Raw genomic sequence first — 71,093 nt, forward strand, 5'->3', positions numbered from 1 at the left:
TGTCAAGCATGCTTGGTTTGGTTAACTTTCTGATCTTCTAGTATGTTATACATTGTGCAATGTGTTGCTTAATTATTTGGTTCATTTGTTGTGTTGTTTGGTTAACTATTTGGTTCAATTCTGCAATGCGATGTTCAATTGTTGTGGGTGCATTCTTTTAGTGTATACCATGTGAAAAATAAATCAAATTTGGTTGTACTAAATACATGAGAAACTAACACAATTGTTATATTTCCAAGTTGTTAAGCATGGTTGGTTTGGTTAACTGTCTGATCTTCTATTAGGAGTATGTTATATTGTGCAATGTGGTGCTCAGTTAATGTTTGGTTCATTTGTTGTTGTGTTTAGTTAACTGTTTGGTTCAATTCTGCAATGCGATGTCCAATTGTCGTGGGTAGAATTTTGTATTGTTGTGCATGTGAGGAATAAATCGAATTTGGCTGCACTTAATAGATGAGAACCATATACAATTGCTATATTTGCTAGTTCTTAATCATGCTTGGTTTGGATAAATGGGTTTTCCATGTGGCTTGAATAAATCTGATGAATCTATAATGTGCTTATTTTTCATCAACATATTTTACTGATGGCATGCGAACCCTCACTTAACCTGATCACTAACTACCTTATATGTGTTGCAGGGAAACAATGGGAAGCACTGAGGTTTACAATCGAGGTTTGCACATGCATGGCCCTTTATCTAATAGCACATTATAGTGCAATTGTAGGAACTATTCTAATATTTAGGTTTTTAACAATTTGGTCTTGCACATGTAGGTCCTGCTGTCAGAGGTTTTGACCCACTGTTCTACCCTTTTTGCAAATGGGGAAATGAGTTGTCCATGAATATCAGTCAAATCAAGAAACTCGGAAATATTGTTAGGATAAAAAAATTAGCGACAAAAAACAACAAGATCTTTGTCTACACAGTGAAGAAGACATCAGTTCACTACAAGAAGGTACTAACTATTATACCTTGCCTTTTTTATTCCTTTTCCCCGTTTCCAATATAGAGAAGATATTTATGCACATCCTTGTTTTCAGGCCTTTCCAAAGCAGTTCACTGATGATTACCTCTCAAACCACCTGTATGGTCAGGAGGCGAGGAAGGTATTCATACAACACCCATGGTTCAATATTGAAGTGTTCCTAAAGCGGACGAAGGATGGATGGTCAATCATCCATAGGCACTGGCCTAAAGTTGCAAAGACCTTCAACATCAATTAAGGCTCAATATTCGCCTTCGCCTTCAGCAGTTTTCTAGATGAGATTCATATGTCTATGTACCATCTATGATGCTAATTTCAAAAGGTTATAGATGTTGCATTTGAAACTTCGTGTTGGTGCAGTTGTGTAATGGGGTAGCTGAGTGCTGAAGCTATATGATGTTGTACTCTGATGTATTACAATTATGAAATCATGCTTCCTTAATATGAAATATATTGTGTGCTTAATATGAAATGTCAATTAGATTAATAAATGGATTCTTAATAATAGGACAATTAGCCTGCTAATTGGGTTTTTCTATTGCAAACGGTTATTGAGAAAACACCGTGGGCAATGACCTCAGGCACCGCACATAGTTTCTAGGAATAAACCATGTTGGATCAATGAACAATCACACACGGCATCCTATTGAAAACTGTTTGTGTTAGGCCACCTTGCGCAAATGTTTACCACATAAAAAGTGTGTGTGATGGACAGCCTATGCCACACAGTTTCTTCTACGCACCGTGTGTGATGCATTCAATAATTCAAACGATACAATTGTTAATATCGTCTGCAATGGCAACGCTATCACAAATGATTTAATGGGGAAAATTGTGTGTGATGTACCTACGAACAGAAACATTTTACTTGGAGTGACTGTGTGGGATGTATATACGAATGGAAACGTACTTATTGGATTAACCGTGTGGGATGTACATACTAATGAAAACGTATTCCTTGGATTGAATGTGTGGAATTTACATATGAATGAAAATGTTTAGCCGGGACTGACTATGTGGGATATACTTACGACCGAAAATGATTTGGCCTGTATAATTGTATTTTTTTAGCACAATTATACGTATAACCGTATTTGATCGCTCGCCTGTCGCACGCGACCTCATTTTGCCAAGCGTGTGTTCCAGGATGGCCTATCCCCGACGTTTTTTGGGTCGTGTGGGAAGGACCCCCCCTATCGCACACACCCACTCGTCGACGGATCAGAATGCCAGCGCGGAAAGGGGTTAAAACCGTTTGTATAGCACCTCGTTGTACCAGTGATTGATCTTCACTTATATCTTTTGGAACAGTTTGTCATTTACTCCTGTTCTTCACTTATATCCTAAGAGTAAATTGTTGAATGAATGGAATATTATAAAGTTGAAAATATATATGTTGCATATACTTGTCTCATGCCTGGTAGTAGTTTCACATTGGGTTTAGAAAGTAAAATCAATTGAAGTTTGACAATCACAATATTGGTCGTCATACAAGCAATTCATGACTTATTAGTATAAGGAAGAGAACTCTCCAATACAAATATATTATCTTGGACATCTTTTATGATTGTAAATACCCATCAATCAACTTGATCAAATTAGTTGAAGTTAGACAAGGAAGACAACGTAATGAGTTATGTTTGGGTATATTTGCATAGAAGTTAGTTATAAATCCTCCAACATGTGGTGCTTGTTTAGGACCTTTGCTAGCCAAAATTTCGTACTAAGTAGAAATACTACATGTGCATCCAAAAAAACCTTAAGCCTAGTTTCTTGTCATGAGAGTCCACCATATCTACATATGCATTGAATAAGATCCTTAAAGTAAGTTGTCATCGATGCAAAAAGAAATAAAAATTGCTCCTAAACATGTATGATATTTTATTGCAAGGGAAAATAAGCTTTGTACGAACTTATGATGGTAAAGAAATAAAAGCGACAAACTGCGTAATAAAGGTTGCTATCACAAGGGCAATATAAAATGACATTCCTTTGCATTAAGGGCTTGCAAATCAAAAAAATCAAAAGCGCATGACAACCTCTGCTTCCCTCTATGAAGGGCCTATCTTTTAATCTTTAGCTTTTACTTTGATGCAAGAGTTAATAAGCATTCGTTCTCATTTCAACCTCAATTATTCTCTAGTTGGCAAGCATCATGTGGTGGGGAAAGATCCAAACACATAAATCCACTCAAATATATTTGATCATGAATTATTATTATGGACAATTATCTCTATGATAAGTAAGTTGGGAGGCAAAACATTAAGCCCTATCTTTCTCTGTGTTTGATGGATGATATTTGTTCTAAAGATATGCTTTGAGTACTAGCAATCATAGAAGAATATATGATAATTGAGTATGTGGAGCTCTTACTTAGACCTCTCTGAAAATAAGTTGAATTGCAATTGTTTGGTGACTAAGAACATAGGTTGTTAAGTTTCAAGAGAGAATGCATCGTTTAAACCATAACATGTGAATTGATTGCTACTTTATCAAGATGAGTTTTACGAGATGAGCTACTGTTTATGATAGATGATGATGCTAGAAAAAGTGACTGAAATTGCCATTGATCAAACTTATTCACTATGCTAGCATTCACACTTCATAAATTATTTATTTTATCATTTACCTACTCGAGGGTGAGCGGGAATTAAGCATGGGGATGTTGATATGTCTCAAACGTATCTATAATTTATGAAGTATCCATGCCATGTTATCAATAATTTTATATGGTTTTGGTGCACTTTTATATGAATTTTATATGATTTTCATGGACTAACATATTAACCTAGTGCCCAGTGCCAGTTGTTGTTTTCTGCTTGTTTTTGGTTTTCTAGAAAATCCATACCAAACAAAGTCCAAACGCGATGCAACTTTTTGATGATATTTTTTGGAACATAAGAAACCATCGAAGCTTACACTACTAGGGATAACCCTAGTAGTAGCACTTGTTTTATAGCTAGTAGTAGTGCTTGTACAAGCGCTACCAGTACGGCGCTATAGCTAACTGGTAGTAGTAGCACTGGTTTTCCAGCACTACTGCTATACCTAGTTAGCAGTAGCGCTTGGTAATGAAAAGCGTTGCTGATAATAGTAAGTAGCAGTAGCGTTTCTTCTAAAAAGCTCTACTGCTAAATTTTCCTGTATTTTTGGAAATGCAGCTTATTGTCATTGTATTTGTATAGGTTTTATATACAGTACTTTCATCATATGATTTTATGACCATGATTAGTTATTATATATCTAGTTTGGATTAGTAGTACTTTCGACATGCACCACATGTTGCCTCCACTTGAATCTAATCCATGTTCATTTCACCCACAGATATATATAATAACTCATCATGCTCATATACCAACTTAGCATCATGCATCATCATAATAATAAATAACTCATCATTGGTATCATAATAACAAGTCGTACTCATCATCATCATCTAACTTCTACTCGTTATCATAATAACAAGTCATACTCATCATCATCATAGTCATCTAACCAACCGAACTTAATTGTTCTTAGCACATGTTCATGAGTATTAGCTAGGACCTATCTACCCTCTCTAAGGTAAAATAGAATAAAACAAGATAGGCCCTGACTCTCCATTATGGAGAATGGAGACTATCTTGTCTCCAATTCTTGCGCTTCACACAATGTTGGTTCCAAGTAGCTCCCTACGATTGTCCATACATTTTTTCCATGCTTTGATTGTCATGTCTTCATCAGTTTTAGAAATCCGGTATGAACAGTAGTGAAGCCTAGGCAGACCTGGCCGTAAGCTAATAACATCAAGGTGACCTTTTGGAAGCATGAGATGAGGCACACAATCCTTCGGGATTTTCTATTGAAAACATAGTAATAACACCGTAGTTAGCAATTAGTTTAGCTTTAGAAGAATTTATGCAAAAGAGGCATGCATGGATGTCGTAATAGTAAAAAATCTTACCATGCCATCTCCATAGATGTTACCGTAGTTCAACACGTGCACTAGTGGCACGTATTGACCATAATGTGCAGGAGTTTGATAATTGATATTGTAATTATCAACATCAATAATAAATGAGATAGATGGTCTTTCTCCTGATAAGTTAACTCTACGCCATCGGTGTAGTAGGTTCTGTCTACCATCTTCCGTACATTCTTTGAAGAATGAAAATAATCTATCAATGGAAATAAGCTAACAACTATTTTGAAATAAACAATATAACTTACTTAATAACTATGTTTGAGAAACTCACATAGCAGTAGAATTGGAAGCGTACCAACAAGGACCCAAATGTCCATATTATCCCGGTCGATGTCACGATCACCAAGATCCAAGGTGACAAGCATACCCTCATGAAAATCATACATCTTGCAAAGTGCTTCCCAATCCGGGCAACCAAAATGGGATCCGCTCTCATAATTGCATAGCTTTACAGCAAAATCAAAACCATGATGGGTCCTTAGGTGAACTGTCTTTGTTTCCATACTTTCATGATCTTCAAAATCCATCCACTCCAAGACATAGCGTCTTGCATGGCATGGGATAAGCTAGTCGAATTGTAAAATACGAAATTACACATTGAAGAAGCAAAAGTTGTGCTTAATTACGAAAAAACACTTTTCGTCGTTGCGTACCGTTTCAACATCGAAGGTCTCCTGGAGCTTAATGTTGAAGCGCCGACCTTCTACCAGGTGAAGCCTGTCGCACAGACCCCGGTCGTTGCCGCACCAATCACACTCCGGGAGACTTTCATCTTCCGACGACATTTCCTATGTTCATAATTCAAAGATTAAACTTCTACAATTAAATATATGTACTACAAAAACTAAATTAGATCATTATAATTCATCACGGGTTGACTATCGGTCTGTCGGGATTATCCTTCTTCTCTCATATATGGTGGACACTCCTTCACTGATTTTTCGATCGTCAATGATGGTCGCTACTCCTCCTTCCCCTAGTGCATAACAAAGGTCTAGCACAAGGAGAAGAAGGAGAAGCGACCCCCACGACAATAGTGGGCATTCTTCTTCTCTCATATATGCTAGAGACTCTCCCTCACTGATTTTTTGACTGTCATGTATGGAGCCCCGACAGACTTAAAGTCAACTCGAAATGTTGTTTAATTCTCTTTCTGGCAAATCTGGGGCACTCAATATTTCCTACATATTCTAGCACAAGTCATGCTTAAAATCAAGGAAAAATCCAGCATAACCTTTGCTAAAATAGGACATGTCGAGCGCCTGAAATTTGCCGGTACGAAAATGAATCAACACTCCGGCAAAACATAGGCCACTGTGAGGTGTTCCCTGCAAATATAGGCCACTTGGGCAAGCACTAGTACTACAGAACACTACATATCACATGTCTAAATCTCCATCATATCCCTTGAAAATCATCACAGCTACTCATGTAGCTACTACTCTACTACAACTATCAAAACATCTACATCATCATCGACATGGGGATTTGGCTGGTCTAACCTCGAGGTCGGAGGTGGTCGGTGACGGGGACGACGGCAGGGATGATGTAGGGCCTCCTTGATTTCTACAAAAACAAAATATAAACAAAAGCATTATTATCCTCATCTTAGGACTTAGTGAAACCCTATGTCTAAAACATCCTAGTTCTAGCCCTAACATTTACTAAAAATACCTTGTTCTAACCCTAATAATTGAAAAGACATATACATTTACTAAAAATACCCTAGTTCTAGCCCTAACATCTGTCCATCCATCCATCTATCTATATATCCTCATAAACCCTAGTTCTAATCATCGACATGAGCATTTTCATATTTTATTTAATACCGACATCGAACGAAATCTATTGTATTCAAAAGACTTACATTTACTGGAATTTTTCTAATTTTATGTTCTATTCTACATTTACTAATTTTCTATTCTATTCAAAATAAAAAATTACTAAAAATTTCCTATTCTATTCAAAAGACCTACATTTACTTTTTTTCAATTCTATTCAAAAACCTACATTTACTAAAAATCTCATATAGCATAATACATTTCTATACCTAAAATTTTCTATTACTAATTTATTTTACTAAAAACTTATATTACTAAAAAAATCTATTACGGAAAGGAGGAGGAGGTGGGAGGAGGAGGAGGAGGAGGAGGAGAGAGCAGGAGGAGGGAGGGGGAGGAGGAGGGAGGAGGAGGAGGGGAGGCGGCCGCCGGAGGGAGGAGGAGGAGGGAGGAGGAGAGGGAGGGAGGAGGAGGAGAGAACAGGAGGAGGGAAGGAGGCAGGCAGCTTACGGACGAGGAAGGAGGCGTCGACGGCGGCAGTGGGTGACAACGGCGGCGCGACGATGGCAACAGGCGGCTGCAGCGGGGGATGGACGATCGATGAGAGTGTGAGAGGGAGAGTGATCGGGGCGGAGGGAAAGAGGATAGGGTAGAATTAACAGTAGCGTTGGCTCGTCGGCCAACGCTACTACGAAGCTGGGCCCACCGTGCAGACACAGCAGTAGCGGTTGGGTAGTGGCCCAGCGCTACTGCTATGTCTCTAGTAGTAGCAGTGGTTCCAGCCGATCGCTACTACTACGTGTAGCCCCTGCCGGTGGCCATGGGACCACTTAGCAGTAGCGCTTCCAGGGGGGCCAGTGCTACTGCTACTTTGTTACTTGTAGCGCTTGGTCTTAACCAGCACTACTACTAAGTGGAAGTAGCGCTGGACCTATAACCAGCGCTACTACTAAATTTCTATCTATAAGGTTTCTCCTAGTAGTGTTCGTGGGAGGATCAGAAGACGCATGAGGAAGTCAAAAGGTAACACGGCATGGCCAGGGGGTGAATGTGAGCTATTGCCTTCTGGGCCCCTCGTAAGTCCTTTTCACGTGATTCCAACACTGAAATTCTTGTAAATAGAGAAACCCCCAAAAATAAACCTAGAACTTCGACTCCTCCGCCACAAGCCTCTTTTCCGAAGAGATCCCACCTAGAGGCCTTTTCCAACACCCTTTCGGAGGGGAAAATCATCACCAAAGGCCGTCTTCATCATCCCAGCTATCTCCATGACGAGGAGGGAGTAGTTCACCCTCAGGGCTGAGGGCATGTACCAGTAGCTATGTGTTTGATGTCTCTCACTCTCTCTCTCTCTCTCTCTCTCTCTCTCTCTATCTCTCTCTCTCTCTTATGTTCTTGATTCGACACAATCTTGATGTAACCATGGGCTTTGTTAATATATTCAGATCATATGGTGTTTTTCCCTCTCTCTCTATCTTGTTGTGATGAATTGAGTCTTGCTCTTTGAGGTTTCGATATGTTGGATTGAATATTGGATTTGAGATCACTTGATGTATGTCTTGCATGTGGATACCCGTGATGACAATGGGGTATTCTATTAAGTTACTTGATGTATGTTTTGGTATTCAACTTGTGGATTTCCGTGACATTGGGGTAATCTATGCATAGGGGTTGATACACGTTTGTGCCCTACATTCTACGATAGAAACTTTGGAGTGATTCTTTATCGCACGTTGAGGGTTTATTATATGATTCAATTATGTTAGCATTGTTTAGATATTGCACTAGTGAAAGTATGAACTCTAGGCCTTGTTTCCAAGCATTGCAATACCGTTTGTGCTCACTTTTATTACTTGTTACCTTGCTTTTTTATATTTTTAGATTACAGAAACCTATATCTAGTATCCATACTACACTTGTATCACCATCTCTTTGCCAAACTAGTGCACATATACAATTAACCATTGTATTGGGTGTGTTGGGGACACAAGAGATTTCTTGTATTTGATTGCAGGGTTGTTTGAGAGAGACCTTCTTCATCCTATGCCTCCCACGGATTGATAACCCTTAGGTCATCAACTTGAGAGAAATTTACTATTGTACTACAAAACTCGGCACTTGGAGGCCCAACAATGTTTACAAGAATAAAGTTGTGTAGTAGACATCAACCGTATGCTATGTATCGAGAGAGAAGCCTCTAGTGAAAACTATGGCCCCCGGGTATATTTTTATCATATTACAAAAAACAAAAATACCTTGCTGCAATTTACTATCTTTTATTTTACTTTGCACTTTATATATCTACCACTACCAGATTTGATGCTTGCAAGTAACAAGTTCAAGGGGATTGACAACCCTCTTTCCCGCGTTGGTGTAAGTACTTGCTCTTGTGTGTGCATTTGCTATTTGGCTTTGCATGATTCTCCTATTGGTTCAATAATCTTGGTTCTCAGTGAGGGAAATACGTATCAGCTACTATATTTCTTCACCCTTCCTCTTCAGGAAAAATCCCCAACGCAGCTCACAAGTAGAACTCTCGCCAGATATGATTTATGGACATTGCATTGATACGCACCCCCTCTCTCTCTCTCACGCACACACGCACCCTCACAACTCTCCCGAGATTTCTCGCACCCACCATCTATCTATAGGTAGACATCACACACATATGTGCTCTTCACACCCAATATGTATAAGCAGGAGCCTCGGCGCTTGCTTTACAAGGGTTACTCTCATTCACTCTCTCATCCTCTTCTGATGTAAACAAGACAGATGTGGCCACACTCTCTTTCTGCTCACCGTTGGTCACAGATCCGGCCGGACCCCCTCGGTCGGGGCAGGGGAGTAGGTGCATCGTTCACACGGTCATCAGCGGCAAGGGAGGAGACCCATAGCTGCCAGCGTGTCCCGATCGGCGGCCCGTGTCATTCTCTCCGACACAGCGCCGGCTCGAGAGGGCCGTCGACCCCTTCTTCTTCCCTGCCGTATTATGGGAAGATCCGACCTCTTGCCGTCCTCCTAGCCACATCCTGATGACCCTCATGTATCTTCCTTCGAACCCGGCCTTGCTCTACTGCCCTTAGCCCCACACGTGGCTACATGTGGATCTTTTTCTACTTCCATCGGTTGTTCCAAAGCCACCTAGATTTTTACTATTATTAGAGCACTAGTAGAAAAACTATTATTAGAGCACTAGTAGAAAAACTACTTTACTTGAGACACATTAGTCCCGGTTTGTAAATGAACCGGCACTAATGGTACCATTAGTCTCGGTTCGAACGGCTATGCATTAGTCCCGGTTCATTTGTGACCTATAGTACCGGTTGGTGGCTCCAACCGGTACTAAAGGGGTCATGGCCTTTAGTACGGGTTGGTGGCTCCAACCGGTACTAAAGACCCCCCCCTTTAGTACCGGTTGGAGCCACCAACCGGTAATAAGGTGGTGCGCTGCCACCCACAATGCACAATGTTTAGTCCCACCTTGCTAGTTGAGAGGAGCTCGCACCGGTTTATAAGCCCCGCCGCGACTACCGTGTCGAGCTCCTCTCTAAGCAGGCCTTTGTGGGCCTATTGCAAGTCTTCTGCCCTGTGGGGCCTACTGGGTCATGCGGGCCTGCATCCTGGCCCAACTAGAGGTTGGGTTTCTAGTCGTATGCAGCTCGTGCCGGCCTAGTAGGCGGGCTGTTTTTGCTTTATTTCAAAAAAATAAAAAAAATCCCCCAGACCACCGCGCGCCTCGTGCCACATGGTGGGCCTTTGGTCCCGGTTCGTGTTGAACCGGGACTAAATGGGGGCACCTTTAGTCCCCACCCTTTAGTGTCGGTTTCCAGATCCGATACTAAAGGTCCTTACGAACCGGTACTAAAAGTCGTTTTTCTACTAGTGGAGGTAAAGCTAGTTCATGTAGTCGAACCCAAAACTTGGTTCAAACAAAGAAAAAAGGGGGAAAGCTGTAGCATTAATTTAGGACTTGGTTCAAAGAGGAAAGAAATGGGGAAAGTAGTAGAGAATGGCTGCCCAACCGGTCTCTTGGTTGAAAATGGGAAGAAAGTGGGGTGGATGGAGAAGGGTGGGGGCAAGTACCAGTAAGATATTGGCCAGACCTGCCTCTTAGTCGAAAAAGGAAAGAAAGTGAGGGGGTGTTGGGGGGCAACTAGAACGGGTAGGTCTAGATTTCCTGTGCTCACATAGGAAAAGATCACTGAGGAGATAAAAAATAGGATAAATGCAGACATGCTACCTGAATGTTTGCCGCTCTCGGCAACTACATCTGCTTCACCACTTTATGCCCCTGTTGTCCCTATGCCCTTATCGCTACCGTTAATCTAAAATCACATGAAAAATGAAGCAATGCCATTGTTAGCCTAATGTCACTTTTAAGTAATGTTGTTGTTAGTCTAGTGCCATCGATAAATTGAAGCAATCACACCACCATTTTATAAAGTGCTTATGTCTTGTTTCATTTCCCATGAATTGTGTTTTGGCGGTTACAATTAAATCTCACACAGATAACATTGCCTCACCCCAGTGGAACTGCATAAATTTGATCGCACATTTTGGTTGCACCGTGCACTGAGCTACTAATCATGTGCTACTCTCATGATAGTAATATTAATGTTATTGTTTTGTGTGTTAATCTAGTGTCAGTATTGATGTGATGTGATGCTACTTCTTACTTAATAGCACTTTTTCATATTGTCAATGTAATGTCATTCATAACACAAGAGATGTTTTTGTTAATCATATGTCTCATCGAATAACGGTCACTGCTTAAATAACCCTATTATATATTTATGCAAACAGGGATGTCTATCTCCATATCATTTTTATTTGTGCAATCAGAAGCACACACCTCAATTTTTGTAGAACTGCACAAAATCAGATAGTTGTTCCTACCTGTCATCATCTACCAAACCCTTTCTCAGGTATTCCTACATTCATAACTAGCTAGAATGACCAACGCAAGATAAAAGAAGTTGATTCGTACATGGACTTCCTGATTGCAGTGCAGGAACGAGCCTGTCATGTGTGCCGGAGAAAACAAGCACGGCGTCCTTGTCGAAAATACACTCGTTCCCAGATTAAGGATGACCAGAGGACTAGCTGGCAGGTTGCGCAGAGGTTTTGGGGCCAGGTGCGCATACATGAGGCATTGTGATTTGCTTATTTTCGCAAACAGCGGTGCTTAAATTTAGTGAAACTGCACAAGAAGTTCAGATGGTCAATCCATCACAAGGTTTAGTTTAATATTCCAACTGAGAACACAATTATAATTTATTATTCTGGAGTGACTGAATGAGAGAACCTACCCTGACGGACGGCAACAAGAAAAACCAGAATGAACCCGAGGAAGTTAAAGCGTGCCTAGGAAGGCCCTTTGCTCAGAGAAGTCTTGCTTCATTTTTCCTGATTTGTAAACCTTCTCACAACTTTGTATTTTGCTGTGAACTTGTAAGTGTTGGTTATGTTCTATGAATTATTGAGATGTATAAAAATGATGAACTTATGCTTTTGAAGTATTTTATGAAGTCGAGTTTAATGTGAATGTTTAACATAAATGCTGGACTAGCGTGTGAACATTTAGAATGTATATTGTGGTCTCAGTTGAGATTTGCAGGACCACAGAGTATCTAAGAGAGTCAGAGAGAAAGGAGAGGGAAAGATCAAGTGGTTATGTCTCCGGCAAAAAATCCTGACACCAGGAGTAACAGCTGTCCTATATCAGGCGACGGCGGCGGCAACGAGGCGAGTGCGGGCGTTGCCCCCTCAAACACCACCTTCGGGAAACGGGCATCCTGCAAGAACAAAAAAGGAGGCCTTCGTGAGAATGGCGAAAGAACAGACAAGCTCACTTGCTCTCGGTACGTAGACCAACGGCTGAACGACGCGTCGCTAGAAGAATTAAATGCGATCGTATAGGCTGAGAAGGATACAACCGATCGGACACTACTGTACGGTGACGGTTCCATGCAACATGACGACGCAATGATGGTACATTTCGAACATAGTCTGTTAGTACATGTATCGATACGTCGTTACATAATGATTTGCGACGGGGGGCTGTCTCATAAACGGCGTGTGCTCAACAGATAAACATATATCACACTATCAGTCCACGCCCGCCCCTCGTTTAACAATAGATATAAAAAGTAAATCTACCCCTTCGGACGCCGCACGAGTCAGAGAAGCTCAAAGCTATGGCGACGACGGAGGCAAGAGGCTATGGATTCAAGTTCTCATCAGGTGCGGTTGATAGCTCTGTTCCTCGCGCGGCTTTTTGCTGCTAATGACAACCGCTGTTACTAGATGCGCGGCCTCATAATCTTTTCCTACGTTTGCGCAGATTCCCGCTGCAGGATCTTCGAGGTCGAAGCTACGACTGAGGGCGAACGCAGCCAAACTATGGTTTTCCCGGCTGCCGAGTCAAGCATTAGCGATGTTGGTGATGCGGCACTGACATTTAGGGACTCAGCTTGGCGGCGCCGAACTCAGAAGACTCAGAGTTTCTGTGGATGCCGGGCTACTTGCTGCCGTGTCGTGAAAGTGAGTAAATTGCACAAAACCACCACTTTGAAGGCTAGGTTTGCGAAAAACACTACAATATATTTTTTTTTCAGAAAACACCACGTCTACGGTAATCTTTTTGCAAAAGACACTGATCGGCGGCTTTGCCTCGGTTAAGTGCGTTTATGACAGACGGGGCCCGCCAGTCAGGCTTACGTGGCACAAATTTCTCACACCGTTACATTAAATCAATTGCTAGACATGGGACCCGCTTGTCAGCGTCACACTCCTCTCTTCAACTTTTACAAACCAGCCCCTACAATTTCACAGGGACACCCTTCAATCAAAAACATAAAAGCAATCAGGTCCATGGATTTGGCCTGCGCAAGCACACGAGCAGAGCAGCAGTACTACGCGCCCATGGGTCTCGTCGTCGGCGAGGAGGCGCGCCATCGGGGTCTGGGGGAAGGAGCCTGCATCACAGCAAGCCGTGGAGGCTTGGGGTGGCGGCTGAAGACCATCCACCGCGAGCTCCTTGGCCAGCCGACTGCAGCGGGACGCGAAGATGGTTGTCGGCGGGCGGCGTGGCCATGCCGGCGAGGCGGGAACAATTGGAGCTCCGGGATCAGGCGGTCGGTTGCCTCGTCACAGTCGCGGCACACCGTGCGTCGGAGGGAGCCGTGCGGCGGAACGCCGGCCCGCCGTTGGGGTCGGAGGGAGTTGCAGCGTGGGCGGGGCGCGGCCGGTGGCGAGGGACGCGCAGGTGATGCCGAGCAGCGCGGTCGCGTTGTCCTGGTGAGGGATTCCTGCCCGAGTTGGAGCTGCTGTTGCGGTCGCCGGCCGGTGGCGTATGCAGATTGGGCGGCGGCGGCGCGATACATCTCTGGCACCAGGACCTCATACGGGGTCGTGAGGATAACAAGAGTAGGAGGCAGTTTTTTTTTCCTTTTTTTCTTTGGATGACAGGTGGACCCCCGTAGGGCCCCACATGAGGATAACGTGATCAAACGTCGCCGTTATATTTGAGAGGTTAAGTTGTGCCACGTCAGCCTGACTGGCGGGTCCCGTATGTCGTAAACGCACTTAACGGAGCCCGATTCGCCGATCAGTGTTTTTTGCAAAAAGATTACCGTAGACGTGGTGTTTTTTGCAAAAAAATGTATTGTGGTGTTTTTCGCAAACCTAGCCTTCAAAGTGGTGGTTTTGTGTAATTTACTCCGTGAAAGTACATCAAACGGAACTATTTCGTTTGGTTCTGAATTCTGCTGGTTGTTACTTCGCCAGTAAATTTGCTGCTCAGGTCATCGACTTGCTGGGGCTGACAAAGATACCACCCAAGCATATATTGAAGCGACGGGCCAAAAATGCAACCAGCATGGGAGTACTACCAGCGCACTTGCAAAAGGATCAGCTCTTGGATGAGTCAACGCAGCACCGGAGGAACAATTGCGGCAATCCTATTTGTCGTGCTTCACAAGGTGCTGCATGAGGCTGATGTAGTTGATACTGCAGCTTGAAGATTGTACAAAAAAATTGTATCTGAATAAGCGAATTTTCCTGTACACTGGGATGTACTGAATTTTTTCCTGTAAGAGTACACTATGTCATAGTGAGCTGACTGAATAAAATGGGAAGGGGGCCGGGAACTCATTCAGATTTCGAATGTTTTGATTTTCAAAGCTGTTTGTGAGGGCAACCGCGCGATGCCTGTACAGGATGGGTGGCGTTGGAAGAATAAAAGGACTACCGCCTGACCAGCTGAAGTATTGAGTGTGTTACATGTAGCAGAAGACGCGGCGAGCAACGAAACGATGTTTTCCAGCGTAGGACCGAGTTATGTGTGTTCTTTATAGACGTGCTGCACCTACGAAGCGTACAAGTACAATGGATAACGCCGATACATTTGCAGGGAGGGGCGCATATCGACGGTTGTCTCATGGACAGCTCCGGTGATTGCCGCCGTGGCACCATGCGGAGAGGTGTGATGCAGGTAATGTGAAGGCTGTTGGCATTGAATCGGATCCGTCGATCGTAGACTCGTTTTTCTTTTACCATGTCCGCTTCGCACCGTTTCTGGTGGCCACGGGTACAAGATGGGTGTGGCCGTCAGGTCTCGGTCAGAATTCAAACGACGTCAAGGTGCCGTTGTCCAACCTTTTACATTATTATAATTGGCTATGTCCCACAAATCCTTGCTGTGTCAGATCTGCATGAACGCGAACGGTGAATGATTCCGTGACCAGGCAAGGACGAGCGCGCCTACGAATTTTCGGGCCTTCGTCATGAGGCATGTTTCTCTTGCAATTTTACAAAGGGCTATGCACTTTTGCCCATCTATAGTATGCTGAGAAGAATGAATATACTGTGGCTGGCCTCACCGTGGAGACAAGGTACATGACTTGGACAGCGAAAAGCTGACAGACGGTGATCGCTGAGCCGCCGCCGCCATCTTCCTCCAAGGAAAGTGGTCTGCTAGGCTCCTCTAAGCTCATTGCCAACCGCAATAGTTCATCTGCTTGCTGAATTTTACTATGTATTTTGTTTTGTCGAACTCGACCAAGGCTGAATTTTACCATGTCTTATGTTCTGGATGAATGTATGAAACACTATGGATGTTGGTTGAATGCCATTAGTTTCGAATGGAAATAGCGGAGGCTCGAGGGCGACCTTTCTCATTTCTAAGAGGACTTTAGATGATCTTATGCCGCTGTTGTTGTTTGTATCATTTTCTCGGCGGTCTATAGAATTTGAACCGAAGTCTCCAGAAATTTGATGTACGGAGTACATGAGAATACTTGCACTACCGTTCATTGTCTGTTCGGATATGCTCAATTTATTTTCAGAGTTCTACCTGGCATCAATCAAGAGTCATGTGCTCTATGTTTCCGGCATAAAGAAAATATTTCCCGCCTTAGTTGTTTGCATGTTGTACAACAGCTAGCTCTGCGTTCAGGGTCAAAAGAATTAATATGTAGGCAAAATTAAATGGCGGCTGCTACAAATCATCCTATTGATTTGTTATAGAAATAAGACGCCCAACCAGCAGATCGATCTAATGGATGGTGGCCGTGCGATCAGCAAACGGAATCATCATCTTCTTCCGGTGTTCTTCCATCCACCAAGTACTCTCCATCCACCACACACATCACCTAGCATGTGCACCCTTCGGCGACCTCAGAGCACTGGTGCCATCGGCGACCACCAGATCACAACACCGGGGAGCCATCCGGGTCGCTGCTCAAAATGGCAACACCGAGCACGATCAAAAAGCTTCAGCGCAACAGCTTCCATGGCAGCACCAATCACAGCACCGCGCGACAGTCGAAGCACCGGCGGCGCTTCATTGCAGCGCCAGAAGCCCTCCATTGCAATCACCGATGGTGCTCCATTGCAACCCCCAGGCTCATATCTTGGCATGTGCAACCGGAGCGGCTCCGGTTGCACAGGGCCTCCAAATTCCAGACACTTCAGGACCATACCTTCGAAATCAACTGCATCCTGAAGCGTCTGATTCAGAGAGAAATCAGCCGGTTGAATTCAAACCTTTTCCAAATTAAATTGTTAGCAGTTAAAATTATACTCCTATGCTTTACTGAAAAAGAAGAGAGTAAGAGAGGACACTGGCACACTGCTGCACAAGCACAAGCACAAGTTAATTTTAGTTACTCCAAGCACAAATGGTTTCGGCCAATTTTAAGCTAGTCCATTTAAGCTACTGGAATGTTCATTCCATGCCAAACGGTGATATTTACTCTGTAGCAACATTAATATAGGATATCATTTTATTAATTCAGAATTGGGATGGTCATTTTTATTCTGTAGCTACTCCTTTTTATTATTTCAGAATTGGGATGGTCATTTTTATTCTGCAGCTAATCCTTTTTATTAATTCAGAATTGGGGTGGTCATTTTTATTTCTCTAGTTCAACATGTGATCATCTAAATTTACATATTCCAAACTGAACCAGTGCACTAAATTTACATTCAGAAAGTGAACTGAATCTCAATGTTCACACAGTACAGAGGAGGAAGTGAAGAAAGTGCTCTGCATATAAAGAAAGTGCTCCAAACTTTAACAGTAGCTACTGGAGTACTCCATTTAAAGCTACTGAAGCTACTCTAACTACTCCATTTTACTCTAACCACTCCATTTTGGAGTAAGTATCAGTAACAAAGATGCTGCAAGATGCTACTCTAACTACTGTACCAGTAACAGAGTACTCCACGATACTGCAAGATGACCAAATTGTGTGGACAAGATCTTGATTTTGCACAATCTTAACCACCCTGATTAGCAAGATATTGCGTGGAGAAGAGAGGCTGTACCATGCGTGCAGGCGTGAGGAGGTTGCGGCTGTCGTTTGCCCATCCGGCTGACACCAGCTCCCAACCTGATCAGCCTGCTGAAGAAGAATCTAAAATCAGCTTCTGCCCCAACCTGATGGAGTAATTTCATCCATTTATCAACAATTGCAGAGATTAGGACTGCAATTTGCAGTGAATCAGAGATTAGGACTGCAATTTCATCCATTTAGGTAATTCTAGAGAATACTATAGTAAAGAACATGCTAATCAACAATTTCATCCATTTATCAGATATTAGGACTGAACATACCAAGTGTCACAGCAACATCCTCCATCCAACTTGCAGTGAATCAAGAAAACAATCAGTCATGGCTGGAATGGAATAGATTACCTTGGCAACAGTGCCGGGCGGCCGTTGAATCGTGGACACGTCCGATTCACTGCAGATGGACGAAATCCTAGCTCCCTACAGCGAACTCTCGCCTGACGGCACCAGAAACCAATCAGGGGAGTAGAAATCGCGCGAACACATCCAGCGCCTCTCCGTTGATTCTCTTCGGGGCAGCTCCACATCTAGCGCCTCTCCGCTGCTCCGGCGTGGCTCCGCTGCTCTAGCGCAGCTCCACATGCAGCGCCGCTTTGGCTCCGGCGTCGGCGCACGCGGATCCAGCACCTCCGTCGCATTCATCGCCGGCAAATAGAATTGATCTTTTGACGACATGGTGGTGGGGAGAGGCCGGCAACGACATGGAGAGGAAAACGCGGTGCAGCACACGGTGAGGAGAGGAAACAGGGTGGTGAGGAGAAGCCGGCGGCGAGGATGAGATCTGGGTGGTGAGGGAGAAGAGCGAGGGGAGGGATGAGTGCGAGTGGACGAGGGGATGAGAGAGTGAGCGAGTGGGCAAATGCGTGTCGAGCGAGGGTATTTTCGGAAAGTAGAAAAATCTCGTAGTGTTACGAGATTTACACATGAATCGCTTAAACGACTTATAGCAGTGAAGCGACGTAGCACGAGCACCCCTATATGACATAAACTCAAAGTTCAGTGACAATCCACTTACTAGCTGCTAGAAATAATGACGAAATGCAGTGTGTTCAACACGGACCTGTCCGGTGCATCATTTTCGCTTAGTGTAGGTGAGACATCTGTCTTTGAAGACAGGAGTCTGTGATGGCTCACACCTGCTATTCCTTGTTGCTCCAGAAACTGGATGCGCTCCCGCAACGGCTCATCCCCGCTATATGGAACATCGAATGGTCAAGAGTCTGCTGATATCATCAGAACTGATGGAGCAGTGGCAAATATGCCTTACACGTCAAGCTGCTGTCCATGCTCTTCATCCAACAATTTCTGCGTAAGGGGAACATTGAAACCTTGTTCTGACAGGATAAAAGAATGTTGAGTGTCCTGAAGATATGCAAGAGAATTAGCCATGGTAACCAATAGGGCATACAGCAAGCGAATGACAAGCAAGTAACAGTATTACGATAAGTACACTTTCTGAAGTAACGTGTCTGCGCTTTCACTTCCATGTCTACCCTACACAAAGCACTCTTGAGGACCTGTAAAAATAGGTATACTATGTGATTCAGTGAAGCACAAGTATGGAAGTTAAAGTTAGAGCCTAGCTAGAGATGTCATACGAAAACATTGGAGCAAAAACGATAATTCTAGATCATATTTGAACCTGCGTTTTGTATATATTTTCTTTGATGGTCCCACATGTCACCAGGCGGTAGACAATCACATCTTTGGTTTGTCCAATTCAATAAACCCGATCGACGATCTGGTTGCCTGGACTGTAAAAGGGAAGATTGTGTTATGGAATGGAAAACTCCCCGTGACAAGCATTCTGTAAAATCCAAAAAGGATACACTTGATGAGGATGTGTCAATGTTCGGGCACCTTGGATTCCAATCAGGATTACCTATTATCACGCGAGGTGCCTAAGTGAGTGTAATTCCAAGACCACCGACTTCTGTGGCCGTAAAAATATTTATGCTCTGAGGCCCTCTTGGAAATCCTAGATATGCAAACGCATAATCCTTAAGCAACATAGGATGTACAACTGAGCCCATGGCAAAACAACATAGAAAAAGGGAAGCGCAAAAAAGGAACCTTCACAAAACAACTGGTAGCGGTCTCATCATTTCCTTCCGTGATAGGCAAATCATACCTTGTGCTGGACCTGCCAAAAATAGAGAAATAAATAACACTAGATGGTGCAGACAAAGCAGCATCACTAATGCAGAGAGAGAGAGAGAAAGAGAGAGCAATACTCTTCATAATCACCCAAGACTTCCGGGCAACAAAAATGGGCAAGCGCCCACATTCCAACAAGAGTGCGTTGGTAATAGGAAAGAGTATGTATGAGCAGGTAAATTACGAGATTTTTACAGATCAGCCAAGTGGTACTCCAAATTGTTTTGGATTGGTGTGTTCCAGTGATGACAATCCGATGGTCGTAAGGTATTTCACATAAGGCTTGGGATGCTTGTGTCTTGGGGTTCTTGATATGTTGTAGAAGTCACCTCTTATCTGCTTGTAATTGCCCCGGGCAGTTGATATGTTGTCAATAGGATAACCTCACTCCTGTACAAAGACAACATATAGCTTATGTGACTCATTACAATATCTTGAAAGAACAATGTGTACTCTCCCTTTTAGTGACGCTTATGTGAATCGTTAGTTAGCATAAATAGGCGAGGATATGAATAGTGAACATAAGACATTCATGTTTGGAAACCAAACCTTGAGGGTGTGGTGAAGATCTAGGTCATGAACACTTATGTTGGGACCAGAGTACCTGCAAAAAAAACAATCATTTCCTGCATAATTTTGAGGGGGGAAAAGATGATGTGATGTGAAATATATAGGAGATCCATCCTACTCGTTGATCATGTGCCCAAGGCTTACAGCCGAAAGCTCCTGTTTTCCAATGAGCGAGAAGCGTATTGGAGGCGATGATTTGCACCCTCCTGGTTAGACCTAAACGGAATAACCCCGCCAGGAAGGCAAACCTGCAAGATAAAAAGCCTCTGAATCAGGATATTAATTGCATCACCAACTTGACCTCAGTGTGGCTAAAGCCTGAAGGAAACAAGTATGAATATAGAGTTTACACACAAGAAGCTAGTTAGTTACTAGCTTGTGTTGGAAACAAGTATAATTATGCAATCGGATTTGCTAAATCTCAGTCGACTGAGATTTAACATAGTCTGTCACCTACACAGCCATTGGATCCAGGAGCTTTACGATTTGCACAAGCTTACGTGAGAGTCACCAACGTGCTAGTTAAATTTGCGGAATTGCTCCACACACGACAGAGCCTGAGCGATCTGTGCACGATAAACAATCCAACGGTAGTTACTCAGAGGCCGAAATGTGTTCCCCGGCTGGATTTCATTGTCGTGCGCTGGTCGTCCAAACTTCGTCGTCCGCCTAGCACTGCTCTTAAATTTGTCCTTAGTGCCATGCCAACATTCTAAATGATGGCCTTGCTGTTCGCAGTATATTTTATTTTATTTTATTTTGAGGGAGGCGGTGCAACTGAGGAGAGATCATCGTTGACAAGGATTGAAGAGGAGAATGCAAGCAAAGTGCAGATCCAATTCCTGAACTTTAGTCCAAAACCCTTGGCAGTGAGAACTTCAATCAGGAATTTCCAGGAGACAGAGGCAAATGCCTTTTCAATGTCAAGTTTGAACATAAGGCTGGAATTCTTTTCTGCTTAAAAGCCTTGGCTAATCCTTGTACATAGGTGAAGTTGTCATGAATGGTGCGGCCACTGATAAAGGCGCTCTGGCAAGGTAAACAAGCTCATTCATGCGGAGGTGCAACCTTCTAGCAAGAACTTTGAGGATAATCTTCTCAAAGCTGCACACAAGGCTTATTGGGCGGAAGTGTCTAGGTTCAGCGGCATTAGGATGCTTTGCAATAAGAATGATAGTGGCCTCATTCAAAATTGTAGCTTCCTTGAGTTCAATGTTTCAAATTGCCTAACAGAAGCCGTGATATCAAACGTAATAATCGGCCAGCAACGCTGAAAGAAGAAGCCCGTGAATCCATCAGGCACAGATGCTTTGTACGGGTAAAGTTCCATCGCGGCAAAGACTCCCAGGTGCTTCTGTTTCTATATGATACTGTGATATATTGTAAAAAAGTACATCAAAGAGGAATGAATTTAACATACCTTTTATTTACTAACTTCAGGAGTATCTAACTGCTCAAGAATCTCCGTAAACCTACAAAAGATGAACAGGGTTTAGACGTCCATCAACCTTTTTAGCGGAAGATACAATTATATAGTATACTTACATCAATATGAATTCTTCGAAGTCATCAGCATTGAACCCGTTTATGTTGGGATTATCTATCACGTCTTTCTTGAATCGGTCGAGGTTATATATCAACGCTTTTGGTATTTCAGCCAAGTCTTCCAAATAATGACCGATTATCAACACAACTTCTGATATCGTTTTTAATAATTGTCTTCCTTTTTTATCCTGCAAAGGAATTATTTTTTGGACTTAGAAGCGACACATATTTTTCTGCATAAAAATCTAAGCAAACACTCACTCTAGCTCCTATGGATCCGTGTTGCTTGGTATGCCTCGAACAAATCAATAACCCTAAAGGGGATTCAGGGAAAGGAAATATTTTTTTATCGCCCTTGGGAGCATTCGGTTCAGCTGGGACCGGTACTTCTGAAGAATGACTGTCTTCCTGTAAAATGTTTGCTTCCTTAGCCCCTTTGGGTTCAGTTGGGGCCGGTACTTCTGGAGCATTGGGTTCAGCTGGGACCGGTACTTCTGGAGCATTGGGTTCAGCTGGGACCGGTACTTCTACATGAGCATCTTTGTCCTCGATAATACCGGCATCGTGAGCTTCCTTCACTAGTACTTCTACAACACGTATGGCCAGAGTTTGAACCACCGTTTCATCCAGATCCTCATTGGTTTGCGCTCCTGGAATAAGAGCTTGCAACTCTTCTTGCAGATGGATCTGCCATGCCTCATGGGTTTGAGCCACCACTTTATACAGAATTTCTTTCTCTTCATCACCAGCTTGAACTCCTTCAACCAGGGCTTGCGAGGCTTGTAGATCGGTCTGCCCCACATCACTGTCATCCTCATTTACAAAACTCGTATTTCGATCATCCTCAATTGCACCTTCCCTTTCTCTGGAGATCTTCTCCTTCTTTTTCCGATTATGCTCATATACTATTGCCAGAACAGGATGTACCGCTTCCGATGGCTCAAAAACGAACCTCCAGTCTTTCATACGCTCTGTTTTTGACAACAAATGCTGCAAAAGCCCCCTTGCTCTATCCCCCAAGGACTGGAATACTTCATGAAGATCATCCAAAAATGTAGACCATGCCAGAGGCGATTTGATTGCAAAATGGGTGAATAATACATAGTTAAACTCATTCCAGCGAATACCACTGATAGAAGGATCAGCAAGGTACTCCTGTAAAGTACCGATTAACTTCCCGAAAAAGGAAGGATAATTCCCACCACATCTGAACTCTGGAATAATATCCTTGATAACCACCATAAGATCCTTTGCCAAGGTACTATGATTACATTTACTAGAGAAAGGCTTCAGTATATCCACCTGATACGTCACGACATAAACTATGACATCCTCAATGTTCCACTGACCGTTCCAGCTTTTTCCTCTCTCAAAGTTGCTACAAATCTTCTTAAGAAGATTTAGAAGGGGAATCCTTCCAGACGGTGTTGTTGTCGTTAGTCTTAAGCAAGTTTCGGCACTGTAGATATCACGTTCTACTGCTGGTTTATGCTCAGATGACTTCCAAAAATCCTTGAGTGACAATAAGCTGCAAATTAACAAAGCATCATATTATCCAATTTATGCAAAGTCAAATTATCAGCAATTTTAGCTTCAATTATTCTTTTTTAAATAGCATGATAATCTAACTCCATTAATTAGTTGATGTTGTGGCTTAAAACGAGGATTGTTCTGTTCTCAAAATTTATATGAGAGATGATTCAAATATAGAGAGGTTAACTGAACCTGCACGGCCTGGGTATGTTGGAAATGGTGATGGACAGGTTTTCACATTTGTAGTCAACATCCTCTTTCAGGAAGATAGTTGCCGCATTAATAAGGTTTTTTTGCACCCTGAAAAGAAAAGAGCAGGAAATGTTTAGTAGGTTTATAGGTACCATCCTTATGTATGGAAACGAAACAATCAACATTGAGTAGGGCATTTTGGAGACCAAGCTCTATGGAGCCCTTTATTTTGAATAATTCAAAAATCATAAATTTCAGTTTCAAAAAAATCTGAAAAAAATACACATGTATGCAAGGATGTAAAGTGTATGTGTGAAAAATTTCAAGATGAAATACGTTGAATTGCGAGCTGTAAAAAAAACAAAATCATGGACTTTATAGATGAACAGTACATATGCTAAAAGGCCCTAGATTTGTCTTTTTTGTGTAGCTCATATTTTAACGTATTTCAACCTGAAAATTTGCACGCATGTACATTATGTGTCTAGGTATATGTGCATTTATTTTCAAAAAAAATTGAAACTGAAAAGTTTGAATTTTTAAAGTTTTCAGATAAAGGCCTCCATGGAGCTCGGTCTTCGTTTGGCATTTTCAAGAGCCAAAGACCAAAGATAACTTCCAACATATGAAATTGGGGAAGAAATAAATGTTTACCTGCCAAAAAAGAACTTGATTGTGGATGCAAGTCTCGCGTCAAACTGTAGCACGTGAGAATAAACAATGGGCATATCACCAGAATTCATCATCTTTAACGCTTCCGATATGAGCACATAATACTTTTGCTTGTTCACTAGATACCTGGTCGAATGAAGAAATCAGTAAATCACAACGTGAGGGAATGGGAATAAAAAATCACAATTGCCTAGGGTCGCGACAGATACTTGATGTATCAATGCTTGAATTTTTTTTTTCAAAAATCATTTGTCAACACATTGATTCCATTCATATAAATCACAGATGTAGACTTAAACAATTATAAGAAAGGATCCTACCCTCTTAGGAAGGTGAGGAATATTCTTTCAATTAGACATCCATCATCTGGCGGATATGGAGAGGCAATTTCTAGCTCAATGTCTGGATGTGTCTCCTCGTAGGCATGTCGACTGCGTTGATGGTAACAGACCATGTTATATGTTACTGATTTGATAGAACAACAATGAAACAGGGGCAGATCTTTATACTGTCAAAAATAGACGGAGAAGTAGCACTTACTATTGAAGCACACACTCCATTTCTCCTAGCTTTTCGTGCCGAGCATCTGCATTTTGAACGTACACAGTGATCTCTTCGTTTACAGCAGCAGTTACACACTGAACTGGAGATTGATCATTCTCTCTCAGAATCTGAAAGAAAATCAATAACATATCAATAATTTTGTTTCAGGACATTTCAACTTGGTGGATTTTAAATTTTTCGCAAATTTGTGCCATATGGATGTGAAATCTGAATAAAGACCAGCAGAATATTATTTGGCAGAGATTTATTTAGGGTATTAAAACACCATTTCAGGCTTGAAAAGAAAAAATCCTAAATGAAAAGCAGGAATGTGAGTTTCTCTGCAAAGCATGCAATGGCATTGAATTTTTCTTTCGTTTATGCCCAATCGTAGCTGATCTTTTATCCCACTCAATGACACGACATTCCGATGAAATGGAGCGAATGCAAGAATTTGCTGAGAAACCAAAGCAATCCCATTCCTTGAATAGTCTGTCAATTAAAATAATTACTTGGCTGGTCTAGACTATTTTAAGTACAAGCTCTAACTTTTCAGTGCAAGAGCTCACTTCTCATGTGATTTATAATGGATTATTTGCAATAAACTGTAACTATAGGGCCACACTGACATAAGAACAACTCTTAGTGTCAGTTGTTTGCATAAACTTAAGTTAAGGTGGATACTTCCAGTTGAAAAATAATAATAATGCAGATAGCCGTAGAGAAGTGTAGGCATAACCTTAAAATGTGATACAGAACATAGGGACAGAATTAAAGATTGATGGCATTGCAAGGTGTAAGCAGGCCCTTCCCCTTGGCAAAGTGCAAAAGCAGTTCGTCTGTAAATAAAAGAAAAAGGAAGAAAAATAAGCAACAATTGCAGGACAATAGCAAGCAAAAAAACAAGATATATGACCATCCAAGACAATGCCGATATCTTTTTCAAAGTTCATCACCATTTCCAACATACCCAGGCCGATAAAAATGAAAGATGTCTTCCTGAAAGAGGATGTTGACTACAAATGTGAAAAATAAGCAACAACAGATACCTTTCATTTGTATCTGTTGGTAACTTCAGAAGCTTTATTTTTTGCACAACATCCAAGACAATGCTGATATCTTTTTCAAGTTCATCATCTGTCCACTCCTGTGATAAAAGAGCAATTTTTTCACATGGTGTAAACAAGTACTTAAGATTGCAGTTTTCGTTAGGACGCAGGTATTACCTTCACATGAGATGGATATTCCGAAATCATGATGGAATCTTTCCTAGAAGAACCTTTCGGCTGTGGAAGACGCTGCCAGAGCTCTTCTGTAATATAAGGCATGAATGGATGGAGCAAGCGCAAACCACTGTCCAAGCAAATCCATAGGGTATCCCTAATGGCAGCCCTTTCACATTCAAAGCTCTGAGTTCTATCAGCGAAATAACATTTTATTGACTCTATAAATACAATGCGCATTTGGTGTTGCCACCATGAGTATACAGCAGAACTGGCATCAGAGAACTTGTGAACTTCTAAACAGGTAACAGTCTTCACTATCGTTTTGTTTAGAACTGAAAGAATCCATTTGCAAATTGGCGGTAAGATAGACACATCTACCGTTGTAGGTGGAACATACTGGTCCCCAAGTTTCTCCAGTGCAAAACGGAAGGCTTTCCACAATTTACTGCAACCTTCTCTGAATCTGATCACTCTTCTGATATCGAAATTTACCCTTTCAACCTGAGAAACAAACGAGAATGTAATAAAAGCCTAAATTCGTGTATAATACAGAAAAAAAATACACTGTGTGTCGTAATAACCTGTGAACTGCATGAAATCAGTGCAAAGCAGACCGCGTCGATACCACATTCAGGTATACCATCAGGTAAGTCCTTCTCCAGCATTTCTTTTCTAATGTTTAATTCATTTAGGTTCATGTCGCCATCTTCCACATGTTTCTGAATTTTTTCAAGCGACATGCCATTTGTCATCACCTCAAGAAGACTGATGTTGCTGCCAAGCGATTCCGACTTTGCTTGGCCATGTGCATCAATATTCGGAAGTAAATAAACCAAAGAAGAGGGCATGATAATTGAGTTTACACAAATAGGAATATTTAATTCCATGAAAAATGATGGTTTATGCTAATAGAAATGCAGGATGGACAACCATGGCACCACACTCTGGTAAATGATGGTGTTGACCAAATATGTGAGCGATATTATGTTAAATATTAAAATGGTACGCACTAAAAGAATATGATAAAGCCAGAGCAGATCAGTGGAGAAAGATTACAGGTAGATTGCTCCAGTATGTGTCTACTATGTGAAGGAAATAAGGCAGCTATAGGTTCAGAATAGACTATCTAACATGAACAAAATGCATATAAGAAACTGGTACAATTGTATGATATGCAACTTAATGGAAGAATAGGTTGTGTGGTATACCTTCTGAAAGGGCACATTCCCAACCAGTTGCATCCCCATCATCACTGTCCGTTCTACCCAAAGAGAGGGAGTATCGTATCCAGTTACCAACACAGACGTAGGGTACAAGTCCCTGAAGTCAGCCATATCAGCCGGCCAACCACATACCATTAAGGGGATGAGGCTAGACAAAAACCATGTGTCTAGAACATCAGGGTCTTGATCAAGTTGGAATTTCTTTCCTGGATATTTTTTTTGTGCCTCCAGATTTGCATCCTTCTCGCTTCTTGCAACTACCCAGCGATTATCACAATAACCAATACTTCTATCATGGTCATCTTCTAATGTCACGTACCACGCAGGTACACGATGTCCCCATGGAAGTTGCCTTGAAACACACCAATCATTTATATTTTCTCTGCAAAGACAGAATTAAAGAATATGTCATTACTTTGGATCTACCCTGCTCATATTGACACGATATTTGCATGGCATGACGCGTTGCATGATATACCTGTTGTGCCAGTGCTCTTCATAGTGCTGGGGAATAATTTCGACTTGTTTAGACTTTAGAGCGTCATGTGCTGCCTTGGCCATGGTGTTGCCATTAAGAAACCACTGTGATTTTAGCATAGGTTCCACTACATCATTAGTTCCTGAGTGAACGCCTAAACTCATTTCATTCTTCAGCATGTCCTTGTACAACCCCTTAATTAGAATAAAAGAAGTTAGAACCAAAATTGATGGTACAAAAACAGTAAGGCAAACATCAAAATATTTTAAGGAAAGGTCTAACTATCAAACAAGTCACTCAATAAGTTCTATTTCAAATTAAATGGTAAGCTGTTTCCAGTAATAATACTAAAGCAAACGAGAGCAACACCATGCTAGAGTATAGCCTAATTTGACTCTGTGTTGCCATGTTGAGTTTTTCTTTGTCCCATACATTATGAAATAAATAGAAAGAACATGGTTATGATGCAAAGTTCAGGATATTTCAGTGTTTATTATCAATCCTGCCGTGCCAACCAACCTGACAAAACCGTACTTTTCAACTAAGAAGTTGGCTTAATGAAGCATAAAAAGGATCACAATGTCTATCATTAAATAAATAATATAAGGTTCCATGAACCTTAGTGTCAGAACTTGTAGTTTCAGGTGTGCAATCATTTTTCACAAGGCGACAATCCCTGAAAAGGAATAAACCATACATAAGCCATGAAAAGCTAATTGGCAACTGAAAAAAGGAAAATACAATATGGTTAAGTTTTTCATGTTAATAATAAAGAAAGGGTGAGGAACTGACCTACGTATCAGGCCTGCCTTGTGGAAGCTGACAAAAGCTTCAGTTACGGCTTTTGATCTTTTCTCATCCATTGTAAGAACCTAGTGCAATATTAAAATGAAGTTACTATGTACGGTTCATATTATCCATAATCCTAATTCAAATAAACAGAAATGTTACCTCGCGTGACCAATCAACTGAGACTCCAAGACGGCGCAGGTTCATATTTCTATCACACCGAGCTTTCGATTGGCATACCTGTTCGAAAGATGAAAGAAAATTGAAAACGAAGTGAAAACAGTAAGCCTTCCTGAATATATTGCTCACTAATAAGTTTCAGGACCACATAGGACACTGAATCCATTATGAATCAATATTTGATTTGCTCAAAGGCTAGAAGCAACGAAAAAAGCTATGTAATGTACGCAAATGCTAAGTTTAACAGTGAACATTTAGAAGCAGAAAACAGGTTCAAAATCAATTATTTTAATCATTGTATTAATATTACTTCTTCTTTCTAATAAAGTGCACAGGAGAGCTACGTATTTCATTGAACAGACGAAGGGTGTAAGGATGCCAAGTGTACGTGGCAAGCTAACGTATTAGCAAAACCAATGAAAAGGAAAAAGAGCCCAAGGCTCACACCTACAGCCTACTCTCGCAAGGTAATGCATCGGCCCCCAGCCAGCACCCAATCAACCGCTTCCGCCCTCCAGACCTGGAAAACCTGTCGCGACAATCTGTCCATGGTGTCATAAATGTGCGCGTTCCGCTCACCCCATATCCACCATAACGTAGATTTTATTAACATGGCCCAACACCCACATTGATAAAATTTATTTTAATAGTCTTGCATTGTTAACTAGCATTGCTAGAAAAGATTTCATAACTTGAATAACAGCATATGTTCCTAAAACAGTATATTAATTAAGAACAAAATTCTATCATCAGGAGTAAACTCTTTTTTTTCTAGAGGCACACCTCAGTAGGCATGTCAGCATGGCCCACTCCAGGGACCAATAAAGCATTGTAGCCTGACATTCTACGCCAACGTATCATGGCATCTTGTATAGCCACTGTATATGCATGGCTAAGGTCTCCTTCCACATCTTGGGGGGACAGAACCTGAAAAGAAATGCTTAGTATGTTAAATCAGCTCCTAGCAGATACTGCAACCTTCCAGCGCATGAACCACTTACCATAACAAATGGTGGCTTTGTGCATGTAGAATCTGCCCCAAAGTAATGCGCTGATTCCCACCAGGAATACCATCTGCATACAGGGAAAGAAATCATTAAGTTGACCTAGATATATCTCTAATGATAGAATTTAACAAATCAACAATAAGCATCTTACGACTGCTCAACCAAACTTGGATGGAAATGGCTGTCCATTTTGGGGGAAAGCAGTTTCTTCTGCCCATTAGGTGTGCACTGAGAACGAGAATCATCCTCCACAGCTTTATCACTTTGTTGTTTCTTACGGGCCTTCTTCTCGGCCGAAGTTGTTTGTACCTAAGTCATATCCAAAAAGTATTTAGATATTTAATGTCCGGATTTTATGTCAGTCATATATAAAGATTCAAGGTCAGTACGATTGAACCAGGAATCTGGTTGCTGCCTTCTTTGTTACCTTCTGCCTGTCGTATTTCTTCGTAGGTTGCAAATATAACATTTAACTCATGAATATTCATATAAACGACGACAAATAATCCAAGCTTAATTCAACTTTTTTCTGACTTCAGTGAATCGCTGCTAAGTGGTTCAATGACCTTAATTGGTCGTTAGGGCGGGCATGATTACCTTTCGAGGCTTGAACTCTATATTATCAGCCTTCTTTTTCTCAAGTAAAGTAGAGAACCACGGGCAAGAACCATGCTTGACATAGAACAAAAGATACGCTTTTGTGTCCAGAGCTTTTTCCTTGGTGATTTCCCAAACCTGCGTAGTGACCAGAATCTGATGAACGGATATAACTCATGTAGTGACCAGAATCTTTCCCGGAACCAACGTGCTCGACGACTCCATACAGATCATAATTTTGTGGTTGCTGCAAAACAGTGCATCAGCCATGAAAGGGTGGAGCTCATGCAAAACAGTGCATTACCCGTTGAGTGCTTCTGGAATATGACTAAATCAAACAGTAACTAACTCACCTCATCCGGGGAGCTCATGAAGGGGGCTAAATCCAACTCTAACTGATAGTTCACCATGTCAGTTATTTTAGATGTACGGTGCCCCGCACTTTGGAATCGTTTTAGATGCATTATGAGAACTTCAGGAGCCTTCTTCACCTTGAGGTGCTTTTCCCTCTTCATGCAACTATTGCATGATTCACAACGGTAATCTTCAAGCGCCTCAGCTTTTGTATATGATAACAGTGAATCCACGACAGTGCCCGCTTGATTAATCTCCAGGCTCAGGTCAGAGAAGGGTTCCAACTTGCTTGAGGGACGATGATTGCACTTTGGGCAATGTGATAACTAAAGAAACAAATACAGTTTAGTAACCACACTGGATTATCGCAGCACTTTGGGCAATGTATATAAAGAAACAAAAAACAGCAGAGTAATCACATAGGATTATCGTGCAGTTGGTACTGAGGATCAACACACACACCTCGCTTTCTAGTTCACCACCAAAAACTTCTTGGACAATGGATCCGCGAGGTTCAGATCTGGGAGAAATAGTTGCCTTGCCTAACTTATCAAAGAAGCAGTTGAGGAATTCATGTGCATCTTGCTGCTTGCCCCGTACGAAATCTTGAGATATTACTGAAAACGTGTTGTGAAATACTAAGTTCATGCATGTATCAAGTGTGTAATAGCGAGAATATAACAACTGAATGAAACAGAAAAAGGGTCGACTTGAGCGATACAATATATCTGAAGAAATCTGAAAGTTCAGTTTAACAGAAAAAAAAAACATACTATGTAGGCAGTTGATAAAGTTGGTGGGGTACAGGACATGTCCTGAGAGCCTAATAGCTTCAAAAGCATGGTTTCGTAGGGAGCAGTAACCGCAGAATTGATCTACATAAAGAGAGAAAAAACAATTGGAAACAGCATAACTGAAAATGCAGATAATGAGTGGAAAATTGAAGGGATGACAATAGAGTAGACTTACCAGGACATTTATGTAGGTGAGGATCTTTCAGAAGCTTGGACACAAGTGGAACAGTGTGAACCAAGCATTGTAGAACAGAATTAACAAAACAAATCCAGTTTTTGGGGTTAATTAAAGACGCACCCTGCAAAAGCCATGCAAACAAGTAGAGTAAGCATATCTAAACTTAGACTTGAGACGAAATGAAGGATCACAAAGGATGAAATTATAAGGCACGTCTTAGCTTACCACATCAAAATCAGTCTTTTCAATTTTCAAATGACGCGAGCAGCACTGAGTATGGGCATACACCATCTTGTTGTTCAGGAAGTTCTAAAAACCAAAACAGTAGGATGATCTCAAGTTACAAATTTCACTTTCTTTAGTCAAAATGCAGGCCAAGTGGCCCCTTGGATCGAAAAAATCATGTACAGGAACTAATAAGAAGTATGTATACCTCCTTAAACCTTTGTTCTTGACAGATCTGACTGTCGCTCTTGTCTTCTGCACCTAGAAGAGACAAGAGATTTTTGTCTTGCCGTGTCTCTTTGTCTCCCTTATCTTGACCCGGGCCCTGCAAAACCAGGTGCATTGTAAGTAAGGTGCGACGGAAATCAGACAAAACAACCAAATTCAAATCTCAAACACAAACCGGCCACCGGTAATTAAGCATTTGATCGTCGAACAGAGCAGATTAGGTAACTAAAAGCACACACCCAACTGGCCACCTGAATACTCACCGATTCGGACCATTGAGGAAGCGCGGCGGCGGGTAAAGGCCGCTCGTCCTTCTCCACTGGCTGAGGCGGTGGCGGCGGCGGCGGCGCGGACTCCTCCAGCAGCTGCGGCTGCGGCACTGATGATGGCACTGCTTCGACGAAGTGGTCCGCGTCAAGCGGAGGCTCCTCAGTGTGCAGCATTGGTACGACCACGGTGGTCACCTCGCCGGTTGTCCGGAACTGGCTAGGGTTTTGCGGGGGTGCGGGGGGAGGAGGCCTCAGTAGGTGGTGGATGGTTGGAAGCAAAGCGGGGGAGCTGGATCAAGTCGAACGAGCTCGGTCTAATGCCAAGGCGTCGGTTTCTAGGGCTCGGTCTGCGCGGTCGGTGCTGGCTAGCGTCGCGGTCTCTTTCTCGTCGTGTCTTTGGTCGCTCGAGTTTTTTATAAACTCCGTTCTTCGGATTTTATTCGTTCAGCGGAAGCTCACATTATAATGGTATAAAGTACTCAACTTTATACGAACTTTATATTAAAATCAATGTAAAGTTGAGTCATTTATTAGTTGTTGTTTTTTGTGATGGGAGTCACTTATTAGTTGAGTCGCTTATTTTCAGACAGAGGAAGTACATCATTAAAATTTAAAGAAAATCCTAACTCCAACAGATAATATATATTTGGTGATGTAAAACTCTAACCCTAATAAATTGTGTAAAAACAGTTAAACTCTAACCCTAATAAATTGTGTAAACACAATTTGAAATAAAAACATCCTGAATTAAAACTTGAAATTCCATCTGTCCACGATATCAAGGTATTACACAGTTCATCAAATTCACAATATCAAATGTAATACAAATATAACAAAGTTTTTTCCCAATACAACAAACAAAGAATGAAATTAGGCGGTTCGTCCTGCCATTTCCAATAGGAAAAAGTCCATTTTAAACCCTGAATTCGTATGAGTTTGGCGAAACGAACCTCCAAGTCGAAATCCCGGTCGATTGCACCCTGAACTATGCAATCCCGGTCTACATCAAACCTTCGGGTCGTTTGGATGGCCGGGACTGGGACATTTCGTAGAGGGTGCACACCAGCTCCCTGTTGGGCTGGCCCGCTTTAGTTTTTTACCGTTAAGAAACAAAAATTTGCAAAGGGCGCTACACCCTGGTCCCTGCTGGGCCGGCCCTCATTATTTTTTCGATAAAAAATAAGTACCCGGTCTGGCTCGAAAACAAAAAAAAGTTCACAAATTTCGAAAAAAACATTCACGGATTTAGAAAAGGTTCAACAATTTTGAAAATAAGTTCATCGATTTTCAAAAGAAAGTCCACGGATTTGGGAAAAAATTCATAGATTTTGAAAAAGAAACCGTAAAATTGAAAAAGAGTCTGTGGGTCATTTTCTTTATTATTTCTTTTCTATCTTCTCTTTTTTTCTTCCTTTTTTCATGTATATATACAAAGTTCATTGCGTATATTAAGGAAATCTTCACGGTAATTTCCATAAATTTAACTCACTTATAAAAATGTTCATCTTGTATTAGAAATTTGTTCAGTGTATATCGCACAATTGTTGAATATTTATTCGGAAATTGTTCAACGTATATTACAAAAATGTTCATCTATTCATATTTTATTCAATAATGCTATCACATATTTGCCGCGAGTTTGAATTATCTTCCACGCACCTTTTCATTTTTTCTTGAATTCGTGAAGTTGCATATTTTCAAAAAATAAGCATACAAATAAGAACCACGTGAACCAGATTTTGAAAAGAATATAAAGTTGTTCATGAACCAGATTATAAATTTGTTCAGAATGTTTTTGTTCCATATTTTCGACAACTTGTTAAAGAAATGTTTGCGGTTTTAAAAATTGGTTCATTTCAAAAATTCCACACAAATTTTTCAAAATGTTTGTGTGTTCTAATTTTGTTTCAGAGTTCAAAACATATTCCAATATTTCATAAAATTCAAAAAATGTCCATGTTTTCAATAAAAATCAGGAGTTTGAAAAATGTTTCTGTTTCAAAATTGTTTGTGAATTTTAAAAACTTTCATGTTTTCAATCTTTCTTCGGGATTTTTATGAAATGTGCATGTTCCAAAAGTTTGCTTGAATTTTCCAAATTCAGTTTCGTAATTTGTTCACATATTTGAAAGGTGAACGATTTTCATAAACCCTAAAAAAATAGCGGTCAAAATTTTAAAATATTCGAATCTGATGTTGATTCTTATACCTTTGTGTCGCTACATAAACAGATTTGGTAGGTAGGTCAACTGGTTGTACCAGTGCGTTTGTTGCTGTAGATCAGTGCGTTTGTTGCTGTAGATCCTGGGTTCGAAACTTGTCAAGTGATTATATTTTTTGCGTTTTCCGCCTATGCGTGCGAGAGAAAAATAAAGACACATTTTTTTAGCTTCAAAACTTGTCAAGTGCGTATTTTTTTTAGCGTTTCCCGCCTATGCCTGTAAGAGAAAATTAAAGACACATTTTTTTAGCAAATAAAATAAAAATGGGCTGGCCCAGCGCGGAGGACGGGTGCACACGCCGTGGTCAACGTGCCGCTCCTTGGCCACCAGCTAGACAAATCCTGGTTGAATTTTACCAGGGTTTGATTTAGACCGGGATTGCAGAGTTCAGAATGCAATCGACCGGGATTTCGATTTGGGGGTTCATTCCGCCCGACCTCAACGAGTTTAAGGTTTAAAATGAACTTTTTCCCATATCAGATACTAGAAGCCAGCAACTATTGATTCCGCGGACGTGCGCCCACAACGGCTGTGGCTCCCCGCAACATGTGACGACAAAAATCAGCTCCCGACACGAAGAAGAGGGTGTTCAGATACTCTCTAGTCATGTGAGTAGTAGTAGTCAGACTAGAAGTTTTTAGTCAGGCCCTATTTGGAAGGTGACTACTACTAGTCAGCATTAAATGTCTCAGTATTAAATGTCCCTTGTGCAACACCAATTAGAGGAGAGAGAGGGGGACTTTAGTCAGTAAAAATCAGGGGTGTTTGGAGGTTTACTGACTAAAGGTGACTACTACTAGTCTCTAGTCAGTAAAAATTGGGGGTGGAATGACTAAGGACTAAACTAGTTTTAGTCACCCACTAGTCAGGGGTGTTTGGAGGTTTACTGACTAAAGTGACTACTACTGATCCAAACACCTTCGAAGAGATGAAGCGGGCGGGGAGAGCGATTCGTGCAACTCGCCAATTCTCGCCGAGGACTAGTCAGTAGTAGTACTCACTGATTAGTACAGTACACAACACGCAGGAAATCCCACGAATTCTCCTCGAGAAGGACCGATCAGCAATCTCTGATCTGATCACGAAGATGTCGAGATGAGTGTGGGGAGAGGACTCTCTGCCTGGCTTCCCTGCGATGAGAATCACCGGCTGTTGTCCCGTCCGAGAGGTCAGTTCCACGATCCTGACAAATGGCGTATCTCATATTCTCATATGATCCGTGTAGCGTATATATGCAGCCTAGCTTTTATTTCTTCTCTCATTTTTCCACAAGGCGAGCCTAGCTAGCTGGTCTGGCCCCTCATCTACGTACTCCTGTATCGTGCTCCTCCAACCTCCATTCGTTCCAGTATTCTGTTTTGTCTTCTCTAGCACTATATCATTTGGTGGTGGTGTTAGGGCATCTCCAGCCGCGCCCCCAACAGGCCCTCTCCAGCGATTTCGCCGCGCCGGCGCCGAAAAAAGGCCCCAATCGCGCCCCCAGAAGCCCGTTTTTCGCCGGCTCGGGTCAAAACTGGTGCCGGCGGACCCAGGCCGAACCCGGCGCCCTGGGGGCGCTTGGGGAGCCGGCGCAAATGAAAAAGGCGCGTGGGCCCGCACTGGAGGCGACCCGAGGGCCTTTTCCCGCCGTTTTGTTGCCGCTTTCCTTGCTTCCCTCCCGCTCGCTCGCCTTGCTCCCGCCATTCTCCCCCCTTTCTCCCGCCAACCCCGCTCTCATCCCGCCGCCATGCCGCCGAAGAAGTACTCCATGCCGCGCGCGGCGGCGACCGCGACAGGCGCCGTGACCCAACCGAAACAGAGGAAGCCGAGGGCGCCTCCAACGAAGCCGCCGGGCCTGCCGAACGTCGAGTGGAGGGTGGAAGTTCAGCGGCGGGAAGCAGTCACCGCCGACAGGCGGAACAGGGGGAAAACGCCGACGCGGCAACCGCGCGAGTGCAGGAGTCCATCGAGCATTGCCTCGCCGACGTCCAGGCCCGGGCCGTCCTACGCGAAGAGAAGACCGAGGCGTGGTGGTCGGCGCTAATGAAGAACAACGCCATCAAGCTCGACCTGCTCCGGACGAACGTCGCCGCGAAGAAGAGGAACACCGACATGGCTTTCCTGATGGGTGGGGCGGACATGCTCCAGAGCAACGACGAGAAGTTCAAGGCGTGGTACCTGGTGCAGCGCGGCCTCATCCTGAGCGAGCTGCCGACGGCAACGCTCATGACTCCGACGACGCCCACGGCCGCACGGACGCCAAGCCCGAGCGAAGCCTCTACGTCGCTGCCCAGCAGTGTCGAAGCCGCGCCGACGCAGCCCAACACCGAAGCAGCTCCGACACCGCCGAGCTCGCGCACGCCGACTCCGCCAACACCTGGGACCAACCCCGCCGAGTGAATGACCCCGCCGAGGCGGCGGCGCTCTGATTTTTTTGTAACGACAGACTATGCCCGATCGCCGGACTTGCGGCGTCTTGAGAGCGGGAACGGCCAAGTTTGAATTTACCGCGTCCTGGGGCCGGCGCGTGGGTGCGTGACTGGGAGCTAGCTCGCCCCAGAGGCCGAGTTAGCGCCGGCACGCCCCCAGGATGCCGAATTTAGACGCCCTGGGGGGCCGAACGGCTGAAGATGCCCTTAGGCGCCCATGAGGCTAACTTTCGGTTGAGCACGCAATTGCACAAGACGGAAGCAGTAGTACAGATGCTGTACTGCATTGGGTTTTCAGAGGCCTAATTGTACTTCAGCTTGGACCAAAGGCCCCGGCCGCTTTGATGTGATTGCGCGTCCTAGTGCATAGCAGAAGTCAAGCAACAGAGATGTGATGTCTTCTCATGGTGGGTGATCTAGCCAGGTCGCCAACTCATGGGAGAATAGGACTTGTCTCGACTGTGATTCTCCGTGCTGATGGAGGAAATCTCTACTTCTAATGGACGAATTGGTTGAATAGTCCCCCCTACTTTCAACCGGTTTATTTTCAACCGGTTTTTTTTCAACCGTTTTTTCTTCGTCCCACCTCCCACCACCCCCCTCCCATCGGTTTTTCTCTTTCTTGTCTGGCCGACAATACCCAACGTATTTATGGTAATCAATTACAATTAATCCACGTATGGTAAGGCTATAAACTTTGGTAATTATAGTAATCACAATCAATCACAATTAATCACAATTATCATATTTGAGATAATTATAGTAATAAATCAATCTATGTATGGTAATCTCTACTCCTAATGGACGAATTGGTTGAATAGTCTCCCCCACTTTCAACCGGTTTATTTTCAACCGGTTTTTTTTCAACCGGTTTTTCTTCGTCCCACCACCCACCACCCCCCTCCCACCGGTTTTTCTCTTTCTCGTCTGGCCGACAATACCCAACGTATTTATGGTAATCAATCACAATTAATCCACGTATGGTAAGGCTATAAACTTTGGTAATTATAGTAATCACAATCAATCACAATTAAATCACAATTATCATATTTGAGATAATTATAGTAATAAATCAATCCATGTATGGTAAGGCTATAACTAAGGAAATTTCGAATATGGTAATTATCACCAGAATCAAAGCTTTCCAAAAAAGTTCTTCTTGCCATACCCTTCAATCGCGCCCTGCTCCATTCCGATCTCCTTCCCTCAATCGCTCCAGCTGATTTACTCTTTCCAAACCTAACCCCTGCCTGATCTAGATAAAGAGGCTCTCTCCTGCCTGTCTCATCCCTCCCTTGTGCCAACCATGGAAGAGAGGAGGGAGAGCACAGAGGAGCGCGCCGGCGATGTGCCGATGCTCGCTGGTTGAGGCATGGTCGGCGTGTGAGTCAAGAGGATCCCTGCATCTGTGGTAGTAGGCGATCCAAGGAAGAGTAGTCGAACATGAAAGCGATGGGAGGGACAACACCCTGCTGCCGGGCTCGTCCGCCTCTTCGTGGCCGACGACCGCGTTGGATGTGGCCGAGGGCGGCGATGATGGAGGGAGCCGCTGGCGCTGGCCAGGCTCCCGACCGAGTCGCTGCTCCTCAGTGCCAGCCCTTTCCGCCGCGCCGGATCGCTCGTCATCTTGGGGACCCCGAAGGGATGCCGCCGGTGTGGGAGGCGCCCACGACAGTGCGGGCTGGGGACCGAGCGGCGGGGGACGTTACGGGTTCCGTTCTAGGGCTAGGTCGGGAAGTCTATCGTGTTTCTGTCGGAAAATCTTGTGATCAATGGGTTTACTAAATTAATTTTGGGTCTATATTAAGGGGCACCGTCTATTCTTGTCATTCGAATTTGCATTCTTGCATCAGAAGTTCAAGAGAACTGTCATGAATAGCACAATGCCTTTCAGTTTGTAGACTGATAACTGTAATAATATAACTAGAGAGCATTTCCTATCAGATAAATAAACTGAACATCACATCTTTTGATTTCTGTTTGGCCTCCTGGGAACGTAGACTAATTAATCCACGTATATTAATTATCAATCCAGGTATGGTAAGGTCATAACTCAGGAAATTTTGAATATGGCAATTATATGGTAATAAATTTAAATTACCCCAAAGGCTATCAATTCAGATATGGTAAGGCCATAACTCGGGAAATATCGAATATGGTAATAAATTTAAATTACCACCAGGTATGGTAAGGCTATCCACGTATAGTAATAAATCATATAGTAATAAATCATAATTAATCCACGTATAGTAATAAATCAATCCAGGTATGGTAAGGTCATAACTCAGGAAATTTTGAATATGGTAATAAATTTAAATTACCCCAAAGGCTATCAATCCAGGTATGGTAAGGCCAAAAATCGGGAAATATCGAATATGGTAATAAATTTAAATTACCCCAAAGGCTACCAATCCAGGTATGGTAAGGCCATAACTCGGGAAATATCGAATATGGTAATAAATTTAAATTACCACTAGGTATGGTAAGGCTATCCACGTATAGTAATAAATCATATAGTAATAATCATAATTAATCCACGTATAGTAATAAATCAATCCAGGTATGGTAAGGCCATAACTCAGGAAATATCGAATATGGTAATAAATCAGCGATCCGTCCGCATTACTAGCTCATCCGATAAATCAGCGATCGAGTAATTAAACCGTGCAGTAATTAGTACTCCCTCCGTATATGGAAGGAACCGCCGGAGTATTCCATAGATTAGCCACAGGATTTTGGCAATCTCGCTGTGGCATCTCGGATTTCGGAAATCACGCGCCCGCAGACGCCGCCGTGCCCCCCCCTGCAACCACCGCCGGAGTCGGAGGCGAACGCGATCGCAATCGCGACGTGTATATATATACAAGGACGTACTACGTGCACAAGGGCCTGCAAGCAAACCCCAGTGCTCCTGATCACCATGCATTTCTTCCAGGTCGTCATGGCGTGGATGTTCCCGTGCGCCGTGTGGGCGGCGATGGCGCCGGCCGTGGCGACGGCAGCGACCACGGACGGCGCTTCGAGCGTTGAGCAGGGCAGCTCCTCGTCGCCGGCGTTCGGCCCTGGCGACGCTAAGGTGGCCTCCGACCCGGGCTCCTCCCCGGCGTCGAGGTCGTCCACCTCCTCCTCCTTGCTCGGCGCCCGAAGCAGCTCGTCGAACAGCGCGCGCTCACCGGTGAGGGAGGGCGGTGACACGGCCGCACGGAAGGGCCACGCGCTAAGGCGGTGCCTGCACAGGTTCGCCAGAAATCTGCAGCGCGCCGGTGCTGCGGACGAGCGGTCAGACGGGCGCGGGAGACGGAAGGGCCGGGCGACGAAGCCGGACGGGAGGGTCGCCGCCGGCGAGGACGGCACCGCCCGGGCGAGGGAGGAGGCCGTCGCGAGCGCGATCGCCTACTGCAAGGAGTCGAGCCGGCAGCGCTGCAGGCCGCCGTTGGCTCCCTCGCCCAGCTTGGACGGCTGGCTCCTCGTTCGTCCGGAGGAGGAGATCGGCACCAGCGCCACGAGCACCGTCTCGCCCTGCGAATGCGAGGCGCAGGGCACCTCGAGCGCCGCCGCCCCCCACCACGGCCACGCGGCCTGCGACGGTACGTGTTGTCAACCGATCCGTCGGTCGATCTGCTCTGCTGCACCCGTGCACGTCTAAACCGTCGTTGATCTCCTTCGTGCAGCAGAATGCGGCGGCGGCAGGCCGTCGACGGTGGAAACTCGGCGAGGTCCAGCCGGGGAGATGGAAAAGGGTGACGCTGTCGATGGGCTTGACGGGGACGTCCTTAGGATAACGAGTTACTTCGCCGCCAAATATGTGCGCGCGGTGCGCCATTGAAGAATAGCTCGGGGTCCGTCTCACATGAGGCGAAGCAAACAATTTTTCATAATCTAGAGGACCTTGTCTTACGTACCTTTGATCTTGTATGGTCTGTCCATATCAGTGTGCGAGTAGTAGTAATATCAGTGTGCGAGTAGTAGTAATATGATGGCTTGCAGCGTTCCTAAGATCTAACGAGAATCTCCTGGAGTTAACGACACAATCGTTCGATTGTTTCTGAATCAGACTGCAATTTTGAAGCTTAATTGGCAAAGGAGTTAAGATATAGACAATCCTATTTATTTGAACTAGCTTTGCTGAATCGAAAGAAAAGAGACAACTTGGATTCAATCAAAAGAAATTAGAAGATTTTAGTACTGGCATGTATTCACCTCAATCACTATATGCTCTGTTTGTACTCTACACATGAGGAATATATTCACCTTTAACTTCTTTTTTTGCGGAAATAAGACTTTCATTCATCAACCACGGTCATTACACTCCAGATTTTACATAGAGCGTGAATTCCATCCGGTGCATGCCCATGCACGTTGAATTATCAAATGAGTATAAAGTTGGTCTTTTTTTTAACTACTACACTCCAGATTCTCGAGCATGGAGATAGGCGAGTTGTAAACCAAGAGCTGGTACAAATATAGGCGAGTTGTAGACAAGAGCTGGTGGGCAGCAAGAAACACATGCACACCAAAGAACAAATCTGGGTCACATGCCTACTTCTATTGGTTTCTACAAAGAGCGGCTAGCTTATATCTTAGACCAGTCGGTCACTGTCGAGGTCGCCAAGGTGATCTTACAGCACCGCCGTGGGGATTTCTCATATAATTTTATGTAGGCAAGCCGCAAGCGGTGGTGGTGATTGGCTGGGTGGTGTCGCTGCCTTGGGAAGAGACGAAGTGATGGTAAAAGTAAGCAGGATCCGATGATTCTTCCGTGGGGATAGCCAAAGTCAAGATGTCGACTACAGACTCGTCGCAGACTTGCAGTGAACCTGGATGCGGCGAGCCTGATTTGTGGATCGATGGCGGGTCTTGACTTTGTTAGGCTGGGATTGGATGGTTGCGGAGGGTGGTGTGCTTGGTTGGGTTCCCATGGAAGAATGTGGCCTCCTCGTGGATCTGGTCATGCCCATCCTAGAGAACATTGTGTCCCTAGCTCCCTCGAGGAGCAAGGACAGTGCAAGCGGCAGCAGGGGGTAGGGGTAGATGTGGGGAGGGATGTCGGCGGCTGCTCGAGGTCATCATGATGAAACCCTTGACGTCCCATCTTTATCAATGGAAGTGGAAGAGCACGAAGTCGAGATTGGATAGGAGTTTGAGTTCTTTTTGGCACCGATCGGTTTCCCACTTTAGAGATGTATTTTTTTTGCGTGCGAGCAAACAGTGGGTTGATTCTAAAAGGGATAGGCACTTTTCAACAGAAGTGCATGACGGACCAAAAATATGACCTCATTTTATTCGTTTGATAGATATCGTATTATTCGTTGTTGTTCGTTCGGTGAAATTTCCTAATATTTGATTGTTGTGTTTCTAATTAGAGCACCCCATAATCACCCAATATGAGGGGATGATAAATGAAAAATACTGATTATAAATTTTGAAGAGCCCGTGGCAACGCACGGGCGTTATACTAGTGGTCGGTAAAATGCCGAATTAGCTTTTTTTTGGACAAAATGCCGAATTAGGACCTTATGAGGCTATGAGCCCAGACTTCACCAGAGCCCATAGTTTTCCCCAGGCTTGGCCCATTATTAAGATCAATATTAGTTTCAAGGGCGCGTCCTTTTATATGTGAGAGCAACGGTTACCCTTCACAGTCGACACTCCCTGGTGCGGAAGTCCCAGCACGTACATAACTTTCGTACCATCGAAAAAGTTGATATTTTTCCTTTTTTTTCCAACTTTTGTTTTTATTCTTTAATTTTCTATTTATAATTATTAATTTATTTTGCGTAAAACGCCAATAATTTCACATAATTTAAAATTTCAGTATTTTCCGTTAAAACACCAATAATTTTCGTATAGTTTAAAATGTTATTATATTAGCTTAAGAAAGTCTTCATGAGTTTAATAAAATGTTCATGAATTTTTTGAAAAGGTTTCACCATTTAGATAAATGTTTATCAAAACTTACAACTGTGAGTACATTTATAATAAATTTCATAATATTTTCAAATTTTTATATACATTTATGAATAAAGGGTAAATGTCCATACGTTTTTACAAATGATCATTAAAAAATGTTCATAAATGTCAACTTTTGTTTGCGCTATTTTATAAAAATGTTTACGATATATGAAAAAAGTTGGTACCATTCCAAAAAAATACTCATGACTTTTAAAAGATATTGTGTTTTTGACACATTTAAAACATGTTCATGATAATGTTTTAAGTGTTTATGAAAGGTAAATAAAATCGCACAATTTGAGAAAAATATTTCATGACATATAAAATGTTGTGCCATTCAAACATGTGCATGAGAATAAAAAAAATGTGAACAATTTTTTAAAATTAACCAAATTTACACAGAAGTCGTAGAAAAGGATAAGAAACCAGTATAGAAAAAAAGAAATAGAAATGGGAAATGGGAAGAAACAAAAAGGAAAAGGAATGAAAAGTAAGAAAACTGGACCAAATGCACCAAAACCTAGCGGAACGAAAACAGAAATACACAAGTACACAAAAAAATTGGGCGAGAAACATATCCCATGCTAAAATCGTGAAACCATATTAAAAAAAGGTACCCAAAATATACAAAAGAAAAACTACCCCCTGCATTTGCCACTAGCCCACAACCCACATCATTAGATAAGGAGGCGATGGCGGGCCATATCTCACATTAGTGAAAATATAACATTTGCAGAGATACAACCCCCCCCCCCCCACACACACACACAAGGAAGTGACGCATTAGCACATGATGAGCATGTAGGAAAGAAATGAGCATGTGATTTTCTTTCCTAATTATTATTATTATTATTATTATTATTAACTACAACTACTAATACTAATACTACCATTACTACTATACTATTATTATTATTATTATTATTATTATTATTATTATTATTATTATTATTATTTCTTACTCCTATTACTATTATTATTATTATTATTACTGTTATCTAGGAAAGCAATACACATGAGTATCTAAAAAAACACATGAGCATCTGACTTTCTTTGCTAGTAAAACCACTTGTGACTCTCAATCATGTTCCTCAAAATGGTGATTCTATATTATTATTATTATTATTATTATTATTATTATTATTATTATTATTATTATTTCAGCTTCACGCCCATGCTCGTAACAAAAGTACCTTCATATCGATGTGGAGAGATACTATCTCCACTGCAACGTATGAATATTTAGCTTGTATTCAATAATTGTGGTATTATTCGAACTTTCATCAATAATTTTGTGTAGATCAGTAGGTGATGTGGCCATGCGTTGCGGGTGCGGGAAGGGTATAAAATCATTTTATTCCCAAATAAGAATAGGCATAATTGTGTTTTTTTAATTTCAAGTTGTCCTTCTATTTACGAAAATGATCAGATCTATTATAAAAGTGCACTAGAAGTACAAAGCATCTCAAACTTAATAAAAATTACATCGAGATTCCGAGACCCTAAGGTACTGGCTTGACCTCATCGATGACAGCTGCAAAGTTTTCGTGTACGTGCCCTAAGGACCAGCACTTTAAAGCCACAGTCGTCGACATTGACCCCTTGCATAGATATGAAGCACCTCACACTAAATCTCGCCACATGACATGAAACCTTAACCTCACCGTCCCAAAGTGACGGTAGAAATCTATGCCGGAGCTCCGCCGAGTACGTCAAGACGGACGAACTCGAGAAGAATAGAAACCTCAGAGACGAACTCAAAGAAGAAACACCGCCATCCGGCCGAATGCCGCTCCTGGAAAGACTAAAAAAAGCCTAAACTATACAACTAAGCGGAGCGAAGGCACGGGGAGGCGAATCTACAGGCTTGCCGGCAAAACCTGCAGTGAAGAATTTGCCCAAGTCGCCTAGGGTTAGGTTTAGGCTCATTTGTCGAGCCGTTCGTGCTACATTTTTTTTTTTGAGAAATCCCGTTCGTGCTCCAGTTAATCACTCCCAACAGCCCTCACGCACTAACCAGCTCATGAGCAAGAACGTGACACGCGTTCATGGACTTGGCGCATGAGAAGAAGTCTATGAGCACATCCATACAGTTGGCCAGTCGGTTCTGCGTGAGTTGCAGGCGCAGCGAAAGTGGAGCCAGCACGATTTCTGGCCGAGATTTATTCCTCGTTATCGCAACAGTATAAGCACGCACACGTACAGCATCCCACTTCATCCAATCATTCAGTGAGCGAGCCTATCCGGACACATACGACCACGGAACGGAAGCACATTGTCCGATTGCTACATCCATTGCCCGAGCGATAAGAAGATGACGCAAACTGTTCGCCGAACTGCACATTCTTTCTCTCCTCGCATGTTGCTTCGGAGCTCTGCGCCGAATCGGTGCGAGCCGACCTCCGAGGTGACAGCAATGGAGGGGCCAGAAACGAGACGACCCACTGCAGCCATGCAAAAGGGGAATAGGAATAGCTTCCACGAACAACCACCGGCGCGTCAGTTCAGTGTGTCTGCGGATAGGTCAGCTTCCCACCGGCCGGTCCGGGTAATGGCGGTGAGGCGGGCACGCAAGCGGGAAAGGGAAGACGGGGAGGCAATGTGCCAAACGAAATCCCGTAAAGCTGTGGTGCTCGTGGGAGGAGGCAGAATCTCTGGATGGACAAGTTGAACAAACGAACCACGGCGAAGTGGACGAAAGTGGCCGGCGCTTGATGCCGACCTGTCCGGCGGGAGCACGATCGGGGACTAACTCGCTCGGCGCATGGAGCCAAGAAAAAACGCCCGTGGAAGAAGAATATGGCGCTGGGGTGGGCGACAGCACTAGTCCACGACATGGACAGCAGGTGGAAGAAGACCCGGCGGAATCTGCTGAAAGGCATCGCTGCGATCGGCGTTGCAGGTAGCGATTCGACGCACAAGTGATTAATCAGGGATTTGGTCTATTCCGGCTTGTTAGAAGGGAGAGGGAGGTTTGGTGGAATAGTTCATATATTGCTTGAGCCTCGTGGGCATATATAAAGGAGTACATGATCTACTTGGAGTACAAGGCAAGCTAGAATATTTCCTAGTCTAAGCTGTTTCCTAATACAATCACGTTACTCAACATCTCCCCGTAGTCACAACGGTAGCGACACAGACGGTGAGACTGGAGAAGAATCCGAAGGCAAGACGACGGACACCCCCCCACAGTCGTAACGGTCGACGCATCGCGGAGTCGTGGCTGGAGTGGAAACCAACGAGGTTGCTCAAGCAGGCGGTAGCCCTTTGTGCCGTTGTCGATGTAGCCAAGAGCGTGGGTGGTGGAGCCGTGGTTGAGGTAGCCGTGCGAAGAATGCCGTGGTCGATGTCGAGTCGAGGTGGCCGGTGTCGAGGAAGTCGCCGTAGAGCCGCGGGCGCAAGAGGGCGCCGAGTTAGCATGGGCGCAGTGGTGTCGAAGTAGGGGTGCGCCGGGAAGAAAATGTTGTTGACGACGCGTCGCGGCGGGTTTGCCAAGCCCGGGGACACATCGTGGACGAAGGCATGCGCCGGTGTTTCCAACACCGGTCATGCGTAGACGGATGAAGACGAAGTTGACGAAGTGTCGACCAGGCTTGCCAGGCCCGGGGACACGTCGTGGATGAAGGCACGCATCAGTGTTGCCAGCACCGGGCATGCGTAGACGAGGGACCTGCACGAGCTGTACGCCATGTCGGAGAAGTCGGAGGGGCCAGCAGAGAAGAACTCGACGACGATTGCGGCGTCCATCGGCGCGGGGCCGATGTCACCAACGGTGGTCGGAGTAGACGAAGTGGTCGGGGTAGATGACGGCGACGTTGGCGACGGGCTGATGCTTGGACGAAGACGAAGGGGGTGGACGGGCGGCGGCGGCGGCCAAAGAAGAGCGGCGGCGGCGGCCTGACGGCGGCGGCAGCGGCTAGGTTAGGAGTGCGGCGGCGGTGCTCGAAGTAGGCGAAGAACCCTGACAGCGTGACGAAGACCGGCGCGGACGGTGGTGTTCCCGCGCCAAGGGAGACGGCGCGGCGCATACCACGGGAGAACGACGCACTGAAGGGGCGACGCAACGGCGGTTCGCGAGTCGGTGCAACGGCAGGGACGGCCTCGGGACGGCGGCGGTCCACGCTCGCTACGGCCCGACGGGGCGACGCAGCGGCGGCGCGAGGGTCGATGCAGCCACGGGACGGCCTAGAGCGGACGCCCTCGGGGCGGCGGGGGACCGCGGGACGCGGCACTATGGCCCGAGGGGCGACGCAGCGGTGACGCAGGTCGGTGCAGCCGGGAGAAAAACCATGGGGCGGCGGCGCTGCGGCCCGACGAGGCGACGCCGCGGCAGCCCGATGCTCGATTGGTGGAGAGACGCGCTGAACTCGGGGACGATCTTCACGGGACCTGCGGAGGCGCGCGTAACCGACGGGCCAGGTCGGTCGCGCGGCGTAGATGAGGCGGATCGCGGAGGCGAGCGGGTGATCAAGCCGATCGCGCGCGAGGTCGGGGACGCCGCTCGGTGGAGGCGTAGTGGGGCGGAGTCCGAGATGAAGCCGGCGGCGACGGGCGGCAGGGCGGCTATGATTGGCCGCCGCATGGCGCGAGGCCGCCGGGTCGGGGTGATGCAGGAGTCTCGGTCGGAGTAGGGCGATCACGGCCGGCGTAGATCGACGGGTGGGCCGTCACGCGAACGGCGACGGTGAAGGGCCACCGCATGACGCGAGGCCGTCGGGTCGGGGCGACCGGCGAGACGACGCGCGGACGATGTGCGAGGCCGCCGAGTCGGAGCGACCGACTGGCAGACGCGCGGACGACGCGCGAGGCCGCCGGGTCGGTGAAGAAGCCGGCCAATCGCGCCGGTGTTGGAGTAGAGGCGCACGGGGTCGACGGCGGCGGTGGGCGACGCAAACCGGTTCACATAGACCGGAAAACCAAAAAGTAGACGCTGATCAAGGCGACCGGCGAGAGAGAGAAAACCCGGATCAAAGGATCGGGAAAAAAAACTCTCTAGGGCAGCCGGCCAACACGGCCGGCGGACGAACCCTAGGTACGGACGGCGCGGCCCCCGGCGGCGGTCATGGAGGCCGACCGCCCCGGGGGCGGCACGCGGGTGCGGAAGCGGCGGCGGCTAGGGTTTAGATCGACTTGGGATAGATACCATGTTAGAAGGGAGAGGGAGGTTTGGTGGAATAGTTCATGTATTGCTTGAGCCTCGTGGGCATATATATAGGAGTACATGATCTACTTGAAGTACAAGGCAAGCTAGAATATTTCCTAGTCTAAGCTATGTTTCCTAATACAATCACGTTACTCAACACGGCTAAAGCATCTCTGACCGATCCTCTATAATTGGTTAGAGGAAGACAAATTTATTTTTCTCCTCTAACCAGCATCTAACGGATCGCCTATAACGGAAAACACCTAACAGATTGCTTATTAACGGTTAGAGGAGGATAATTTATCCTTGGTGGCCTTTCCAGAGGTTTTTTTGTTTTTTTTGCCTCGATTCTCGCCCATCGCTCGGCCGCATCTACTTGGGCGCCAACACCCTGGCCTCCGCCAGCCACCGCCAACACCCGTAGCCTCGTCGATCTCCTGCCAACACCCTGCAGCCTCTTGTAGTCGGAGCTGGCAAGGCCATGATGCAGGAGATTGTGCGTGATCTTGTCCCTGGCCTTTGCTGCGGCAATGGAGTGCGCGGGGTTCTCCAGCACGGTCAGGTCGTCCTTGAGCTCCACCCGGAGCTCCCATAACATGGTCTCCGGCCACTGGAGGAAGTCGTGGAGCGGATGGCGCCTCCAGGTACCCCGGGATGATTCGAAACTCCCACCACTCGGGGCGGCTCGTCTTTCACCCGGGGCGGCCGAAGTGTGATGTGTGTGAGATGCATTTGGTAGCGGACGAGGACTCACGACTCCGGCGTGCCCGCTCGCCTCGACGTGTACGAGTCAAATGCAAGTTATACTCCGTTAAGTCCAGCGAACCGGTTAAAAACGACACTTTTTTACAGGAGCAAATGTACTCTTCTAAAAGACTACTCGACGATTTACTCCTCTAAATTAGTGGGATTCGTTAGAGATTCTCTAAGAAACGAAGATAAGACACCATATTCTTTGTAGTCTGTAGGCGACAACAAGCAATTGTTCTCGTCGCTCTGAAAATTCGACATCTCTGCTGATGTACAGTATACACGACCCCCTAGAGTCTAGACTCTTATAAACAAGTCGCCGGATTTACCCGGCATCACTCTATGTAACGTAATGGTATGATAACCCCAAAATGCTCTGGTTATTTGCTTCTATATGCAGACCGCCTATGTAATCTGACGCTGTGTGGATCGATCCTCTAGCTTCCGGGCGTGAACTTCATGCACATCGGCGGCTTGATCTTGGCCAGCGCGAGCAGCGACGACGGGAATATCCATATCCCGTCGCCGCAGATGAGGCCGGAGGCGACGGCCGGAATGAGCAGCGCGGCCTTCTTCCCGTCGAGCTTGTGCCAGAGGAACACCACGAGGCTCCCCACGCACATGTCGATGGCGAAGCTGGCGCCGACGAGGAACGGCACGGCCATGGCCATGGGCAGCGGCACGAACCTCCCGAACCGCCCCGGCAGGAAGTCCCTCGCCAGGTTGGCCAGCACGGCGAAGGCGAAGAACGCCGCGCAGAGCTGCAGGCAGTGCTGCGGCAGCGCCGAGAAGCCCTCCACGCCGAGGATGGCCATGTTGCGGTAGATGAGCGCGTAGGGCGCCTTCCAGTACCCGTCCGGGTTGCCCACGTCGAAGGCCTCGTAGAAGAGGAAGAAGGTGAGCGGCGCCACGACGCAGCCCATGAGCGTGCCCACGGCCTGCCCCACCAGCATCGACCGCGGCGACGTCAGCGTCAGGTGCGCCGTCTTGAAGTCGTGCATGAGGTCGGCGGAGACGAGCACCAGCTGCTTGACCAGGCCGCAGGTGACCAGCCCGGCCACCACGCCGTTGTCCTTCCCCGCCCACGCCGCGAACACGAAGAGCGCCACCTTGCCGTAGTTGTAGCCCATGTTCATGTCGGTGAGGCCGGTGCCGTAGGCGTTGCAGAACCCGAGCGCCGGCGCCAGCAGGTAGGCGATCACCACGAAGTACCACTTCACCTCCCGGAACATGAGCGGGATGGCCACCACCGCCATGGCGCTGAGCAGGGCGTAGCCGGCGTAGGCCACCCACGCCGGGATGTTGTCCCTGTTGAACACCTCGTTGCGCTGCAGGTCGTCGATGGCCACCGAGTCCTCATCCGCCACTACAACGCCGATGCGACGTCAGCATGGTTCATTTCATCGCTAACAACAGATCAAAGAAACGCGAACAAATCTTGTAATACCATAATTCACCTCTGTTGAGACGGCCGCGCTGCGATTTCTCGTGTATGCTCTTGAGGGTGACGAGGATGACTTTGAGGAAGTTGTAGAAGCCGTCGCCAATGAGCAGCGCAATGCAGAGGAAGGCCTGGACATGGATGGAGGGGACAGTCTAAGCTGTTGTGCCTGAATTCAGTAACACACACACTGACACACACCTTGTAGCCGTACAGGCCTGTCATGCTGCTTGCAGACGCCTTGGCTGAGTACCACTTCCCCTCCTGCTTGCTCATGAGCGGCCACATTACGCCCCAAGAGAGGACGGCGCCGAAGAGGAGAGAGAGGTTGACGAGGTGCGAGCAGATCATCCCGGCGCCAACATACGTCAGGCTGAAGTCGAAGAAAAATCTGCAGTGGAATCGAGGAGCTAAAACGATGAAGTATTTGATACATTTTCAACCACCGAAACTTGAAAATTGTTCATTCAGCGAGGGAAAAAAGAGTCATGTAGGCGTTACGTTTGCTTCCAGGCTCTTAGCCCGAAGGTGGGGAACTGGAGGAACCCACAGACGTCGCCGCCGGTGTAGAACCACTGGAAGAAGCTCCAGAAGAAGCTGATCCCAAAGTACTTGAGGAACCCACGAACCTGCTGCCTGTTGCGGTAAAGGTTGAAAGAAATTCTGAATCAGTCCGAGCCATCCATTTCTAAAGCGTTTTTACACAGTTAAAACACGATTTGATTCATCGTAGCTGGGAATAAACGAGGGTGCTTTTCTCGCAAAAGGAAGGGGGAATAAACGAGGGTCGGACCTTGCATTCTTATCTCCTTGAGGTGTGTGGAACCCGTTTATGAGGACGGCAGTGGCAGTCCCACTTGGGTAAGTTAGCTTGTAGTCGATGACCAGTACCTGAAAGTGTTTGGTTTCACCAGATCGTCAGTTAAACTGAAGAGCGATTGCGACTACAAAATCACTTGCTTGTGAATATCTTTCTGATCAAGAACAAAATAAATGTAGACTAGGGAGGTTCCGACAGCATTGTAGCAAGCGATGACCCCCGGGGGTTGGTCGTCGATGTTGAAATTCCGATTAACAAGTGAGAACAGGGGAAGATAATTTTTTGGGCAGGAGTTGGAGGACTAATCGCCGTCAGTGACCGCAACCCTGATGCTACGGTCTTGCGAGAAATGCCAAAGTTTCAGTTCTTCTGACAGTAACAGCAACGACCACGAAAAATCAGCAAGTGCGGCTCACCACAGGACAGGAGCATGGAAATGGAATGGTTTGTACTGTACCTTTCTGAGAGGAAGCAGGGTGAGGAGGCCGACGAAGCTGATGGCGAGGAGGAAGCCCATCATCCAGCCGATGCCGGGGTCCTTGTAGCTCCCCGGCACGTTGCCCGGCGTGTTCACCCCGGACAGCTCGTACGTCTTCTTGTCCAGCCCCAGCAAGAAGGACCCGAACCCACCTGCATGCCCAGGATTCAGCGCAGAGCACGAATTAGTTACTAGCAAACTAGTAATCAATATTTGATCTAAAAATGGCGGGGATGCTCAATTGGGGTAATGAATTGATTTTCGATCAGGCCAGCGCGAGAGAGATGGACTTACCGCCGAAGCCGATGGTGTAGCAGGCGACGGCGCAGGTCTGGACGACGGTGTTCTCCTGGCGGGTGAAGGGGCGGCAGGCAATGCCGAGGCGGTGGAGCGCGTGCGTCCAGCCGCGGAGCGCGAGGAAGGCGAGCAGCGCGGCGGAGACGTTGAGCGTGGGGACGAGCCCCGTGGTGAGGCTCAGCTTCATGACGATCACGGTGTACACCACGCCGATGAGCAGCGCCGCCACCATCCCGCGGACCGTCACCTGCTCGCGCCACGGCGGCACGCGCTCCGCCGCGCGCGCCGCCGCCGGCTCCGACTCCATGTCTGGCGCGGCGGCCTCGCGCGGCGTCTTCTCGATCTCCCCGGACGCGCCCAGGTCGTGGCGGTCCATTCCGGCGCCCGCGAAGGCCCTCGGGGCGAGCAGCTCGAGCTCCTCGACGGCGGCGGCGGCGGCGGCTGCGCTGCGGGGATGAAAACGCCGTGAGCCCATGGATGCGTGCGCGCAAAAACAAATATACTGCTAGCCATAAGGCGTAGTCCATGTGCAGCGCTTGTGCGTGCACCGGCCAGCAGTGGTAACGTGAAGGGTTGTTGACTAACCCAGGATGAACGTACTCCAACTGTCAGTAGCATATTAAACAAACAATTGCCTTTTTTTTTGCAAAAGATTCTTTAAGTAATAATAGAAAACGCAAAGGAAGACTGGGTGCATCCGCTCTGCTCCAGAGATGGCAAGAAATGAGTGAGAGGATGAGGAGGAGCACGTGAAACTATAGGAAGGATCAACACATGACGCGCACAAGGAGCGAAAAATGGAAACGTAGCGTCCGAGAGGCAAGAACTCTGACGAGCATCCGTCCAGGCGACTCACCTGGTTTTCTTGCAGTCTGGTTGCCAAAACCCACCACCCGCCACGCACACCTTGCCCGCTCGCTCGACTCGGCTCGCGGAACGAACGGCGCGCGGACACACACCCACACGGACGCACGCGGGGCGGGCCGCGGGATTTATACGAGCGGAGACGGGTGGGGATGTACTACTGCGGCTGCCGCATGCGCGCGGAAGTACAAAACGGGGAGAAGTTTGGGCGCTGCAGTACAACGGGAGCGGACGGCGTTGAAAACGGACCGGTCGGTCAGTGATGTGCGATCTTTTCTGGGGCGACGACCTCGCCGGACGCCAGCGCTTGTTCCTCCCTTCCTTGCGATCCACTTGACCTCTCTGGTTGGGTGCGGGATCGCGACGTTCAAAATGGCGACCGATCGTCGTCCCCGTGCCCCGTGGTAGTATATCATTGTTTTTTGATCAACTTGCGCCACTTCCACGTGGTTGGTTGGACTGGATTAGACTCACTGATCGGATGTAGTACCACCCGTAATAAAAGAAAAACAGTTCCAGTAGTACTACTCTGAAGCTTCGACGAAGCCCACGTATTGCCTTGTTCAGTTAGTCGTGCGTGTGTCGTTGTGTCCGCACAGTCTAGCGTGATTGGGATCACACTCACTACGGCTATGTACTATCTCTCTGAACCCAAGAGTTCTTTTTTCCAAGCGTGAGCCAAAGAGTCCGTATGCTGTGAAGGTCTCATCCTCCTGCAGCATGTCTCCGATGATTGAGCTATTTCCCTCATGTTCAGTTTCGTGTATACTGGTATAACAGTTGCATCGATCATCCTATTCCTAGTTACGCATACATGGCATTGATTGTCAGACCCGACTCAATGAGTCGGCACGCAATTTAAAGCAAAAAGGATATGCATCACTCTGTGCTGATGTCTGGCCATTCAATGAGTTTAGCTAGCTTTTGGCTGGATGTAACTTCTGAACGTCAGACTTTCCTGTCCGGGTGCTGGCCGTGGGTCATACACAGCGCTGGCTAATGGGAAATCCCCTGCCTACATTTTCAGTAAAAACACGCGTGCACGCAGGAGAGAATTTGGGTATCTTTATTCAACAAAAGCACACCTGGCACAGTCCGCCATGAGGCTACCAACCAGTAACGAAGGTACATTATTTGTCCAAGCCTCGTTCACTTGCAGTGAACAGGCTCGCTTGGCGCAAAGATGAGTCGGAAGGTTGGAAGATCTAGAAACATGCTGAATACTAAAAGAGTTAAAACTAAACGACAGCTCCCCAATTTCCATTAGAATCGGTGCCACAACAGAACGTGAGTTGTGGCGAGTGTTCCAGAGGTCTATCACCTCCAGGCAGTCCGTCTCCATCACAACATCTTGAAAACCTCAGAGTGTAGCATATATCACACCGTCACGCAAAGAGAGCGCTTCGGCGATCAGAGGGTCTGTGACGCCCACGTGAGGCTTACACCATGCTCCAAGGAAGCCCGACGAAGAGCGAGCTACACCGCCCGCCCCTCCTTTCTCCAGACTGCTGTCAGTTCCAGCATCAGTATTTATTTTCACACAAGCACCATCAGGGGGGCGCCACCCATACCCGGGAAGAGCCAAGGCCTTTGGTAGTTCCAATAGGGCCAGGTTCTCTCGAATGATCTTGAGCGCATTGGCCGGATTGAGTCCTTCTTCATCATGTGTCTGTTTGTTACGTGAATGCCAAATAATCCACATAACCAACACTATCTTCGCCCGGACCTGATCAGTGAACATTGGTTCACAAAGAATGTTTCGCGCCCATGTATCAGGATGTAGTTGAGGTAACTTGAAATCAAACCACCGCTGAGCTTCATCCCAAAAACCCTTGGCATGCGGGCAGTGTATAAGTGCATGCATTAGGTCCTCTTCCGCTGCCAAGCAAAGTTTGCACCGACTAATATCACGAATATGTCGCCGGTGTAGTGTTTTCTCATCTGGTAGGATTCCCCGAATTACTCTCCACCAGAAAACACGAATCTTGGGTACTACATTGAGATTCCACAAGCGATTCCACAACTGTTCATTTGCATTTGAGGCTCCTGCAGCCGGCCCTTCTTCTAGAGCAGAACGCTCTTTTTGAATCATGAGAGCACGGTACGCTGATTTGACAACGTAGATGCCGGACTTCTCAAAAGCCCAAGCCAAGAAATCTGCTCCTCCTCCTGACCGCAATGGAATGTTTAGTATAGCTGTTGCATCAGTAGGAACAAAGGTGTCTCAAATTAGGTCCATCCGCCACGACCAGTTCTCATCATCAATTAAGTCACTCACAAATTGTACTGAAGTGTTCGCAGGTTTGACGATAGGTTTCATTGTCAAAGTACCCGGAATCCATTTGTCATCCCACACAGATACACTCGAACCACCCCCAATCCTGTTAATTAGTCCAACATTCAAGGCGTCTCTCCCAGCGATAATAGCATGCCAAGTTGCTGATGAATTCGAGGGTGCACTAGCATGCATGAAGTCACAATCATGAAAATACCTCCCCTTGAGAACTCTGGCACACAAGGAAGTTGGGTCAGTCATCAGTCTCCAACCGTGTTTCCCTAGCATCGCCAAGTTAAAGAAATTGAAGTCACGGAATCCCATTCCGCCCTTACATTTTGGTATTGTAAGCTTATCCCAAGATAGCCAGTGCATAGATCTTTTATCTAAGGAACTGCCCCACCAGTATCTAGCCATTAAGGAAGTGCGTTTTGAGCAAATTTTCTTAGTAAGTAAGAAACAGCTCATACTGTGCGCCGGGATGGCTTGAATGATCGACTTGAGCAAGGTTTCCCTCGCTGCGCATGCCATAGTCCGTTCTGACCAACCATTCATTTCCCCCCTGCATCGTTCTTCCATGTAATCAAATGTGCCACTTGTGAGCCTGCCAATAGCAGTTGGAAGTCCCAAGTAACGTTCACTGAATGCCTCGTTATCAATTCCCAACATTTGCTTCACATGAATTCTTCTGAATGCCGGAGTATTAGGACTGAAGTAAACTGAACTTTTGCCCATATGAACACTTTGTCTTGAACACTGCGAATAAATTCTGAGGATAGTAGCAAGCCTGGTGCAACTCTGAATATTAGCATTGATAAAGATAAGACTATCATCCGCAAAGAGAAGATGGTTTACCCATGGAGCTCTCAGACTAGCTTTGACTCCCTTATCAATATAATTCCCTCCATAATACTTGAGCAGAGAGGAGAAGCCTTCTGCACACAGTAGGAACAAGTATGGCAAAGCAGGGCATCCTTGCCGCAACCCCCTTGATGGGGTGAAGAAAGGTAGCAATTCCCCATTCACTTTCACCGTGAATCTGACCGAAGAAACACACTTCAAAATCAGTCAAACAAAGGATGAGCAGAACCCCAACTTGATCATGATGGCCTCCAAGAAGTGCCATTCAACTCTATCGTACGCTTTCATCATGTCAGGTTTCACTGCACACACATAATTTTTCCCCTTCTTTCGTCTTCTAATGGCATGTATACTTTCATAAGCAACACGAATATTGTCTGTAATCAAACGCCCGGGGAAAAACGCGCTCTGTTCTTCACTTATCAATTCATCCAGACAAACCCTCATCCAGTTGGAGATGGCTTTTACCGCAATTTTGTAAGGAACCGGGCAAAGAGAGATGGGTTGGAATTGTGTAATATCTTGAGGATTACGCACCTTGGGGATCAAGGTTATAGATGTGTCATTAAACCCAGCAGGTAGTTCTCCCCCATTTAGAAAATCCAGCAGCGCAGGCATAAGATCGCCCTCAATAACACTCCAGTGGCGCTGGAAAAAACCTGTAGTAAACCCATCGACACCAGGAGCCTTGGACGATGCCATTTGGAAAAGCGCCTCCTTAATCTCAGTAGGTTCAAAGGGTTTCGCAATCGCTTCATTCATGACCGCCAAACTCTATGTGGCACGAACTGCAGCAGCTCACTTAAATCAGCACCCCCTTGAGACAGGTATAGATGTTGGTAAAACGAGTGCACTTCCTGATTAATGTCATCTAAGTTGTTACACACTGATCCATCCACATGGTTAAGGCTGGCTATATGATTAATACGCCTTCTCTAGGCCGCTTGGGCCTGGAAGTAACCAGTGTTCCGATCACCGGAGCGTAGCCAAAGTACCCTCGATCTTTGCTTTAGCCATACTTCTTGGTACAAAGCCTCCCTCAACTTCTTAACTAGGCCCTTTTCTTCTTCAGATGGACCCTGCCCAATAGACCGAAGCCGAAGTTTCTCTATTCGCTGTTTCAGCTTCTTTATCTTCCTACTCAGATCACCAAACTCTCGGGCTCCCCATGAACCAAGGTCCTCTTGAAGTTTTGAAAGTGTATGTGCCAATCCTTGGAGTCCCTCCTGTCCACGGTGCCGAGACCAGGCTTCACCAACAATTTGATCATAATCACAATGGGTTTGCCACATATTTTCATATCGGAAAGGCTTTGGCCCCCATTGACCCTGTATTGTGATATTATTTCTTATTTCAGCCACAACAAAACAATGATCAGATTCAATTGAGTTGACATGCCGAACTCGAGACTGTTCAAACCGAGCCCTAAACTTTTCATTTGCGAATGTATGATCTAGGGGCGCCTTAACATTGCTATTTCCTCCTTGTCGGTTGTCCCAAGTGTAAGGGGCACCCGACCAGCCCATGTCCTAGAGACCACACTCCTCGGTGACCTCCCGGAAGGCTCTCATCTGCCACTCCGGCCTGGACCTGCGACTAAAGTGCTCTGTTGCATAGAGTGTCTCATTGAAATCGCCCGTACACATCCAAGCTTGATGGCTTATATTATGCAGAGTTCTTAGGAACCGCCAACTGTGGTGTCTGTCCTCAACTCGTGGTGCTCCATAAAAACCTGTAAACCTCCACTCCGGTTTAGAAAGATCAGCTCTCTGAATGGTGATATCAATATGGCTACTGCTGTAATTCTTCAGGCTGACAATGACATCTCTTGACAAAAATAATCCAATGCCACCACTCAATCCCTCGCTGTCCACACCGAAGCTGCCAGCAAAGCCCAAAGTACGTTGCAAGTTTTCCACCTTCTTCCCCTTTATCTTTGTTTCCATGACAAAGACAAGGGCAGGCCCTTCCTGCTTCGCAACACTGCGAAGCTCGCGAACTGGCTCGGGGTTCCCAAGCCCCCGGCAGTTCCAACTTATACAAATCACCGGCTCTGGCAGCGCTGCCCCGCAGACACTGCCGAATTCTCTGCGCTGGGTGGTGTTGATTTCTTCTTCTTACTTTCTGGTCCACCCTCCAACTCGTCATGTTCATGCTCAACACTACAAGATGGCTTTTCATGGTTAACTTGATCAGCCCCCTTGCCATCTGTAATGAGTGCCGGCATGGCCTTCCTATAAATCTGAACCTGCGGACCCCCTTTCCTTTTGTAAGCATTAGATTTCCATTCCTTTCTAGGGGACTGCACCTCAGGATTTTTGTCCGCTGCATTAGACAAAGAATTTGCATCTTTTCTGGAGTTTTGCATACTGCTTGAATCCTTTTGTTGTCCCTCTGCAGAAGGCCCCTTTTTCCAATCATCCGACACCCTTAAAGTGGCCTTGAAAGGTAGCTCACCATTTGCATCCCGCGTTCCGGGTGTCGGACAAAACAAATCTGAATGGCCAAGGCGACCACACGAAAAACAGAAGTGAGGAATCTGTTCATACTGAATATCATAGAGATCCTGGCTCTTCCTCCACTCTGACTCAATCAAAATCCATCTCCTCAATGGTTTTTGCACATCAATTGTAATGCGTGCTCTCAGGAAACCCCCAACTGGGTCGATCTGAGAACCAGGTGCATTCTTATTCAGTTGTTTAGCGATCGCAGCAGCCCAAGCATCATCCCTAAGATGAAACGGCAAGTTTGTTACTCGAGCCCATACCTGCAACCTATCGAATTTTAGTTCAGACGGCCGCATGCAGGGTATAAATTCTTCCAGGATCACCGCATGCTTGCTCACATGCCATGGTGACCCCTCCTTGACACGATCTCTGTCTCGCCACAAAGACGTTTTCTCCCCCAGAGCGGAAGACTAGGACCCTAGGGTTTACCCAGGCGGGCCGAAGGGCATTAGTGATCGTCTGTATATGAAGCGTATGACGATGCAGGATCTTGCCGGCCAATGACCACTTCCTTGGAGCTCTGTCATCGACATCTTTTAGCACAAGCGGCGTGGCCTCTTCCTCCGAGAGTCCCATCCTCCCGAGTTCCTCCTCCATGCGTACCCTTGTCGCGCGAGGCGAGAGAGTAGCGCCCCCTCTTCCTGAAGCGGATGAAGAACTCATCCCGGATCAGAAGCCCCGTTGCAGCCCGTCGACGAAGTCCACGGCCACCGTCACTTTCCCTCGAAAACCCTAGTCGCCAGATCGCCAGAGCGAAGGCTCGTAGTTTTCTGGGAAAAACCCTCGGATTGCGCACCTTTTTCCTGCTGGAAGCCCCAGCAAGATCTGCCAGATCCTTTTTTCAGGGATGCGTATCACAATTATGCCCTCCTTTTTTCTAAAAAACGGAGTAAATTACGTCCCGTCCCAGCCTACTCTAAACAAGATGCTCTGCAGGGAGTGCGCGTCATTGTTGGAAAGTCAAATAAGGCTCTGTTCTGAAGAATGAAAACGACATATTAATTAAAAATATCATAAAGGTTAGTGACTTTTTTTACTAGAAAACTTTCAATCTATTCATATTCAACCATAGCAGCACAATGAACAACGGAAATAATAAAAATTACATCTTGATTCATAGACCACCTAGCGACGAAGCATTGAAGTGAGTCGAAGGTGTGCCATCATCATCGCCCCTCCTTTGCTGGAGCCAGACAAAACTTGTTATAGTAAACAGTTGGGAAGTTGGTGTGCTAAGGCCCCATAGGACTAGTGCACCAAAAAAGCAACCATCACCAATGAAGATAAGCGTAGGCCACAAGGATCCAACCTGAAGACACAAACGTAGACGATCGAAGACCGGATCTGAGCAGATCCACTAAAGACAACCACCTATCAAATCTTGCGAAATCGGTGGGAGATACACGTCCACTGATCCACATGTCATCCGACGATGCTAGATGCACACCGGGATGGGGCTAGTTGAAGAGAAGTTTATTCCATCTTCAGGGAGCCGCCGCCGCCTCGCCTTCTAATAACTACTAGACCCTTTTATATATAATTTAACATCACTGGAAACATTGTCACCTATATATTAGTTATTAGTAATACCCGGTATTAACCGACACTCTCTGAAACCCTTTCGGTGGCCTCAAAACGCTTCCGGATCCTCTCAAAACTATTTGAATATTAGTGAAACAATTTGAAAAATATATTCTCATCACTCACGTCCTAATAACACTCAGTAGATCGTGATAGCCCTAAGCTTGTGACCCCGTAGGTTTGGTAACTCATAGACATGAACGAAACCCCTTCGTTCAATGACCGACAACGGAACTGTGGATGTCCATATCGATCCATATGAGCACATGAATGATATTCGAGCAAACATTTGGTTATTGTGTGATGTTCCCTTTACTTCATGATACTTTACAAAACTCAGGATGCATCGGTATACTCTTGAGTCATCACATATGCTCACTGTACCGAAATCCTCGTTACCAGTTTTGTTCTTTTTTCTCGTTGTCGTGTTCCGGCATCCCCGTGACGTAGTCAACTGTGTCTGGCCAGATGATGATGGATGTCGTCACGCCGAGAGGGCCATAAGAATATCTCTGCATCGTCGTAGGAGCAAATCACACTCTCGAGCTATCTAGTCCATTGTCAAACTTTCCAATGAACCTATACGTTGTCGTTATGATCACCGTGTTACACGTAACATTTGAGCAACCCCAAAGTTCATCGTACGATAAGAAGTGACTACGATACTCTCATAGTCTAAGAAACAAAATCACATGTTAACACTTCGTGTTATTACAATTGATTACATATGATATTATCTCAATTCATAACAGACAAGTTTGGGTCGATTCAATATGATCATTCTTCCAACGTTATAATCTCAATGTTGTTTTAGGACTATCGTTATACTTAACAATATCCTAAGATTCGAAAAACGTGATCACCAACAACAGTTGAGCTAGTCTCGAGACTAGAAATCATTATTTATCCGTTTATTGTTTTCACGCGTGCATATGAGTTTTCCACTGAATTGCACATTCCAGGATCATAGCAGTTGTAGCATGAAATATAAACACTTAATTATGAATATGAAAATATAATAACACAATATTATTGTCTGTAGGGCATATTTCCAACAGGCACGGTGCCCTATGTTTCCTACGAAGAAAACGCTCTCTTCGTGCAGGTGCATACGCCACCTAAGGAGATTATTGCTGCAATTAAGGGCCCAAACATGCAAGCATTGGTCAATTATCCATTAGTTTCTTATTTCCAAGCATGTCTGCAGGCCGAACCACACCGTGTTTCAAATTACTTGAAATTCTATGTTTGCTCTAAGTGATACTATTTTTAAGTTTGACAAAGTTTATAGATACTCATACAATATTAAATATATAGTACAAAACATATATTATACTAAATTGATCATACTTAATCGTCAATTCTCTCTCTCTCTCTCTCTCTCTCTCTCTCTCTTTCTCTCTCTCGTTAGTTAATTGACCCATTTAATCAAATCATTTGATGAATCCCTCTCCCAGCAGCGTGGCTCACATTAATTCCTATTTCCTTCTTCATGCATGTTTGACGAATCCCCTATGTGAGTCTTTTTCTATCATTGATTCCACCATAGATTTCTCTCATGAATTTTGGATTTCTCACTAATTACTTTCCTTCTTTTTAAGGATAATGTTCCTTCTTCCTAAGGATAAACAGACCCACTCTTTACCCTCTCCTCATTAGTTCTCAAGAACTAATAGATTTCTCTCACGAATTTTGGATTTCTCACTAGTTACTTTCCTTCTTTTTGAGGATAATGTTCCCTCTTCCTAAGGATAAACAGACCCACTCTTTACCCTCTCCTCATTAATTCTCAAGAACTGTAAATTTGAACTGTAGATAAATATAAACTGATGGCATTGCGTGTAAAGGAGTGAGGTGGTACTGTATAACATAAACAAGACCTTTTTCTTTACACATGCATCAACTAGGCTAATTGTCCATAGCTAAGGTGATCCAATGGCAGGTCGGGAGTGTTGGGTGGTAGGTGCGACATATGCCAACGGGTGGCCTATCATTGTGGGAGCCAGTAAGACATCATCGGTGCCTGGAAATGGGATAAGGCGAAGACATGCACGCCAGTGAATCTTACCCAGGTTCAGGGCACTCCTAGGAGATAACACCTCTAGTCCTACTCTGCGGGGTCTCCGCATGATCACTAGATCAACACAAGTGGCTACAAGAGGCTCCTTGAGCTATTCGGCTAGAGGAAGAAGAAGGGCAAGACTAGCTCTCTTCTTCTCTCTACGTGGTGTCTAAAACTCTAAGAGATCAACCCTTTGCATGGGTGCCCTGGGGGATTTATATAGGCCTACCCCCCCAGGGGTACAATGGTAATCCGGCTGGACACGGGTCCAGGCCGTCAGTGTCTGTAGTCGTCGGCTTCTCCGCTGGCCGCTGAGGCCCGCCGACTGGTGGGTCCCACCGGCTGCCGGCCTCTTGGCCGACAGGCTAGGCCCACCGCCTGGGGGTCTTGTTGGCTGCTGGTTACTGTAGCCTCACTCTTGGTGACGATGGCCTTGTCGGGGTAGGCATGGCTACAGTGCCGCCGCCTGGCTGGCTTTCACTGTAGCCTCACCCCGTCTTATATGCTTAATGTGCATGAACTTCCAGGGCGGGGGTGAGCCGACTGTTGGGAGCCGGCCTCCGCCCAGGCCGGCTTGGTGAAGCTCGGCCGCCTTCTGGTATCTCTCTAGCGGGAGGGGCCCGCCGCTTGCGGGCCGTACTAACTGTCTGCCGTGGGTGATGTCATAGTCAACATGGCAACAGTGTCGTGCCAGTTGGGGAGTGGACGTCCTGTACGGTGCACTGTGGCCATGCTTGCTCCGGTATTCGGGGTGGCAGACTTCACTGTAGCCATGCCCTGTCTTATCACCGTTATGTGGGTGCAAACTTTGAGGGTGCGAGCCAGGCCGCCTGCTAGGAGCCGGCCCTCCTGTGGCCGGTTGCTAGGAGTCGGCCCTCTTTGTGAGATCTCTTAGAGTCTTGCCGCCTTCCAGCAGCCGGCCAATGGGATAGCTGGCTAGGAGAAGGCGGCCCTGCGTCTTGAACATTTGAGGGCTCAGTCGGCCCGATATTTTTTTGAAGAGCCAGGAGGAGCTGGTTAGGCTACCCGTGGTCATTTACTCTGACAGTAGTCCTCGAAGCTAGCCGGGCTTCACGGCTGAAATGGGGACGAGAAGCCTGGCAGCTTCCTATCTTGAAGAGCTGACAACTAGGAGGCGCCATCTGGAAAGATTTTGGAATCCGAAGGTGGGAACCAACTGGCGCGGGCGCCGGGAGCCGGGCCGGCCGCCCGCCGTCCGCGTGCCATGTGGCACCCTTCGGCTGGGCCAACCTACAAGCCCACGCGCGCGATGGGACACCGCCGCAGGCTGGGGCCCGCCACTACCACGCCTCGCCCCATGCGCAGGTCCTCTACGGCCGAGGCAGGTGGTTCGCATTCCAGCGGCAATTGCCGCACGCCTTTAAGGCGTAATAATTGCGGGTCGTGGGGGAGTGGGCGCGGTTAATCCCACGCTCCCCACGTCTCACCCCCTCGGCTTCGTCACACTGAGGCTATAAATAGGGGGGAGGGGGAGCGGCAGACGCACGAGCACTCGCCCCCACTCCACCATTCTCCCTTTCTTCTTCTTCTCCGTTGCCGCTACTGCTCGCCGCCGCGCCGCTTCTCTGGCAACCTTGCCGCACCGCAGTCCCACCATTGTGGGGTTGCGCTCTCGCCGCCATGGCGCATGCCAGAGCCTATGACGGCTCCAACGTTCACGAGGACCACATCGACTTTCTCCACAAGACACGGCGGCTGCCCGGCGAGGATTACGTGCGGGTCCGCATCACACCGGAGCGGGAGATCTCGCCGGCGCCGGAGGAGGGCGAGCGGGTCATCTTCCGCTCGCACTGCCTACGCGGCCTCGGCCTTCCAGCGAGCGGCTTCTTCCGCTCCTTCCTCGACTTCTACAATCTTCAGCCGCACCACCTCACCCCGAACACGGTGGTGCTGCTCTCCGCCTTCGTAAGAGTGAGAAGGCTTCCTCGGTGTCCTCCCCACCATCGAGCTTTGGGGGGAGTTCTTCTACTCCCAGCTCAGCACTGTTGTTAAGAGCGTGTCGGGTCAGTGTGGCGCCTTCGTCGCGATGCAGAGGCCGACGGCCGATAACCCTTTTCCGCCCATCATGTTGATCCAGTCGGTGAAGATGTGAAAACAGTCATGTGAAGAGCATCTTCCCGAAGGGCGACTGGGTCAACCTGCTGGCTTACGTAGCCGGCCCGACGACTGGGAAGCAGCCCAACTGGTCCTACCGGGCCAGGTCATTGTCGCCTTCTGGAGCCGCCGCCGCTGTGCGGCTTCGGGTGCTGATCAAGTCAGAGGGCCTGACCGGGCCCGACATGCTGACCGCCTTTGTGGCGCACAGGTTGCTCCCGCTCTAGGGCCGCCCCCATATGATCTGTCAGATGAGCGGGCACGTCGACCCAAGCCAGTTGTGCACCAAGGAGATGCCTCACGCGGAGGTGGCTCACAAGGTGAACTACCTTGCAAACTGCAAGCTCATGGAGGAGTGGCAGTTCGGCAAGGAGCCGTAATCACTCGCCGATTCCCTGCCTATGGTAAGTTTTCTTTCCTTCTTTTTTCTTCTGTTGCCGAGTGCTTCTTGGCCGACTCGACCAATTGGCTTATTGAATAGAGCCCCCTTCTCCAGCCGGCAGTCGGCCGGAGCGTCAATTCCTCCCTGACCGGATGAAGAGCGACGTGGACGACCCCGACTTGGGGGCGGCCGCCCCGGACAATGACGCCGTGGGAGGAGGCGGCAAGGCAGGCGGCTCAGGGCTCGGAGCCGGCCTCAAGGAGTGGCCGGATGATGACGAGGGGGAAGTCGCCCCGCGCCGCCAGCCGGCGTCCGACCAGTAGGGCGTGAGCTCATCTGCTGCGCCGGTTGCCCGAGGCGGCGCACCGAATCTCCAGGCCACGTCGAACCTGTTCGGCAGCCGGCCGAAGAAGCCCAATAGCTCGGTTGCGGCGACCAAGCGGGACGAAGCAGCCGCGAAGGTCAACCGCTTCCGCAAGGTGGTGAAGCAGCCGCAGATGGTTTCTGCGTAAGTGCTGACTCCCTCCCGTATTCTTTCTTCCTTCTTGTCAGTTTTCTTCTGACGTTTCTTTGTCTTGGCTTGGAAACAGGGCTCCGCTTTCTCTTGAGCGGACTGCCACGGCCTCCGTTGTTGGGGTGGCGGGAGGCTCCACCAGCACCCACTGCATGGACCCTCATGCCGAGCTTCAGGCGGCGATGGAGCGGAACGCGCGGGAGGCGCGGGAGGAGCAGGAGGTGGAGCAGCAGAAGGCAGCTGCCACCAGGGCAGCGCAGGAGGCGACGGGGGAGACGGCGAGGACGCATGCCGACGCAGCGGCCAATGCCCAGGCGGATGCTGCAGCCGCGGCGCAGGCGATGGAGGCCTTGCACAACCAGCCTCCGCAGCTCATCATCCCCCTCCGCTCTGTGGCGCCTGAGATCCTGGTGGTGCTGCTAGAGGGAGCCGGTGGTGACCAGCCGGTGATGGAGAGGGAGGGGGGCGACATCGTCGTCCTGGAGAAGGAGGCGGCTCTAGTCTCTTCAACCAAGGCGACCAACCCAACGCGCCGCCCGTGCCACCGGCTGGAGTCGAGCCGGCTGCCAGGGCAGACCTTGTGGTCCGGTCTCCGGCACACCAGCGCGCAGGGAAGGCAACTTCAGCGCCGAACCCGCAGAAGGCCGTGGGCCCAAGCTTGTCGGCCCAGGATCTCGAGACGGTGAGCGTCAGCTCGCCGGGGTGGGTGCCGGGTGGCGGGACGGCCGTGCTGAATGCGGCGGCGCAAGACGTCCGGAACCGGCTTCAGTCTCAGGCCGCCGTGCTGAAGCAATACAACCAAGAGTTCCTGGCGACGCGGGCGGCCATCCGGGTAAGCTTCTTGCTTTTTGCTTCTTGTTCTTGAATTCTTCCATGCGGGCGCACCAGCGCACCCACTGGATGTAGTCCCCGAGTTCCGAGTTGGCTGCTGAGCAGGCGGTTTGGAACTTCTTAGTAGACTTGTCCTTGTTTGTTCGCTGGTCCCTTTTACAGGACTATCATAACCTCCACGTGCCCGTCTTCAAGTCCCATACCCGGGAGCTGACTCAGAAGGCCGCCGACTTGTCTGAACTGGATTAAGTGTTCCATCTTCTATCTCTCGTGGGGGCGCGTCAGCGCACCCATTGCGTGTAGTCCCCGAGATTCGGGCCGACTGCTGAGCAGTTGGGCCGGATCTTTTCTGGCGACTTCTTTCTTATTGCTTTTTTCTTCTTTGCCATCTCTGCAGAGGCCAACACCGACCTGCGACAGCAACTGGGGGAGGCCCAGACCGCCCTGCGCGTCAAGGAGGCCAAGTGCAGCACCTTGGCTCAGGAGCGCGACCGCCTGGCCAAGAAGCTGGCCGACCGGGAGGAGAGCCATAAGGCAGTCCTGAAGGCGGTGAAGGACAGCGAGGCCGCCCTTCAAGCTGAGTACAAGACCGAGGCAGCGAGTTGGGCCGAGTTGAAGCAGGCGTTGAGTGACGGCTATGGCCAAATTGAAGACCTGGTTGACGGTAAGCCGCCTTCCTCTTTGTTCCTTTGTTTGCCGCCTGCTGCTTGGTCCGACTTCTGACTCTGTGTTCTTTCTTTTATTTTCTTCTTCATGCAGAGTACTTGCCCGGCTACTCTGTTGCTGCCAGCCAAGTCACTGAGGCCCATCGTAACGCGCAGAGGCAGGCTGGTGCTGAGATTGCGCCGGATGCTCACCGGTCGCTTGAGGAGCAGCTCCTAGCCATCCAAGCCCGTCTCCAGGCGGCTCACCGCATGCTCCACTGCCTTCAGCGCGTTGGAGCCCAAGTGTTGTCCGTCCTCTGGCCTGGCGAAGTGATTCCCCGCACCCCCAGTCGGACTGCCGACTGGCTGGAGGTGGCGGTTGGCCGCTTCGAGGCCTGGAAGGCTTCTGCAGCTCGGGCAGGCGCCAGGCGGGCGCTGGAATTCGTCCGAGCATGGTATCCCGGGCTGGACTTGACCCAGCTGACCACATGGTGACAGGAGGCTAACGAGGAGCTGGAGGCGGTGCGGCCGGCTATCATCCAGCATGCCCCGGCAATTACCGAGTACACCAACACCAGAGCCTTTGTCCCCGAGATGAACGACGATGGCGTTGCTCTGCCGGAGGAGTGGTTTGGGCTGAACCCGGCGGATGGTGAAGACTCGGCGGAGGAGATTGACTCCAGCGACGAGGGTGAAGAGGAGGAGGAAGAGGACGGTGAAGACGCCGCGCCGGATGGTGGAGCAGCCGACCAGCCTCAGCTTGACCATGCCTCCAGCAACGAGGCACGTGCAAGCGCGCCGCCTGCCGCTGGTGATGATCAAGCCAAGACTCGCCAGCCGTCCACTCCTCCAGTCAGCACTGCCGTCTCCACAGACCTGCCCAACTCGCCCGTTGCACCTTTGGCCTGAGCCGCCATCTTTATCTTTGCTTTCCTGTTCGTTACTCTTTGAACAGTATTTGTTAAATTCGTGCAATTCCACCCACTGGGGGTGTATTCAGACTAAGTTGAATGCCAGCCCTTTGAAGGCATTTTGTGTAAATATAATCTTGCATGTGTTTGACTTCCGACTGTGCTTGCTTTTCATCTTTTTTGGCTGTTTCCTTTGCCGCCCTCCCTTGGTCGCCGCCTTCCCAGCCGGACAGCTGCTCTGCAGTCTATGGCTAGGAAAGTACTTGGCCGTGTAGGAGGGCACATACTTTAGCTTTCTTAGATTGTAGCAAGGTGAGTGGGAAGCCGGCCAGCCGGTTGTTTGCCAGTCGGTTGGCAGGGTGGGGAGCTGGCTTGTGTTATGTAAGCCCATTGGTCCTTAGCCATTTTTCGTGTGGGCATCCGTTCCTGCCTTTAACTCTTGTCAGTCGGACAGTCGATTCTGCGAGCTGCGACTTTCGACAAGAGAGGGCTTGGGTGTTGGCACCCTACTTGTCTGACTGCAGGTGGAACTTAACATAATTCAAGGCGGCAAGTCCCCAAGCCGACTGGTCGAACCCGGTGCCGGACAGAAGAAGAAATATAGTAACACATTCATAGGCGTGATACTCATTATATAGATAAAAGAGGGTAGTCCCCGAGTGCTCCTCGGGGGGCCCGATGTCTTGTACTTAATACAAAAGATAGCGTGGTACATACAACATTTAACTATAAAATCTTCGGAGTAGATTGGCGTTCCATGGTCGTTCCGATTCCTTGCCAGAATCATCTCTCTTGCGCGCCTTGGGCTTCTGTGCGTCGATCAGGTAGTAGGAGTCGTTGCACAAGGCCTTGCTGATGATGAAGGGGCCTTCCCAAGGGGCCGAGATATTGTGCTGGCCGGCTGTTCGCTGGATCAGCCGGAGCACAAGATCGCCCTCTTGGAAGGATCTCGGCTTGACCTTCCGGTTGTGGTAACGGTGCAAACCCTACTGGTAGATGGTGGACCGGCTGAGTGCTAACAGCCGGCCCTCTTCCAGTAGGTCAACACCATCTTCTTGCGCTTCCTTGGCCTCCGCTTCCGTGTACATGGTGACCCGAGGTGAGTCGAACTCGATGTCAGTTAGGATGACAGCCTCGGCACCATATACAAGGAAGTAAGGAGTGAAGCTGGTTGACTTGTTCGGGGTAGTACGTAAGCTCCAGAGGACGGCCGGAAGCTCCTCGAGCCAGCAGCTGGCCGAGTGCTCCAGTGTTACGACCAATCGGGGCTTGATGCCGGACAGGATGAAGCCGTTTGCTTGCTCGACTTGGCCGTTTGACTGCGAATGGGCAACGGACGCTAAGTCCAGTCGGATGCCCTGTGCCACGCAAAAACGTGCCAATGCTCCTTTGGCAAAATTTGTGCCATTGTCGGTGATGATGCTGTGTGGTATGCCATACCGGGTGGTGATGTCTGCAATGAATGTCACAGCCGTTGGCCCATTCAGCTTTTTGATTGGCTTTGCTTCAATCCACTTGGTGAACTTGTCCAAGGCGACAAGCAGGTGTGTCATGCCGCCGCATGCTGTCTTGAACGGGCCCACCATATCCAACCCCCACACGGCAAAAGGCCAGGTGAGGGCGATGGTCTTGAGTGCGGAGGCCGGCAAGTGTTGCTTGGAGCTAAAAACTTGGCACCCTTTGCAATGTTTGACTAATACTTTGGCGTCTTCCAAAGCAGACGTCCAGAAGAACCCATGGCAGAAAGCTTTGGCGACGAGTGATCTTGAGGCCGCGTGGTGGCCGCACTCGCCTTGGTGGATGTCCTTAAGGATTGCAATGCCCTTCTTTGGCTCGACGCAGCGCTGGAAGACTCCAGTGACACTGCGCCTAACAAGTTCTTTGTTCACTATTGTGTATGCTCCGGCTCGGTGTTGAACTTGTCTTGCCGAGATCTCGTCAGTCGGCAGCTCTCTGTTCACCAGAAAGTTGAGGATCGGCTGGGCCCATGATGGAGCTGCGACTTCTTCTATTGCCAACATGGCTACGGTGACCAGTGTGGGCGGGATGGGTGGTGAAGAGTTGGAGTCGGCCGCCGCCTGCTGTGTCGTTGTAGTCCCCGGGCCGACTGCTACAGTCCCCGGTCTGGGTTCTGAAGTCCCCGAGCCGGGCGCGACTACAGTAGTCCCCGAGCCGCCTGTCGAAGTCCCCGAGCCGCCTGCTGGGTTCCCTAAGTCGGATCCGACTGCATCAGGGTCAGGCGGCATGAAGATGGAGTCCGATTCTGGAGACGGCTTGATAGACGGCTTGAGGAGGCGTTGGAGGGAGACACCGGTTGGTATAGCTTGCCGGGTGGAGCCAATTCGTGCTAGGGCATCTGCTTGCTCGTTGTCGGCCCATGGCATGTGGAGAACTCGCACACTTCAAAGCATCCACCAATTTTCTAAACAAGGAAGCGGTAGCTCGCCATGTTTGCGTCCTTGGCATCCCAATCGCCGGATGATTGTTGGATCACCAAGTCTGAGTCGCCATAGCACAGGATCCGGCGTACGCCGAGTTCTTTGGCCAGCCGGAGCCCATGTATGAGCGCCTCATACTCGGCCACGTTGTTGGAGGTGGCACAATGAATTTGCAATGTGTATCTGAGCTTGTCACCCTTGGGAGAGGTGAGGATGATGCCGGCTCCCAAGCCGGTGCGCATCTTGGACGCGTCGAAGTGCACCCGCCAATGGGTGGAGTCGGGGTGCCGGCGGCAGGTACTTGGTCTCGGCCCAGTCGACAAGGAAGTCGGCCAGCACTTGGGACTTGATGGCGGTGCGAGGCTGGTAGAAGATGGTGTAAGGAGCCAGCGCAATAGCCCACTTGGCCACCCGGCCAGATGCATCCCGGCTGCCTATGATCTCGGCAAGCGGGGTGGTGCAAATGACCGTGATGGGGTGCTCTTGAAAGTAGGGCTTGAGCTTCTTGGCGGCAAAGTACATGCCATAGCACATCTTCTGGTAGTGGGGGTAATTCTGCTTTGAGGCTGACAGCACTTCGCTCAAATAATACACCGACCTCTGGACCAGCTGAGCTCAGCCTTCTTCTGGGCGCTGAACCACGATGACAATGCTGACCACTCGACTAGTTGTGGCAATGTAAAAGAGCATGGGCACTTTCTCAATTGGTGACGCCAGGACAGGAGGCGTGGTCAACATTTTCTTCAGCTTGTGAAAAGCTTCATCCACCTGGTTGTTCCACTCAAAGTGAGTGGATTTCCTCATGAGCTGATATAGGGGGAGAGCCTTCTCCCCTAGCCGACTGATGAAGCGGTTAAGGGAAGCCAGGCATCCAGTGAACTTTTGGACATCTCGAAGCCGGGTGGGAACCTCCATCCTTTCTATGGCCTTGATCTTCAATGGGTTGCACTCGATGTCGCATTCAGAGACCAGGAAGCCTAGGAGCTGGCCGGCTGGTACTCTGAACACGCATTTCTCAGGGTTGAGCTTGATCTGAAATCGGCGCAAGTTGTCAAATGTTTCTTTGAGATCTTCCACCAGGGTACCGCGTTTCTCTGTCTTCACCACAATATCGTCTACATAGACGTGGGCATTTCTGCCGAGTTGCTTGAGGAGGCATTTTTGCATGCAACGCTGAAAAGTGGCACCGACATTTCTCAAGCCAAATGTCATAGTCAGGTAGCAGAAAGCTCCGAATGGTGTGATGAA

At 47.0% G+C, this 71,093-nt stretch overlaps 3 protein-coding genes across 7 annotated transcripts; all 3 read right to left on the minus strand.

Annotated features, from left to right (window-relative positions):
- Positions 1 to 19,241: 19,241 nt before the first annotated feature.
- LOC123046184 (valine--tRNA ligase, mitochondrial 1) lies at positions 19,242 to 30,281 on the minus strand. Of its 5 annotated transcripts, none has more exons than XM_044469490.1 (26): positions 30,132 to 30,281; positions 29,856 to 30,013; positions 29,699 to 29,771; positions 29,481 to 29,624; positions 28,680 to 28,757; positions 28,521 to 28,600; positions 28,347 to 28,404; positions 27,729 to 27,922; positions 27,236 to 27,632; positions 26,609 to 26,746; positions 26,028 to 26,528; positions 25,851 to 25,948; positions 25,541 to 25,640; positions 24,799 to 24,929; positions 24,579 to 24,689; positions 24,241 to 24,384; positions 23,587 to 23,694; positions 22,123 to 23,389; positions 21,862 to 22,049; positions 21,737 to 21,788; positions 20,435 to 20,564; positions 20,296 to 20,350; positions 19,824 to 20,136; positions 19,663 to 19,732; positions 19,472 to 19,567; positions 19,242 to 19,343 (listed from the first exon to the last, which is right to left on the minus strand). In XM_044469490.1, the coding sequence occupies exons 1-20, from the start codon at positions 30,171 to 30,173 to the stop codon at positions 21,740 to 21,742; spliced, it is 4,059 nt and encodes a 1,352-aa protein (XP_044325425.1). In that variant the 5' UTR covers positions 30,174 to 30,281; the 3' UTR covers positions 19,242 to 19,343; positions 19,472 to 19,567; positions 19,663 to 19,732; positions 19,824 to 20,136; positions 20,296 to 20,350; positions 20,435 to 20,564; positions 21,737 to 21,739. The 5 variants fall into 5 exon arrangements, with proteins under 5 accessions (XP_044325425.1, XP_044325424.1, XP_044325423.1 ...); XM_044469489.1 differs by having other exon boundaries at positions 26,609 to 26,818; XM_044469488.1 differs by having other exon boundaries at positions 19,942 to 20,136; positions 26,609 to 26,860.
- A 59-nt stretch (positions 30,282 to 30,340) lies between these two features.
- On the minus strand, positions 30,341 to 32,662 carry LOC123046186 (ubiquitin carboxyl-terminal hydrolase 23). The gene is made up of 8 exons (XM_044469491.1): positions 32,344 to 32,662; positions 32,061 to 32,177; positions 31,853 to 31,936; positions 31,625 to 31,748; positions 31,429 to 31,530; positions 31,118 to 31,272; positions 30,655 to 30,981; positions 30,341 to 30,548 (listed from the first exon to the last, which is right to left on the minus strand). Exons 1-8 carry the CDS (start codon positions 32,521 to 32,523, stop codon positions 30,342 to 30,344), a joined length of 1,296 nt encoding a protein of 431 aa, XP_044325426.1. The 5' UTR covers positions 32,524 to 32,662; the 3' UTR covers position 30,341.
- A 16,342-nt stretch (positions 32,663 to 49,004) lies between these two features.
- LOC123046187 (probable metal-nicotianamine transporter YSL16) lies at positions 49,005 to 52,335 on the minus strand. Its single transcript, XM_044469492.1, has 7 exons — positions 51,858 to 52,335; positions 51,543 to 51,715; positions 51,059 to 51,156; positions 50,767 to 50,901; positions 50,467 to 50,656; positions 50,282 to 50,396; positions 49,005 to 50,190 (listed from the first exon to the last, which is right to left on the minus strand). Exons 1-7 carry the CDS (start codon positions 52,333 to 52,335, stop codon positions 49,262 to 49,264), a joined length of 2,118 nt encoding a protein of 705 aa, XP_044325427.1. The 3' UTR covers positions 49,005 to 49,261.
- Between the last annotated feature and the right edge of the window lie 18,758 nt (positions 52,336 to 71,093).

Source organism: Triticum aestivum, chromosome 2B, assembly GCF_018294505.1.
Source record: "Triticum aestivum cultivar Chinese Spring chromosome 2B, IWGSC CS RefSeq v2.1, whole genome shotgun sequence".
NCBI lineage: Eukaryota > Viridiplantae > Streptophyta > Magnoliopsida > Poales > Poaceae > Triticum > Triticum aestivum.

Coding starts and splice junctions, on each gene's coding strand:
- LOC123046187 (XM_044469492.1), bottom strand. CDS start 52,335: ATGGGCTCACGGCGTTTTCATCCCCGCAGCGCAGCCGCCGCCGCCGCC. Junction 51,716..51,857: donor CTACACCATCGGCTTCGGCG/GTAAGTCCATCT, acceptor CTGGGCATGCAG/GTGGGTTCGGGTCCTTCTTG. Junction 50,397..50,466: donor CAGGCCTGTACGGCTACAAG/GTGTGTGTCAGT, acceptor ATCCATGTCCAG/GCCTTCCTCTGCATTGCGCT.
- LOC123046184 (XM_044469488.1), bottom strand. CDS start 30,173: ATGTTATATTTGCAACCTACGAAGAAATACGACAGGCAGAAG. Junction 27,923..28,346: donor CTACAAGTTCTGACACTAAG/GTTCATGGAACC, acceptor ATTCTAATTAAG/GGGTTGTACAAGGACATGCT. Junction 25,641..25,850: donor CCAACAGATACAAATGAAAG/GTATCTGTTGTT, acceptor TTTTATTTACAG/ACGAACTGCTTTTGCACTTT.
- LOC123046186 (XM_044469491.1), bottom strand. CDS start 32,523: ATGCTGCACACTGAGGAGCCTCCGCTTGACGCGGACCACTTCGTCGAA. Junction 32,178..32,343: donor TTCCTCAATGGTCCGAATCG/GTGAGTATTCAG, acceptor CTGGTTTTGCAG/GGCCCGGGTCAAGATAAGGG. Junction 30,549..30,654: donor TCATGAGCTCCCCGGATGAG/GTGAGTTAGTTA, acceptor ACTGTTTTGCAG/CAACCACAAAATTATGATCT.